Here is a 72,089-nt window from a genome sequence, read left to right as displayed (position 1 = left end):
GTATTTGCCACACGTACCATTGCTGTCAGAAAATTTGGAGATGCCTCTATTAATCAAGAGGATGAATTCCAACATATTACATTGTGGTCGGAAACTATGTTGCCAGATGTAAAAAATAAAATTAAAATAATGTATATGTATATTTCATATATTTATAGCTAATATTTATTGAGAGATTGCTTTGTGCCAGACACTATGCTAAGTCCTTTACATTCATTATTTCCTTCAACCTTCACAAAAACCCTCATTCATTCAATCAGCAAATACTTACCAAGCATCTGTTACATAACAGGCTCTGTTCTAGTAATTAGGAATATAGCACTGTTCCAAAAAGACTAAGACCCCCGTCCTCATGGAACCTACATCCTATAAACAAGGAAACGCAGCAGAGAGGGATTGAGTGACTTGCCAAAGGTTGCAAAGCCTGAATGTGACAAAGTTGGGATTTGAACTCAGGGAATCCAATTCCAAAGCCAAGAGTGAGGTGGGAAATGACAGGATATATTCATTTGGTTCTAAGGGATATAATAGAAATGTGAGGTAAGATATTAACTGAAATTCACAGTAGATTCAGGTACACCCATGCTCACGTCTTTCAAGCCTGTTTTTTCCTGGAGGATTCACTGTGGCTTGGAGGAGGACACCAGGGGTCGGGCCTGCAGCGCAGCCACCATTTGATAGCAAAGGGCAGGCAGCAAGCCAGAGGAGGGCCCACTGGAAGCAGGGGGGAGCAAACAAACTTCATGGGCACAGACTCCCCAGTCGAGAACTACCCAGGAGAGGGAAGCTCCCAGTAGGAATTCATCCTTTCTTCCCAGACCTCTCCAAATCATCCATAGTAACAAGCTCATGTCACCTGTTGCTTTGCTTTTAGTGGTACTATAGTACCATTCTGGGCAGTCTGCTTATCAAAAAGAGGGTCTCGTGGCATCCATCTGGTAGGGTGGGACTTGTAGGCTTCTGAGGGGGGCCTAAGCTTATTGAAAAATGATGCCCATTAAAAAGTACCCAGCCTATGGAGGTCCACACGCCACAGACAAGCCACACGGCCACATGAAATCAACACCCCTTGGGGGGCTCTAGCAAGGAAGGTATGAAAAGCTATTTCCCCAATATAACCTAGTTATGCTTATGTATAAATCCCCCAATAATGATTCTTCTACTTCTTTTACTTGAACCTATAATTTTCAATTTACCTGGTAAGTATATTTCTCAGAAACTTAAAGCCTCCGGATTGTTCCTATGCTGGAATCCAGCAGATGCGTGGCCACTCCTAGTCTCCAGTTTTTTGGGCCTACCCTGGACATCTAGCAAAACAATGATGATGGACCAGCCCCAACCCCAAAACAAGGAGTATCTTCACCTGCAAGCAAAACAATTCCATTCCTCTGCCCCCTCATATCCACATCCCTGCTCAGCCTGAGGCAGAATAGACATGGTCCCAAATCCCTCAAGATCGAGGAATGAACAAAAATAAGGAGGGAGTGTAACCACTGACTAAAGCAGATTTATTGTTAGTGTAGTTATTATCTTGTGTTACTGAGTGGTTACATTGATAGAAAATATAAATTTTAACTTAAAAAATTCCCAGTTCTTCATATTATGATTGGTGACCTCGAATTTAAATAAATTTTAATACCCAACTTTGACAGTATTATTTTGAAGTTGAGTTCCACTTAATAGTATCAGATCTACATAGAGAATAAGTTACTAATCATTACTGAATTATATGCATTTAACTGAATTTAAGCATGTCTTTTAAAGATCAAATTTAATATTGTTTTGTTTTTTAAGCAGTCTGGCATTGCACTGTGTTGTTTGTTTGTTTGAGCACCCACTGTGTCCCAGGTAAGTAAAAAGACATGGTCTGTTCCCCAGAAACAGGCTCTGGGCCAAAGACTTGTGAAAATGATGAAGGCAGTGTTTCCAGGAGAAACTGGTATGAAAGTGTGGGCAACAGGCAGCGAAGGGGAAGAAGGCAAGCACGGGACACTCTCAGCAAGTTCCAGCCTCAGCCCCTATATTAGTCAGCCAAAGGGGTGCTGATGCAAAGTACCAGAGATCTGTTGGCTTTTATAAAGGGTATTTATTTGGGGTAGAAGCTAAGGTCATAAGGAATAAAGTATAAGTTACTTCCCTCACCAAAATCTGTTGCCACGTGTTGGAGCAAGATGGTTGCTGGTCTCTGCGAGGGTTCAGCCATCCTCTTTCTCCTAAGGCTCCATGGTCCCAGCTCCTTCCGGCTTTGTCTCTTTCCCCACAGCTCAGTTCTTTCTGGGCTCAGCTGCTCTGTTCTCTCCGCCAGGTCGGCTGTAGCCTGGGACCTCTGCTGTGTCTATGGAGCAGTCTCTATCCCTCTGTGTTCTTCTCCTGTATGTTTACTTCCCAGGGCTCCAGCATCCAAAACTCCAGCTAACTTCTCTGCCGTTTAGTTTTCTGGTGGGCGGGGACTTGAGTCCTGCTGATGTGGCCCCATCAAAGCCTTAATCGTTATTTAATCAAGTAAAAGTGAAATCTCTGAATTTAATACAATCTAATATGCCCAGAGGAACAGACCAGTTTACAAACATAATCCAATATCTATTTTTGGAATTCATAAACAATATCAAACTGCTACAGCTCCATCATGCATGATCCTGTGAGGGCTCTGGAGGGTAATTTACACCTGATTCAGGTAAAGGGGGCTGGGCTTTCACACTCCTGTGCTAGCAGGTCATCAGCCTCAAGCTACCCAGAGGGAGGCAAGTGCTCAGGCATTTCTGACTCTGGGCACAAGCTAGGCAAGCCCCTCCGGTGGTGTGGAGGGCAGTCCCATCAGCACAGATTCCACCTTTAGTGCCCAAAGCCCACAGCAGCGGGGGGGGGGGGGGGGGGGGGGGGTGGGGGGGGGTGGGGGGGGTGGGGGGGGGAGCAGGGGAGACAGCGAGCAGCGATACAGGGTCTGAGTACATCTGCGCAGAAGCACCCGCAGGGGCTGCAACCTTCTCCATACAAAGGTTATCCTCTAGTGAGGGGTATGGTAAAGCAAGGACTCAGTTAAGTCCTTATCAAATGTGATAAATTCTGCGAAATGAAAAAAAATGTAGTTTTAGAGAATAAGAGGTGAGTACCTAGTTGGAGTTGTCCCCAGAGATGGACTTCTCAACTTGCAGGCACCCTTTCCCTTTTTCGCCTTCCCTCAACTAGACATGGACACCGTGCTGGGGGTGGAGCAGCCATTCTGCCACCACGAGGGGCCAATTGTGAGGGTCCATGTTCTATAGATGGCTGAGTGGAAGGTGGAAGATACCTCTATCTCTTATGGCATCATGGAGCCAGCGTACTAGCCCTGGAGAGCCACCTCTGGACTTCTTTTGTGTGAGGAAAACAAAACTCCTGGTCTGTAGTGCCACATGAAGTTGAAATTTTCTATTACAGGCAGCTGAACTGTAGTAGGATTATACTACATCTATAAATGGAAAAGCTTTTGCAAGATAACTCAGAAGTATTTTTCTCCTTTAAAATGATAATGATTCCAGGATTCCAGGATTTACTGTAAAAGTTTTAGCTACCCTAGATCTTAAATGGTAATTCAGTTTTCAAAAATGTGATTTTCATGCAAATTTGGTGAAAATATGTCTGTAGAAAGAGGCATACTCTGTTTCACCTTACAAAGGTCCTATTGAAGAATATAATTATTTTAAGGTAGAAAAGCTGTCATTGATATATATATATATATATATACACATTTCTACAAAGTAATTGTGCTTTCATTAATTCAGGGTCAAGTTTTCACATTGTTATCTTCTAAAAGCATTCGTTATCAGGTTCCTTGCATTCTTTTACAACTGAAATGGCCATAATCAAAGAGAATATGCCAAGAAAAGGTCAGTCAGTTTGCCTAGGGGGGAAAAGAGAGAGAAGGAGGAGGGGGATTGTTTCCATGGCTTCTAATAGGCGAATAGAGAGAAATGTAAAAAATGAAAACTAGTTCACAGTGGCAAACAAAATTAACTGGTCTATAAATATTTCATAATTTTAGCCCCATAAATTCTCATTGTTTGGTGGTTATCTTTATTATGAGTAATCATGGGTTGCTTTTTGTTTGTTTCTGGCTTTTTCGCTTGATTCCTGAACCATAAGTCTCTGAAATAGTACCCACTAATTTCTGTTTCATTTACCTCATTCTGGTATATTGAGAATGTATGTAGTCATCGAGTAGGAAGTTAGATACACAATATCCAATTCAAACATATAAAGTACATTTTTATTAGAGTCAAAGATATGGTATATAAAAATGAAAAACCAGAAGATCTAGTCCATGGTAATAATCTCCACATGAAATAGAGCAGCTTCTTTTTAAGACGTCCTCTGTTCCCTTAAGAGGCTGAGAAGTTCCTCACGTGGCAGTTTGTCCCCTCTTCCGCCTCAGCTCATCACTAGCTGGCAGAGGTGATCAGAGTAACATTTCCTTGCTCAGATGTGGGGCGCACATCTCTTGCCTTTCTTTGCAGGTGCCTGTTCGCTCCTCCTTTGTTCAGAGCACCTTCATTTTCCTTAGGAGAACCGCCCTTCCTGTGTCCCCCCCATGCATACCATCCTCATAGCCCTCCCGCCCCACGCACGCGCAGTGCAAGCCTGTCCCGTCAGCATCTTCCATCCCTGGGGCTACAGTGATTGGTTCAGAGAGAACACCTGGCCCCAGAGGGCCCATCGAGACTCAGTCCTGAGACTTCTTCTTCCCAGTGGGTGAGAACAGAGAGGGTGTCTGCCTGGACCCGCTGGGCCACCTGGTGGAGAGGGCCTGACTGAGAAGGGGCTGACCCCACTGGGAGAAGGGCACTCGGGGGCTGAGGACGCTCTACCAGAGCCCCATTGCTTAGGGGGCTGTTGGTCACAAAGGGACTTACTTTATTATTTTAAATATATGATTTAAATATCTTATTAGTACCTGTTTTATACTTTCATGTAGATATTCTATGGTTCATTTTTTTCTGAGCTTAAGAAACGACCACAAAATCACAGAGCTTGGAAAATGGACTAATATTAGTACTTTTCTCCCAGGTTGTAAGGATTAAGTAAGGGCTTAGCCACTTGACTGACACATGACAAGTGTTCATGAGATGTTAGGTATTGTTATAACAATTATTATTTTGGGATTTTGTGAGGATTACATGAGTTAATGCATATTAAACCCTTTGAACATTTCTGGCATTTAGTAAATGCTTATTTTAATGTTTGCTATTATCATTTTTATGAGAACTTATAAGACAGCCTAGTTAATTTATATTCCTGGCCAACATATCTTCCATAGAAACAGGACATACATGGTATTTGTTCATGGACTCAGTTTTTCTTCCTGCCACTCAGTCTCTCCCGGTATATTTTAATTAAAAAGGGATATGGGTAGAGATATCAGTATTTTTTGCACTCTTTTATAGCCTTATCTTTCAAGAAACTTCACAGCAGTAAACAAAAATTTTAATTTATACCTGCCTTGTCCAATACCATAATCACAAACCACATGTGGCTATTTAAACTTAGGTTTTAATTAATTTAATTTGGAAGTCCATTCCTCAGTTGTACTAGCCACATTTCAAGCTCCAAAGCTTCTTGTGGCTGGTGGTACTGTAATGGACAGCACAGATCTAGAATATTTCAGTCATTGCAGAAAATTCTATTGGACACCTCTGCAGTAAAGTATGGCATAAGCAAAACTGAAAAGCGTAGAAGCCTCCATTTGGGGACTTGTGGGGGGATGCACTGTCTGGGGAAGTCTTCCTGGCTGTCTCCCTTGCAAGTACCTTGATCTTGGTCAAATGACTGTTGTCCAGGCTCTCCCTCAGCCTTGCAGACTCAGAAGCTTGGTTTGTCTGTACTTGAAGAGGCAGAGCAGAGCACAGCACTGTTAGAGGTTCCTAGGCTGCTCCAGCAAATACCATGAAATGGTTGGTTTAAACACTGGGAATTTACTAGCTTCCAGTTTTGAGGCCAAGAAAATGTCCCAATCAAGGCCTCATCAAAGCTTTGCATTCTTCCCAAAGACCCGCTGCCAGTGGTCCTTGGCTTCTCTGCCACACGGCAACACGCATGGCAGCATGTGCCAATCTCTCCCTTCTCTTCCAGACTGTATTGATCTCAGCTTCTCGCTCCCACAGCTTTCTCTCTGTATTCATCCCTTTCATGAAGGGCTCTAATAATAGGATTAAGTCCCATCCTGAATGAGGTGGGCATTCAGGATAAGTAGCCCCATCAAAAGGTCCTACTTACCATGGGTTCATACCAGAGCAATAGACTACAGAACAGTGTTTTCTGGGGTACGTACAGCCTGAAACCACCATAGATACCAAGTCCCTTGAGGTGGAACATGATATCGGTGGGGCAGTCTGTCCATGTACGATGAAGACCCTCACTGCTGCCGCCACCCAGCGACTGGTGCTCAAGTCCCCTGGTTCACATGGCTTCCTCCTGCAGGATCGCTTTAGGAGTCCACATGTATAGAGGGGGCAGCCTTAGTCAGAACAAGGGCAGTGGGCATGTGGTCTGAAGTGATCTTCTCTGAGAGGGACCCTGGCTGTCACTGAGGCCAGAGAGGCACATGGCTGAGCTGCACCTTCAGGGCTGATACTGGTCGGCATTGCTGGGGTAGGCTCCTGGGACTCCCTTTTTTCTTTCATTCTTTTTTTTTTCGAACCTTCTATTTTGAAATAATTTTGGACTCACCAGACATTGCAAAAATAGTACAGAGAGTTTTCCTTCACCTAGCTTCCCCCAAAGATAACATCTTATATCCTGAGCACATTGTCAAAATCAGGACGATGGCATGGGCACAATGCCCGTGGACTTGGATAACAGTGTGCGTTTTATTGGGTCCCTACACTGTGTCAGGCACATTGTCATTTAATTCTCCTATCACCCTATGCTGCAGGTTTTGTTATTATTAGCTCCATTTATAGATGGGAGGACTGAATCTCTGAGAACAATGTTAAGCATCTTTCCCAAGGCTTCACTGCCATGACAGGGCTGGGACCAGACTCCACCACGGCTGCCCCCAGAGCAGTGTGCTTAAATACGAATCACGGGAAAAGATGTTAACAGGCAACCTCTCAGACAGACCAGAAAGCCTCTTGGTCTGCCTAAGATTGCATCTGACATCTCTGGGCTGATTCAGTAGCTCTTAAACCTTCACTTGACCTGGTAGAGAAGAGGCAGAGCAGTTCACCATAGCCCCCAAATTCTAAACACACTGCTAAACCCAAAATTGGCTCAACTTTAAACAAATTTATTTTAACATTTAAGAAAGGTAAATAATAGCATTCAAAATATGAAGTATACTGCACAGAAGTATGACATTTTGTGCTCTGACTTCAAGAGATCATTTGATATCATGACTCATTATAACTGGAGCAAATTCCAATAATCAAGAAAAAAAAAAAAACTACCATAAGCCCAATATTGAGAAAAACAGAAAAATCATGAGCATTTCTGAAACTAACTTACATGAAGATAGGAAGACAGAATTGCATTTAAGAAACAATTATGTAATAATACAAAAGACTATTTAATGATAATAGCTAACATTTATTTGAATACACTTCTAGGCCAGACACTGCTAAGCCTTTGAGATATTTAGATGCATCACTTCCTCTGTCCATTACTCCACGACATCTTCATCACTGCTTACAAAGACCAGGCGCATAGTGTCTCATTTAATACTTTTGATCCTTATTGTCATTAACTACCTGTTATTTCCTACTATTACCCCGTAGGTAGCTCTAGGGGTACCATTAGCTTTACTGATACCAATATCAATTTACTGAGCTCCTATTATGATGCAGTTGCTGGATCTTATTCATCCATATTTCATTTAGTTTTCACACATTATGTCATTTAGTTCTCACAACAACTCTGAGAATGGAGCCATCACTGCCCCCATTTTACAGATGAAGGAACTGATGCTCAGAGACATGAAGTAAAAGAGAGCAGGTGACAGAGTGCACTTTCAAATCCAGATTTGTCTCTCAAGGGTGGAGTGGTAGGCGGCGGACTTGGCCCAGTGGTCAGGGCATCCGTCTACCACATGGGAGGTCCGCGGTTCAAACCCAGGGCCTCCTTGGCCCGTGTGCAGCTGGCCCATGCGCAGCGCTGAAGTGCGCGATGAGTGCCGTGCCACGCAGGGGTGTCCCCGCGCAGGGGAGCCCCACGCGCAAGGAGTGCACCCCGTAAGGAGAGCCGCCCAGCGCGAAAGAAAGTGCAGCCTGCCCAGGAATGGCGCCGCACACGGAGAGTTGACACAACAAGATGATGCAACAAAAAGAAACACAGATTCCCGTGCCGCTGACAACAACAGAAGCGGACAAAGAAGATGCAGCAAATAAACAGAGAACAGACAACCGGGGAGGGGGAGAGAAATAAATAAATCTTTAAAGAAAAAAAGGTTGGAGTGGTAGCATCCAAATGCTCTCAGATTTTAGAGAAGAAAGGTAAATTTGGGCTGCTGGTGTTTGGAGAGGAGGTGATACAGAGTGAAGTCAGAAAAGGAGGGAGGCAGGAGGAGGACAATTCACAGGAGTGAAGGCAGAAGCAGGGATTCTCAGGCTTTATGACATCAGGAAGGAAACTCGTCTGATTAGAGTGAGGGTTGCAGACGCAAAGGCGAGACAGCTGGACAGGGATCCTGGGCGCAACTCCCAGAGAACCTTGAATGCTTTGCAGAGGGGTGAAGACAAGGAGAGGAGCTATCCCCTTACGAAATCAGTTTAGGACGTTGAACAGGGTAAGGGTGAAACTGTTGCTCAAAAAGAACCAGATGGCAGCAGCATGCAGTGTAGACTGGTTCTCGCAGCACTTACTGCCTATGGGCGCAGTGCACACCCAGTGAATCTCTAGGGAATTCAATGGCCTGTGCTCTCCCTGCAGTGTTCCCCTGCCCTAACCACACATAAGAGCCAGAAAAGAGTAAATGAGGAAGAAATTTATCTGACAGGATTCTTACCAAAACTCGAATATTCTGGTGAGTAAGCAGTCCCACTTCTTGGTATATAACCAAAAGAATTTAAAGCAGGGACTGGAACAGATATTGCACACCAATGTTCATAGTGACATTGTTCACAATTGCCAAAGAATGGAAGCAACCCAAGTGTCCAGCAACAGACGAATGGATAAACCAAACGTGGTATATACAGACAATAGAAGATATTCAGCCATAAAAAGGAATGAAGTACGATGCATGCTGCAACATGAGTGAACCCTGAAGACATGTTAAGTGAAATAAGCCAAAGGACAAATATTGTATGATCTCTCTACTATTAAACAATTAGAATAAGCAAAATAATAGAGTCAGGAGCTAGAAATTAGGTTACCAAGGGCCGAAGCAGGGGTAGGGAATAGGGACTCAATGCTTAATTGGTACAGAATCTGTTTGGGTTGATAGGAAAGTTTTGGTAATGATGGTGACAATGGTAGCACTGAATGATATATTATATATTTTAAAGTAGTTAAAAGGGGAAATTTTAGGTTTTATATATGTTTCTAGAATAATTTTTTTTAAAAAAACGGAACTCTAAACACAAATAGTAAACCCTAATGTAAACTATAGACTATAGTTAATAGTACAATAATAATAATATTCTTTAATCCATTGTAACAAAGGTAACACTAATGCAGAGTGTTTATAATGGAGGGGGTATATATTGGAACTCTGTTTTCTACATGATTTTTCTGCAAAACTATGACTTAGCTTTAAACAATTATATTTATAAAAAACCTTGACTGTTCCACTAAAAAAAGTTTGAAAGCTACTGGCTTACACAAGTTGAATATACAAGAGACTGATTTACAAACTTGACTGATAATTAATTTAAAAAGTAATCAAAGAACAGGAACTGGTGCTGGGATAGAGTTTTGGGGTTTCTGTCAGCTTTAAGGAAGACCATGAGTCTCAGGTCAAGGCTGAGTTCTGGAACCATCACCCACTCAGCAAGGACAACACTTCTATTCAAAGCACCCCCGTAAACTCATGCCCTGTCTACTCTCCCTCTCTCTACTCTTCCGTCTCCAGCTATTAGGATGTTGAAGAGACAAACACAAGGGAAAATGGAGGAGAGAATGCTGCAATAAGATCATAAAAGCACTATTACTCTGGATCTTTGGCTAGAGTTTGGAAACACTTTCTTTATGTGAATTGCATCTATAAGCTCAAAAGCATTTTGGAAGTAAACAAATGAGAGGAGTTAGCAATTTCCTTCTTAAGATTCGCAAGGTGATGGGAAACGGACTTGGCCCAGTGGTTAGGGCGTCCGTCTACCACATGGGAGGTTCGGGGTTCAAACCCGGGCCTCCTTATCCCGTGTGGAGCTGGCCCATGCACAGTGTTGATGCGCCAAGGAGTGCCGTGCCACGCAGGGGTATCCCCTGTGTAGGGGAGCCCCACGCGCAAGGAGTGCACCCTGTAAGGAGAGCCGCCCAGTGCGAAACAAAGTGCAGCCTGCCCAGGAATGGTGCCGCACACACTTCCCGTGCCGCTGACACAGAGAACAAACAACTGGGGGTGGGGGGAAATTAAATAAATAAATAAATCTTTAAAAAATAAAAAAGATTCTCAAAGTGAGAGTGATCCCACCAAAAGTAACTTTCTATCACCCCTCCCAAGTTTATACTGTCCTTTTCATAGATTCATGGGCCAAAGGTTGATAATACGTATGCATACATTTGGCAAACCTAAATGCTGCCAAATTACCTTAAGGCAAATGATATCAGTGGATAGAGACCCACTGTATAATCCAGTGGCCGTTTTTCATTGCATTGGCTCAACTTGTAGAGCAGGAATCTCTTTAAAGTAGTCTCTAATTTTTGGAAAATGTGTTTGTAACAATTCTGTGGATGGGTACAGAAACGTCGAGGTGCATTTATAGTCACAAAAACCTTGAAGTAGGTGACAGAACCACCTGGCCTAATCCCAACTCTGTCTCTTAGTTCCTATGAGATTTAATCTTTTGGATTCTTAATTTTCTCATCTGTAAAACAAGGTAGATGAATTAGAATATCTCAACATTCTTTGTAGTTGATTGCAGTTGGTAGCTCATTCAAGATTAGCTACCTATTCAAAACTCTCTAAATTTAGTGGGATTTTTTAAGTCTAAATGGGATAAAGAGAGAGATTTAGATTTACCTAAAATTTTATTCCAGACACATGCAAAAAGTGCCCTATGGCCAAATATTTTGGAAATTCTAGATTACAAGTTAGGCTGTTTTCTTCTTGCAGGACTTCTCAGGGCCTTTAATATGTTAATATGCTAATACAAATTGTAACTCCTTAAGAAGCCTCCAAAATTATTTGATCATAATGCACAACATCTGCCAGTGTGTGTTTTTTCTTAGTTAAAAATGAGCAGAGTACTCAGCCACCAATGCTAGGCTCACTTTACTGACTCTGCTGCCTAAAAGAACAGGCAGGATGCTTTCGACAGGCTACTTACCTCCGTGAGAGCAGAGGTTCAAGTCCTTCTTAGAGCTCTTTCATACAAACCTGGAGAGCAGAAACAATTGCCCACTTCCTTCACAAGAAAATAGCAGCTCTTCTGAACCAATCACTCATGGAATCCATCTGGGGGAAAAAGCCTCCAAAATCATGTGTATGTTCTTGTTCTCCTCAGTCTTGTTCATTTATTTTTAATGTCAGGACAAGTTAGCCTTAATTTGTGCGTCATTACAGAAAGATAGACAGAGACAGCAAGAAGAAAAGTAAGTGTTTTAAATGGAATTGAGGAAATTTCGTTGTTTCTTGTCTCTGGTTATTGGTCTAAATTTTTTTTTCCTAGAATTTTATTGTTTATTTCTTCTCAGCAATGATGATCATTTCACTGAAAATAATGAGCTATGAAAACATTTTCAATTAAGTCTGATATGAAAATTATATAACTTAATTTGATTCAAAAAACCACTTTTAGGTATTGCATATAATGAATAACCCTATAAAAATACCTTAGAAGACTGTAATAAATGAGGTTGTATAACCAGTAATGTATGAGGGTTCCACTTTCTCTGCCTCCCTACCAAGAGTATTTCTTTTTTTATTATTATCTTTTTTTTTAAAGAGTCATAGATGACACAAAATGTTACATTAAAAAATATAAGAGGTTTCCATGTATCCCCACTCCCCACCTCAGCCCCACTCCTCCCACATCAACAACCTTTTTCATCAGCGTGGCACATTTATTGCATTTGTTGAATACATTTTGGATCACTGCTGCACAGCATGGATTATAGTTTACATTGTAATATACACTCTCTCCCAGTCCGTTCAGTGGGTTATGGCAGGATATATAATGTCCTGCATCTGTCCCAGCAATATCATTCAGGACAACTCCAAGTCCCAAAAATGACCCCATATCACACTTCTTCTTCCCTCTCCCTGCCCTCAATAACATGACAACTGAGGGAGTGCTGAGTTCCCATTCCAGGGAACTCTGTCACACCCCCCAATAGAGCAGGGCAAATGCAAGGGCAAAGACCAGTGAAGAAGAATGACCCAGTGATGGTCCCTTGATACTGATAACCATGCTTATGAGCCTGTGTGCTTGAAATTTCAACTAATCCTAGAGCTGCAGGGTGCCTAAGAGTTACCTCCTAAGAGCCTCCATGTTGCTCAAATGGGGCCACTCATTTGTCTTTACCATTTCCCCCTTTTATTCAAGGTCTTTTTCTAGTTGCATCATGAGTTGGTGCTTGGTAGAATCCCTCAGCACCAGGGAAGCTCATCCCTGGGAGTCATGTCCCACAGTAGGGGGAAGGTAATGCATTTACATGCTGAGTTTGGCTTAGAGAGTGGTCACATTTGAGCATGTGAAAATCTAGCCACTATGTCAATAAACATTCAAACATATCTTTATACCTTATATGCATGCCCTAGAGAACTCCCTATCAATGACACCCCACATCAGTGCTCCACCCCTGTCATAGTTGAACCCCTCTGTGATCTAAAAGTTCTTTAAAAATGAAGTCTAATATATTGCCAAATTCAACTAATAGGAAAATGAAATAGTAACGATAGGTTTAAAGATTAGAAATAGAATACATAATAATTTAGAAAAACTAAAATAAAGTAAAAAATTAGGGTATGAAAAAATGAAAAATATCATTAAAAATTTTTTTTTGATATTTTGCCTTTCATCACTGTAATAGATGTTGCCCTGTATGTACATTGGCAAGACAATCTTTTCCATTTTTTCCTCAGTGTCTACATCCTTTTTTTTTTTATTACTATGTCTTCAAAAAAGTTTTAGGTCACAATAGAGTTACACATAGAATATAGTGGACTCCCAAATACCCAACATCAAACCCTTTTCCCCCTTCCCCAACAATGATCTTTTTATATGTGGACATTACATTTGCTGCAACTGATGTACAGATATTGAAACATAGCTACTAACCATGGTTCCGTTATGGTTTACATTATGATTTACAGTTTAGACAGTACATTTTTATAAATTTTTGGTTACATTATGGTTTACATTTTAGACTATACACTTTTATAAATGTTTGGTGAAATTTAACATGGCCTGTATCCATCATTGCAGGATCATGCAGAACACTTCCATTGCCCCCCAGTTACCCCCTCTTCCATCTATTCTATTCCTCTCTCTCCCTTCCCTCAGGGCCCACAGTGACAACCAAGCTTCACTGCTTGAAGGACAAGATTCATAGATACTTGCAACAATGCTGGGGGCTTGACACACTAGTCTGTCCTCCCCCATTGGGAGCCACCCACGCTCTTGAGAGAGACACCCTCCCTTCTGTTTGAGAACATCAGGCCTCCCCAGGATGGGGGTACAACACCTTCCCACTCATTGTATGGGCCTCTACCCACTGATAAAACCCAATATGACAAGATGAGCATTCACACACTCCCTAAAAGCCTGCCCCAGATGCAACCTGTGCCAGATGCCACCCATCAAACGCCTTAAACCAGTAACCCGTCCTTATTGTATTTTCTAAAGAGTTTTCTCAACATTATAGTTTCAACCACATACCTGACAATCTCCCATGTTCACCTGCTCCCCCCCCAACCCTCTCCCCAGTTCCTTGGACCATCTGACCCATCCTCCAACCCTAGCCCCCCTCAAGCCTGCAAAGCCCAACCCAATAGTACCCCTATGTCCCCGTCTTATCCCTTCACTGCACAACTACCTATCTCCACTTTATCATAGATTTTGCCTGTGTGGGCATTGGCTCACAACCTTCCTCTTCCCCCCCCCCCCCCCATTTGCCATAAGCCTATTCTTCCAGTCTCTAGCTCTCTGAGACAGCTTGATTTGCTCAATTCATATCAGAGAGGTCATGTTGTATTTGTCCTTCAGTGCCTGGTTTGCTTCACTTAACATAAGGTCCTTAAGATTCATCCATGTTATCCCATGTGTTAGTACTGTATTCCTTCTTACAGCTGAGTAGTATTCCATTGTATGTATACACCATATTTTGTTTATCCATTCATCTGTCGATGGGCATTTGGGTTGATTCCAACTTTTGGCAATAGTAAATAATGCCACTATGAACATTGGTATGCATATATCAGTTCATGTCCTTGTTTTCAGTTTTTCTGGGTATATACCCAGCAGTGGAATTGCTGGGTCATATGGCAAATCTACAGCTAGTATTTTTAGGAACCACCAAACTGTCCTCCAGAATGGCTGGATCCTTCTGCATTCCCACCAGCAGTGGATGAGAGTTCCCTGGTAAAAATTTTTTATGGCAATATTTAAGAAAGGCATATGAATTTGAGAAAAACTGTAGAAGTTCATATTGGGCAGGCATCCAGCTCTACTACTTAGGGGTTCTTATCATTCTGTGTAACACAGTAATCTCTCTGAACCTCACTTTCCTCACTGTAAAATGAAGGTTGTGATAGTATCTACTTCATAGGGTGACTGGGAATATTAGATAAGATACATTGAGATTTTTTGAGCAACTACCATGTGTAAAACCTAGAAAGAGCCAGGCTTTCCACTTAGAAATGGGGGCTCTGATATCTGGCTCGAGTCTATAAATTACTTATTATTTCTTCCAATTCTTTCCTCTTGATAGAAAAATAAATATGGTTCAAATTTAGGTGAGAAAAACAACTTGCTAAATGAAACTGATTTCTAGAGAATAACTAATCAATGTTTATCTAAAATAATAATGAAGAAATAATTTCCTTGCCCTAGTTTTTATCTTAAGAAAATTAAGATAAAATTTAATTTTCTCCCTCTTTCTCTCTCCCTCTGTCTTTTTAGAAAGTTACCACATATACTAGGGATTTGCATAACAATCTCTTCCTTTAATGAAGTACATGACAAGTAAGCCTTAGCCTTAAGGCCCATCTTCAGTGCTAAAAATGAATATTAAATACATTCAGCATTACAATGAATAAAACCCAAATCTTTTAGAACCAAATGTTCATCCTGACCCCTCATATTATTTCAAACATTTTATACTAATTGTTTTAAGAAAACTCTTTCTACTGAAATATTATTTCAACTATTTAAAAATAGGTAAACTTTATTGTGCATTATCACTTGAATAGGCCAAATAATTTTTAGTGCCTCCATAGACAATTGGCTTTCAAGATGAAGCTTGGTGACTTATTTTTAAAATCAAAGAGAAATCATCAGCATTGAAATAGATTAAAATAGATATCTTCTTTAGAATTATAAAAGCAACTCCATTTTCATGTCACATTTAAAGCACGGGTATTATTTTAAAATGATATTTCAGACTGATATTATGGGTTTGATAACAAGAGAAGCTACAATGTAATAGTACATTGACAAAGGATGAAGGTGAAAAAACAAGCAGAATATCTATTTTACTTTTTTTAAAATTCATCTAAATGAAAAACATTTACAAATGGGACCCAACTATGAAATTACCCTGGCTATCTATTATGCTCTAATAATTAGGAGTCATATGAAAAACATTCATAAAAAGTGGGTCCTCAAGCAAATCAGAATCACTTTAAAACTAGAGCTTTCATGTAAAAGAGTAATAAATGTTGTCCTCTTTTATATAGTTGAGAAAATATTTCAGGTTTCTGATTCAAGGTAGACTAAATTCACATGTATTGCTTTGCCTCTTCAAATTCAACCAACCAACATTTACTGGGCACCTACTATGTGGCGAGCAATTACAATGAAAGTAAATATAGCAAGGAGACCATTAGCAAGCCAGAACTTTGGGCAAATTCTAGAAACGCAGGAAGGAGAGGGATACCACTAATAAATACAAACCAGAACATCAAAGTCACAGGCCATAATAGACTCAGAAAAGGCCAGGAAAGGGGGAGGTGAGCAACTTGCCCTGAGGAGAAACACCAGGCTCCTCCACGTTATTATCGAAAATGGGAGTCAGCAAATTTTTTTCTGTAAAGGACCACTGTGCTGGGTTGAATAGTGTCCTTCAAAAATTCATGTCTACCTGGAACCTTAGAACATGACTGTTTTAGTCAGCTAGGTCCCAAAAGTAATATACCAGAAACGGGTTGGCTTTTCCAATGGGGATTTATTGGCTTGCAAGCTTATAGTTCCAAGGCTGGGGAAAATGTCCATGTCAAGGCAACATCAGGCAATGTTTCCTCCCAAAGACCAGCTGCAGAAGACCACATGGCAAGGGTTTCAGTGGCTCTCTCCCTCTCTCTCGGTACTCATCCCATCTGTAAAGGACTCCAGTAAGAGGATCAAGACCCACCCTGGGTCACACTTTACTGAAGTAACCTAATCAAAGGGCCCTTAATGGACGTAAAACCGAATCAAAAGTTCCCACCGACAGTAGGTTCACACCCTCAGGAATGGACCAGCTATAAGAACATGATTTTGGGGATACATACAGTCTCAAATTACCACAGTGCTCTTATTTGGAAATAAGGTCTTTGTCAGTATAAGTACTTACAGTAAGATGAGGTCAGCCTGGAGTACAGTAGTGTGAATCTAATGACTAGTGTAAGGAAGAGAAAACTGAGATGCAGGGAGGGAGGGAAGTTGAGCAGGTGGAGACAGGTAGAGATTGGGGTTCTGCTACAAACCAAGGAAGGCAAGGCTTGTCAGCAAACACAAGAAACTAGGAGAGGCAAGGAAGGACCTTCTGCAAGCGTCAGAGGGAACATGGCTCTGCCACGACCTGGATTTTGGACTTCCAACCTCCAGAACCAGAAAAGAATTAATTTCCGTTGTTTTACACTATCCAGCTTGTGATACTTTGTTACAGCAGCCCTGGAAACTAATACAACCAGAAAGGAATGATTTCCAGCTTTGCAGGCCATGTGGTCTCTCTCACGAATACTCAACTCTGTCACCATTACACAAAAGCAGATATAGATGATGCCTAAGCAAATGGGTGTGGCTGTGCGCCAATAAAACCTTATTTGCAAAACCAGGCAGCAGGCTGTAGTTTGCCAACCCCTGATCGAAATCTTTGCCATCATGGTTACATTATAAGAAGTGGACAAATAAAAAAACCTTAAGGGGAAACTGCCCAGAATTTTCTCTGCCGCCCAGCTTCTCTTCCGTACTCTAGGTCGGTCTGTCTGGCTGCCCTGCCCCACACCCAGGTTATCTCACAGCAGCCCCAGCAGCCCCAGTTTCTCCCAGTCACACAAGATGAATCCTGAGCCTGAATCTTGACATGTCCTTTTCCACACTTTAGCTAAAGAAGTTGGCCATGTGAAGATGGAGGCAGAGATTAGTGTTGTGCTGCCAAAAGCCAAGCAGCCCCTGGGGCCACCAGAAGCTGGAGGAGGCAAGGAAGGCTTCCTCCCTGCGCCTTCCAAGGGAAGGTGGCCCTGCCGGCACCCTGAGGTGGGACTCCTGGCCTCCAAAACTGTGAGAGAATAACTTCTGTTGTTTAAAGCCACCCAGTTTGTGGTGGTAACCTGGACCCACTGCCCTCGGGGACTAATACAGGGCGTCAGAGAAAGAGGAGGGCCCAGGGTGATTCCAAGGTCATCAGGAAGGACGGAGTTGCCTTCAACAACAGAGGTTTGGGGTGAAGGCGATCGAGAGTTTGGTTTTGGACACGCTGAGTCGCACTGCAATGAGGGTCTTCTTTTTAAAATCTACTCCTGTCTGCTTGCCCCATCCTGATGTTCCCCCCTTGATAAGGGGGGACCTTGATAAGGACCAAAACCCTCAGTGTTGCCTATGTAAGGCCCTGCATCGGGTTCCTGCCACCTCCTGGCTCCATATTTGTTCCACGCTTCCCTCTAGGCAGGGGCTCTTAACCTTTTCTGTCCCACGGACCCCTTTGCCAGTCAGGTGAAAACCATGGGCCCCTTACTAAGTCCACACTACACTGTGTATTATTTAATAAATATAATCACACCTGCACCAACATGTCCCCATAAGAATAATGCTTTTTTTGAATTTCAATTCAAGCTCACAGACCCCTTGTTAAGAAGCCCTGCTCTAGGCCCATTTCTCAGGCCACGCTGGCTTCTCTTCAGGGCCTTGAACGTGAATGCTTTCCTCAGTCTTCAGGTGTGTGCACTCGCTGTTTCTTTCCTCTGCCTGAAATGTCCCAGCCATCCTCATTCTCATTGTCCCTTTCTTCATCTCGGTTAAATCTTGCTCAAGTGTCAGATCTCAGCTCATACTCCTCTGCTTTAAAGACACGTTTCCCTTCACCACCACCTCCCTGCAGGAGAACTGCTCTCCACAGAGGCTCTTTCCTAGTACCCCCCATGTGTCTCCTCTACCTGCATAGTAGTGTGATTATTTGATTCATGTTCCTCTCCCCGCCACTCTAGAAGTTCCGAAGAGGCTGGGTTCATGTCTGTTTTGCTGACCATTTTACCCTCACTGGTTTGCATAAGATCTGGTAAGTGTTTAGTAAATATCTGTTAAATGAATAAACGAATTACAATTTACTATCAACCTAAAACAAAATATCAGCTTACATATTTCTCTTTTAGGGTCTTTGTGTAATTCTACTATAAGGAATCTGAATTGTAACAATACAAAGGAAATACATCATTTCATTTAGCATAATAATAATAATGATAATATTCAAGTTTCAGTATACTCATTAAGGAGCCCACATCATAATTCTCTTTCTTATAGACAGGATGTTGCTCACCAGATCTGGTTCTCGAGCATATCACAGAATTGCATTGTCTATCTCCTTGAAGATAGACTAAAAGATAGACTGAAGATAGACTGAAAGTCCAAAGGCTGGGTCTTGGAATGACTGCAATGAGATGGGTTTGTTTCTCTCAGCTCAACTCTTTTCAGGTCACATGTCCATTGGAGTGACAGGCTGAATCACCTGCACCAGGTAATGCATCCATCCCTCTCACTTTTTGCTGACTGCATGTTTTGACTCATGTCAATTCAGTGCATTTATACCATATATCTTTGCCTTGTGACTTGCCTCTGGACTCTAATCCATAGAATATGTTCCTCTTGATCACTAATTATTTGAGTGTCTGTATGTTTATCATTGTGCTATGTGCCAAATCTGGTGGGTGGAAAGACAGAAAAGAACTTTATCAGTGTGTGCTGAAATTGTCAGGGGAGACCAAATAAAAAGATTTTTATAAGAGGTAGCCTTAACTGACCTCCCACTTTCTTCTAGGCACTGTGTGAAGCACTTTACAGGTATTGTCCCCTTAAAGCCCCAGTACAACCCCATGAGGCTCATACTTTATACCCATTTTACAGATGAGGAAACAGAGGCTAAGGAAGGTTAGGTAACTTGCTCATGGTCACACAGAATTCCTGTCCAACTGCTTCTCATTTCAACTAATCCTTGACCGTCTGCTAGAATATGAGTCTATATTCTGAACCACACAAGGTTTGGATTTCCTCACATAGTATCTCTGGACTGAACTGATCATGTGGCATTATCAGCAGGTTGTAGTAATAAAATAAAATAAAATAGAAACAGCTGTCAATTTCTATTTCCTTGCTAGTAAGTTGGGCTTCCATCCTAAATTATTTTTATGAAGTAATCCAAACTCACTTCTTCGTCTTTTCCTTTACAGTATATAATTCTCAGATTTCAACTTTCTAACTTGGCCATGAATGCAAAGATTTATCAGGAGCTTCCATTTATCCTCTAAAGCATTAAAACAATTAAAAACTCCAAAAGAAACAACATGAAACAAAACAAAACCTATTTTTAACTGTTTCTAGCCTTGTTTCAGAACAGCCTTACAAGGCTAGTTTTCCAAACAGCCATATATGAAGCCAGCCATTTTTATTTTTATTTTTATTTTTATTTTTATTTTTTCAGGTACTGGGGCTGAACCGGATTGAACCGGGGACCTCATATGTGGGAAGCTGGTGCTCAACCACTGAGCCACATGGGCTCCCCTGAGTTGGTTTTTTTTATTTCTTTGCTTGTTTGTTTTTAGGAAGCACTGGGGACTGGACCCAGACCCTCTGATGTGGGAAGCAGGCACTCAACTGCTTGAGCCACATCTGCTCCCAGTCAGCCATTTTTTGAAATCTGATTTTCCCTATGTATCCTGCTTCCTACTCTTGGAGAAGCAGGGGATACCCAAACTAGCACTCAATAGTAGCAAATATGAACTAGACCATTAAAAAAAACATTATAGGAATGTTAAAATCCATGTTGACTGGTTTTTACATTTACCCAATAGCATTCCCATGCTAGTGTTGGCACGGAGACTGGAAAAGAAACTTTCCACCAGTCTGTCACTTGCTACTGTTTCTACTTATTCTACTGAGTGCAACTTTTTAACTTTTTTAAAACATAAAAACGGAATTTGATCCCTTTTTGTTTTGTTTCAGCAGTTCTCAAACATGAAAACACAGATTAAAAGGCTTTAAAAATCAGTCAAAGGTTTACTTTGGGTTTCCAGATATTCAGCTGTTTAAAATTCACGTAATTGCCTCCTTTTTTTTTTTTTTTTCCCTCCACATTTAGTCTGAATGCTTTGGTATGGGAGAGCCCCACAGTCTCAAAGTAACTTTGTTGGGACTCTCCTCATTGCATTTATTAAAGAGGCTGAAAGATGCATCTGCTTTTCAACATTTCATGGTCCTTAAAGGACATGGGAAAAGCCAGAGATTCAGTGGATTTGGGAAGAAAATGGGACTTACTAAAACTTTAGTGCAAGCAAGTTCAGCAGGGTCACAGAGGAAAATCGGGTTGAAATCCTTGCAGCAAGGGGGTTCCGGAGGAAGGCTGTCCCCTTACACTGTGCTTGTAACTACGTAGGCACCCAGTTCACGTTTATATGAATGAATGAATCGCAGTAACACCGGATGGCATCTTACAAAACCGAATGGTGAATTTCCTGGGCTGGAAAGTAAAAGCAGAGCGAGCCGCCGACCTAGGGTTCAAAAGGGGGCCTCAGGCTGGCACATGAAGCAGGCCTTCTCATTTCCCTTTGGCATCACCCTGAACTGTTCTGCCTGAAGCTGGCAGGATGCTGAAGAAGGGAGGAAATGCATGTGAGGAAAATCAAAGAGGAGAGGGTCGGAAACAGATGTGAGCATAAAGCAAAGGCTTTTGAAATGAAAGAAAGAACTAGGACTCCCACAGCTGGAAGAAAAAACCCCTAAATGGCGACAAGGACGTGGGATTAGGGGCGATTTTGCTCTCTCTTTGTTCCCTCCCCTGCCTTCCACCTCTTCAGTTTATTCGTTTCAAGTCTGTCTTTTCTGTAAAGTTATTCGACCATGAGGACAGACCGGTGGCCGTCTGTTTCGGCGCCAGTACCTGGCAGACAGCGGGCGCTCGGGAAAGGCTGGCCAAGCACCCGAGCAAAATTCAGAGGCCCCGCGGGCTTGCTCCCCCACCCCATTTGTGCGCCGCGCCTGGCCCGTATTTGGCGCTCCCCAAACATCTGTCGAGCAAATGAGCTGCAAGTTTTCGGCGCTGAACACGTGGGGCTTTGGAAAGCAGGTCAGGCAAGGAGGGCCTCTCGGCGCACAAAAGCGAGCCGGGCGCGTGCGAGAGGCAGCGGCGGGCGACAGGCGAGAGAATGGCACCGAGGGGTGCCCCGCGGGGGGCCCTGCCTGCGTGGCGGCCGAGGCGGGCCCCGCGGGAGCCGCGCGCCGGCACGCGGTCGTCTCGGGAGGCGGCCCGGCTGGGGTGGGCGCGCGGGCGCGCGTGGGGGCGTGGGGCGGGCGCCCGCGGCGGGGCCCCCCGCGCGTGCGGCCGGGCGGGCGCGGGCGTGAGTCACGGCAGGGCTCGCCTTTATAACGGCCGGGGCGGCTCGCGGGAGCCGCCGCGCCCGCCGCCCGCCGCCCCGCGCTCCAGCCAGCGCGCCCGGCCCGGCGCCCCGCAACCGCCCCCAACCGCCGCGCAGTCCCGAGGGCGCCATGGGGAGCCCGCGCTGCGCCCCGCTGCTGCTGCTGCTGCTGCTGCCGCCGCTGCTGCTCACGCCCCCCGCCGGGCACGCCGCCGTCATCACCGGGGTAAGCGGCCGCCTGCACCTGTCCGCCCCGCGCGCCCCGGGCTGCGGCCTGCCCCGAGGGCGCCCGGGGGCCCCTGGGGTGGGGTGGGGGGGGGACCCTGAAGCGGAAGCGAGGAGAACGGGGAGGGTCGCCCCCGGCGGGGACACCTGCCCCAGTCTCCCCTTGGCGCCCTCGAGAAAAGGCTGCCCTGCTCCCAACGCAGCGGACGGTCCGCGAGCTGGGCGCGCCCGGCAAGAAAAGTGACCCAAGTGTCACCGCACCACCTTACCCTCACCTTCTCCCCCTTCCTTTCCTCTTTTCTCCCCACTACGTCTCTCGTGTTTGCGTTGATTTTCTCTCGTGTAGAAAGAACTTTTGAGTCTTCACGAGCACTTTTTCGTGGCGTCTCAAGTCAGCCTCAAACCTAAAAATTGGAGGGGCTCTTCCCGAAACGCAACGGGGCACGACCGGTACCCCAGGTCCTGTGGTCAAGGAGTCGGCTCCCCGCGGGGCCCTCCGCCGAAACCCTTTGAAATAGCTTGGCCCAGGGCCCGGAGTGCCTCTCGAAAGGCAGTGGTTCCGGGGCCTTATATTGCTTCTTGAGGTTCTTCTGTGAGTTTTCCATTTCTGATTCCGCATAAAGCTTCTCCAAGTGCTCAGGCATAGTTATGGGGTAGGTTGCCATGTAGATGTCTAAACTTAGAAAAGGGGTCTTCATCACCTTTGGAAGTAGGAACTTAGTTTAATTCCTTCCTCCTCCCACCAACAGTTTTCTCTGTGTGGATCTGAAGGATGAGTTTATAGGACCAAATGAACTAGTCTAGTTTACTTCAACAATTCAAATCCTCTACCATTTTAAGGTTGTTCAACCGCATTGTCCTTCGCGTGTGTGTTAATTATTTTATACTTTTATTAAATCATTTCAAATATCTAAGTGCATGCTATGGGCTTTAAATTCAACTTCTATGCTCAAAATAATCCTGCATAGATAATGAAATAATGTTTCTTTAAGGGAAGAAATAGTATTGTCTTGAGAAAATAAAGCTCTATTGTCCTTATGTTAGTAGGTTTTTGTAGTATATTGAGTTTTAGTAGCATATCGAGAACCCTAGTTCCCTAATAGTATTTGGTTTTATCCAATAGATATTTAATTATATGCTTTGTGACCTTTATTGGGATAGTTTGAGATTTAAAAGTAAAATCTTTGAAGGGCTTTGCCAATGTGGCTGAGAAGTTTTTACAGCTCTTTTCTAAAACATGAGAATTGAAACATAATTAGGTTGTTTCTTCTCCTCCTACTGACTCATTTTAAATTTTTCCTAATCCTCTAAGCTCAAGGTTCTTTTGCAATATAAGTATCTTTTTGTCCCATTCATAGGACATTTCTATTTTGAATAGATGTGCAAAAGGCAAAGGACAAAGAGCATTAGGAAATAGCTGTCTAATTAAAAATATATAAACCTATGCAATTCTTTGTAAATATTTCCAAGAACTGAAGACTTTTGCTACAAATTGAAAAATTTTCACGTTGGATGCTTATCTTTTAGAGAGGTTTAGACGGGTTTTATGATGTAGTTGTGTGTGCCTGTGTTAACTCAGTATTAACGAGAAGAGAATTTTTTAAGTTCTTCTATAGCAACATGGCAATAAAGAAATCTAGTTAGGTCTCCATGACAGAAACCACTGGATGCAAATGAAAAAAAAAACACGAAACTCAGTAACTTGTAACTTATACAGATAGATTGTCTATAAGATGTTAATAAACATTCAAGTGATTGGATTGTAGAATATTTTGACTGGATTTTGATTGTCATGAAAAGAGCTGGTGGGATTTCAGAATTCAGAGTCTAGGGCGTCTGTTGAAATAAAATACTGGCTGAAACCTCCACCCTAAATATTTCCTTTTAAAAAAATAATATATGTAGTTATTTTTAAATTGATTTATATGTCCATATAGATTTGTTAAAACCATATTAGAAAAGATTGTTGACAGAACATCTCATTTATAGAATGTAATGGCCAATAGTATATAACCTCTGACATAAAGATAAAAATTGGAAAATGGAAATGTTTAGATACTTTCCTATAAAAGTCCAAACACTCCAGGGTGAAAATTGAAGCCTTTATCCAGATACTAATAGACATAGAAAAAAATTCTAATAGGGGAAGTAAATAAACCTGTAAAGCAAGAAAGTTGGTCACTTTTAATGAAAAATAACAATGTGTCCATACTATGTTTTGAGAAATTATGGCTGTACCAAAAACTGAGAACTGGAACTGTCCTAGGTATTTCCAATAAATGTACATTTGAATTTGTGTCTAAATTAGAGTATAAGTTTCTTACCTACGTACTACAGGATATTTTTATCTTATGGCTAGCAAAATAGATAATTGCACACCATTCAAAACATCCTATTTTTGTTGGTACTAAGAAAGAACAATAGTTCTTCAGATCTGTTTTTCATGCAAATACGTTTACACTTTCATTATTTCTATTTAGTAAGAGTATGGAAATGCATCATGGTTGATACTGATTATATGTAGTTATAATTTTTATATTAGGAGCAGTACCTTAAGTAATCACTTGACATTTGCATGTCACTTTTATTTCTTAATTTGCTGGGCCATAGAGTATTACATATCTGATTTTGTAATGTACCCATAAGTACATCCTATGCCAATACTTTGCTTTTTGCAGGTTACTCACCTGAAGAGTAACATAAGGCAAAAGCCTTGATCTTTCCGTTCCCAACCTATGAGATTTCTTTCTTTAAAGGAAATGGTGAAAGTCAAGTTAGTGACGTGAGAAACTTCAAGTCTCATGAACCAAAATGCAAATATTTAAAAGGGAAAATGAGCACTTCTGAAATTTACATCAGTGCCTTTATGGGGCTGAAGCATTTCATACCAGATTTAATGACCATTTACATCCCTTTATAAAATTGGGCCCAATGTATTCTACAGTTAATAGTCATAAAATCTTGTGATTCGATTTATGTAGTTCATAATGGCCATGCAAGATATAAGACTAATAGATTTCATTCTTCAAATTCAAAGCCAATTCAGCCATAAAGCACTAGAAAAGAAAGCTGATTTTGTTTTAAAATACATTGCATTTCAGATTTCATAATGTGGGCACTACTTACTCTGTCATTTTTTTTTAAACTGGAAAAATTTATTCTGATCAGATTTTATTATAAATATGTGTAATGAAGATTACAGTTTTTTAAATATGCATGATTATTAAAATTACAACGTTTGGGTATTCAAAGAGCATTTTTACAGCTAATTTTAGATTTCCGTAGTATAAGGCTTCCCTCCTATCTGTATTTATCTTTCTTGTTTTTTTTACATTTCAGGCCTGCGACAAGGATCCCCAGTGTGGTGGAGGCATGTGCTGTGCTATTAGTATCTGGGTTAAGAGCATACGGATCTGTACACCTATGGGCAAAGTGGGAGACGTCTGCCACCCGCTGACTCGTAAAGTTAGTATATACATTCGTGCTCACAGTGGTTCTCTTGTCTTGTGGTACCTGCAGCGAGACCCATATGACGTGAAGTCCAGTGAAATGTGCTTGAAATTCGAAATTAGAGAAGATGGTCATGGAAGTCCACCCCTCCCTCCTTGCCCCTTCCATGTTAAAGAGTGTTATCCCTTACTATTCTTATTCTGGTAATAATTCTCATATCATTGCTCTCGTGACATTAGAAACATTTTATAAAAATAATTTAATATACATTATACTGTGGTATGCTACTTTGCAGAAATCAGAGTGTAGAAGTTCTCGAAGAGATGGTTAATATAAGACCAAAGGAAATAAGCTTGGTGTTTTGTCTCAGAAAATCCTAGATTTCTGATTTACTCTTGTATCTTAATTCAGAAGTTCTACATTTTCATTTCCTGTATCGACAGGATACACTGGTCACAGTCTAAGAGATCAGTGATTATTTTATTCAATTTACTTAATCTTCTAACAGCTCAACACTTAAGTTACTGACAGTAAGTGGCAGGACCCTCGGCTGGCAGGGCTGGATGGACTTCAGGGTTGTGTCCCCAGAGGCTGCGGGGGCCAGGTGGGCTTACATTACAGCAGGAGAGGGCGTGTGGCTGGAGAGTCCTCGCCCCTCAACACTGTGATCCCAACAAAACGCTGCAGGGTTGCCAGGTTGCAATGCCTCACACCAGACCCACCTCCTTATCTTACCCATCAGTAAAGTTAAGTCCAGAGGCATTGAAAGATTTTTCTCAAGCCAGGTAGCTTGTTGGAGGCAGAGCTCAGCCTCTCTGCAGTGTCTCTCTACACATTGTATACTCGTTTTTAAAAAGATCAAACATTGTAAAGCACTCTGGATTCCTTCTTCTACCTTTTGTCCATTTATGGTTTAGGGTTTAAAACTGTAATGGAGCCAAACATCTCTCTTCTACTCCAGGGTCCCAGATGACAGTTAATCATTTGACCTTCTCAGGGAACGTAATGAAAGTAATGAAATAAGTTGTGGCTCGTCGGTTTAGGGTTCGCTCTCTGAGCTCACGGATTCCAGTTGTTTGTGCCTAGCTGAAGATTGAGTTCATTTTTAGCTTTTCTGTGGTTTCCTTGAGAAATACTTCCTGTTGTGTTTAGCCATTCTTCCTGGTAGTTTACAATGTAAGACTGTACGGTCATGATCAAATAGCTCTTCCTACTAGCACAGTGATATATATACTTTATCCGTGGACATTTTAAGGCAGAGAAGCTTATGAACCATTACTCGTCCATCTCAATGCCAAACTCCCCACAAGGAGGTGAAGCTGGCCCAGCTGCCTTTGGCATTGATCTCCCTTTTTTCATCACCCTTGTCAAATGTGAGTCATCTTTTGTATGTTTGAGCCATTGTCTCTGAAAAGCTTGCTCTCGACCTCTCCTTTAAGAATTATGTTCTTTTCTTACTGTTAGTATAACCTCGCTCACCCTAAATAATAGAATCCCAAAGCCTGTTAGCTAAAACAACTCTTGAAAAAGTGATACATTCTACAGAACTATTTCTGTATTAATAGCAGTAGTAGTTGCCACTTGGTGAATGCTCTGATGTGCCTGACACTCTATACTAAATGTTGCATAAGTGTTTCTTATTTACGGCAACAGCCTGTGGGGTAGGTTTGTATTTGCCATGTTATACATATGACAGCATTAAGGCTCAGAGGGGTTCAGGAACTAGGTGGGGTCCCAGAGAGGGTACGTGACTGCACACCTCTCCGGCACTCCAGCATCCCTGTGGTCTTAATCACGGGCCTTTGCCGCCTCCAAGAAAGCAGTTGTTGCCTTTACTTTGAACGTATTTCAGTCTAATTCAACCCAAATTGGTATGTGTGGGAAACAGAGACAAGATGTTCCCGTGGGTGAGTGTAGATAGTCCAGAATGGGAATTTGTCTCATCCAGCAACTGATGAGTTTTCCAAACCAGGGATGTTTTAAAAGCTAACAGAATTCTGCTTCCCAGATTCCTAGATGACTTCTAGTTCAGTTTGGCTTCAAGGTTAATTCTGGAAGCAAATAAACTCCGTCTTCTCCCACAAACCCAGATACATGTCTCTGACTTTTTTTAAATCAAAGTTTTAATAATGAAAGCTTAATAATAGATTATGTTTTCTGTAGTAAGAGTACGTGAAAGAAGAATAAAAGTACTGAAAATAACAGGGTTATATATCCCTCTCCCCTCTCCCCCAATTCATATACCCACTTGAAATGTGTCCCTAAAACTAGATTTTATAACCTTTCATATTGTTTTTTTTTTGTCTTGAAAATTTATTTTCATAGACCAGTTCAGTGGCCTAGGTTTAGAGCAGTCCCTGGAGTTGTTACTTGTTCTAATGGAGTTATCCCATCCTAGTAAAACTCTGGATACTTCCCAACAATCTCTCAACTATATTCAAAACACCTTAGAAATATTTTTTCATAAATATATCCCGGTAAACATTATGTTCAATATTCAACTCTACTCTGAAGTTTAATGGCTTATTAGTAGATGGTAAAAGTGTAGACACTATGTAGAAAATTATATTTTAAGGAGATGGATTTGTTTTTGTTTTTGTTTTTTTAGAAAAAAATTAACTGGTTGTGGTCACAAGGGTTGGTGTTTAAAAAACTCAAGACTATGAATAAGTAAAAATTATACATATACAAATTCTCAACTTTCCAATTTGGTTTGGCTTAGTCATTAACCACAGAAGTCTGTTTATTTGGACAAAATAAATAGTATTTGATGAATGAAATTGAGAACCATAGGTAGGGATTGCTAGCCTCTAATTTCTATATCAATTTGCTCAGGTTATTGTATTTTATACACCTTATTAGCTTGTAGAGTTTATGGTCACCAATAGGCTATCATTTTACTTTAACTGTTTATTTTGATGATTTAAAAATAGAATAAAATATAAATCTACCTAGGAAGAATTGTATGCTTATTTTGATAACACAATTTTAAAGCAAATAATAGTTTTGGCAGGTATTCATTTTTAACAGTGTTTAACAGTTAATTAAGCACAAGTTGCTAATCATATGTCTATAGGTAATACATTCCTGCTTTTAAAAAAATCAGTACGTCGTTTTTCTTCATACCTACACTTCTCGGAGTTTACATAGTAGATTGGCCATTTCCATCCCATTCTGATTAATGTTCTGCTTTGGAAATGTAAAATTATGTGAGTAATACTTTTATTTACTTTTTATTTTATGAATTTTTTCCATTTATAGAACTTAGTTTCTGCCAATCTTTTTTTTAAAGATTTTATTTATTTCTCCCCCCACCCATTATTTTGCACTTGCTGTCTGCTTTCTCTGTCTGTTCATTGTGTTCTTTTTAGGAGGCACTGGGAACCAAACCTGGGTCCATCCCACGTGGGAGGGAGGCGCCTAATGGCTTGAGCCACTTCCATTCCCTGCTTGTTGTGTCCATCATTGTGATTCCTTGTTGTATCTCTTCATTGTGTCATCTTGTCGTGTCAGCTCTCTGAGCCAGCCCATTGCATCAGCTTGCTGCCTTGCTCCTCTTCTTCAGGAGGCACAGGAACTGAACCCAAGACCTCCCATGTGGTAGGTGGGTGTCCAACTGCTTGAGCCACATCTGCTTTCCTCTAATCTTCTTTAAACAAATCTTGTTCCACTTTTTATGTAAATATTTTAGCACTAGGTTTTTTTTTTGTTTGCTTTTTTTACTTTTTTTTTTCTTTATTAGAGAAGTTGTAGGTTTAAAGAACAATCATGCATAAAATACAGGATTCCCATATACCACTCTATTATTAACACCTAGTAATGGTGTGGAACATTTGTTACAATTGATGATGGCACTTTTGTATTTGTACTATTAACTATGTCTACGGTTTATCTTAGGGTTCACTGTGTTGTCCAGTTCCATGGATTTTTAAAAAATTTTTATTCTGTTACCATATATACAATCTTAAATTTCCCCTTTTAATCACCTTTAGATATATATTTCAGTGCTGCTAATTCATAATGTTGTGCTACTATCCCTACCATCCATTACCAAGACTTTTCCATCATTCTAAATAGGAACCCTGTACTTAAAATGTAGCCTTAATGTCCCACTCCCTATCTCCACTCCGTCCCCTGGTAACCTATATTCTAAATTCCGACTCTATGGGTTTGCTTATTCTGATTGTTTCACTTCAATGAGGTCACATAATATTTGTAGTCTTTTTTTAATTGCACTTTAAAACTTGGACCATACAGCTCCCCTTCCTGAGGGGAAAAAAACATCAAATGAAAGCCTGCATCTTGTTTGGTTAAAAATAATTGAAGATTTAAAAAATTATTCGTGGTTTCTATTTTAAAGCCAACCTATGACAAAGCATTGTAAGCCTAAGTATAATTTCAGAGTAGAGTATAAATTGAAAAAAAAAATACCAACTAAAATATAATCAGTATAAATAATTTAAAATTTAGTGGACAATGGGCAGAGGAAAGCATAATGTGCTCATTTCCTCATCATTCCTGTCACAGATGTCAAGAACCACTGTCCACATTTGATACATAGAGGCAACATCACAGCTGTGCTTACAGGTTCAAATTGGCAGAGAGATTCACAAGACTTAAATATGCCTTCATCTAATACAAGGTTTCTTGTCCTTGGCACTGTTGACATTTGGGGCCAGATAATTCTTTGTTGGGAGGGGCTGTCCTATGCATTTTACGATGTTTAGCAACATTGCTGGCCTCTACCCGTTAGATGCCGATGGTAGCCCCCTCCCAGTTTGATGGTCAAAAATGTCTCCAGGCACTGCCAAATGTTCCCTGGGGGACAGGGAGTTGGAGTGGACAGCGCCCGTGGCCTGACATTGTACTTACTGAGCGTTACACAATACTGTCTGAGAGGTACAGCAACCTCCTGTCATTGGGAGCTCAGCAGCAACCCAACCAAACCACGTCTTTGGTCCCACTCCCCGCACGGGCTGCACGGGGCTGCCGCAGCTGAGAGCCAAGGAGCGTCACCCACAGAAACAGCCGCCCTTATTTCTCCCCGATATTTTTTACCCCACCTCCCACCCCTGTCACATGGGCCCAGGGCCTGCATGCCAAGGGCTCCCCCAACCCACGTGTGGTTGCGCACTACCAGCGAGGCATACACGCCCTTCCCTGTTGATGGCTCTTTCTAGGGACCCCATGCAGGGGACCCGGGTCGTTCTCAGGGCAGCCTCCGGGTGCAGGCCCCCTGTGATCTCCCGTTACTCACAGGAGGGATATAGATAATCGCATTATTTCAAGATAGAAGAATGTATACCTATTCCGAAAATTTTGAAGGAAAAACTTAAAAGTTGACCAAATCAAGGTAAAATGTCAACTTTCATGATTATTAAAACTGGCAACTGTGGGAGTGTGGGACTCTTTTGTTTTATGAACTTCAATACAGTATGGATTTTTTTTAAAAAATTACAATAAAACTGGTCTTATTACAAATAAAATTCTAATAGTACCAGTGTTTTTTGTGCTCCATAACCAGGCTTTTCTTCATGTACCCTTTTTTTTTAAAAAAGATTTACTTATTTATTTATTTCTCTCCCCTCCCCTACTCCCCCCACCCCAGTTGTCTGTTCTCTGTGTCTATTTGCTGCGTCTTCTTTGTCTGCTTCTGTTGTCAGCAGCACGGAAATCTGTGCCTCTTTTTGTTGAGTCATCTTGCTGTGTCAGCTCTCCGTGTGGGCAGCACCATTCCTGGGCAGGCTGCACTTTCTTTCCCGCTGGGCGTGCACTCCTTGTGCGTGGGGTTCCCCTATGCAGGGGACACCCCTGTGTGGCAGGGCACTCCTTGTGTGCATCAGCACTGCGCATGGGCCAGCTCCACACGAGTCAAGGAGGCCCAGGGTTTGAACCACGGACCTCCCATGTGGTAGACGGATGCCCTAACCACTGGGCCAAGTCCACCGCCCTTCATGTACCTTCATTTTCCCTTCTTTAATATAGCTGACTCTGTTGAGAGAAAACACAAACAATGCTTTTCCTTCCTATCAGTGCTATTTTATTTTCTCTTTAAAAGTTCTGCAAGTGGGTAAGAAACTGCTGGATACTCTTTCTGCCTTGGTAACTTCTAGAATTTGTTGTTTGGAATTCTAGAGTATTGGAAACTTTGGATTGAGTTTACTGTTAATTCTAATGTAAACCACCAATTTGGACTGGAAGCTTAGCGCCGTGGCTAAATACACTATACGTATCTGAATATGCATCTTCTGGAAACACATTCTCATACACTGGTGATTGTGACACCTATTATGTTTGTCAGATGGTGTCTGAAAGTCTGGAAGTGAAGGGAGCAGTCAAGAAATTGGCAAGTGACTCTTGGATGTACAATGTCAGAAAGCACGGTCTCGGTCACGCGATGCTCACAGATGTAAGAGGAGGAAGATACTGCTAAGGATGGTGCAGTGAAGAAGGGCTTCGGGGGGGTGGCGGGAGAAACACTGACTCAATCTTGACAAGAACTGAGTTTGGATAAGAAAAGGCAGCCAGGGATAACGGGACCTGGAGACTTAACATTCAGGTTGGTGGGCATCCCTGGCCTCTAGCCTCTAGAAGCCAGTAGCACCCCCCTCCACCCCCCAACTGTGACAACTCAAAACTTTCTCCAACATTGTCAAATGTCCCCATGGGGTGGCAGGGGGGACCCTGGTTGAGAACCGCTGGTCTGTGCATTCGTTTTAGACTCGGCTGAAAGGTACATCTCAATGTCTCAGGGTTAGAACAGATTATAAAGGTAATTGACTATAACTTCTTAAACTATTAGACTGTTATAATTATCTAAATCAGTCCAGCTGAACCACTCTCATCTGATCTGTTGTCCATGGTGGCAAATGAACCAACCATCAGTGTGCTCTTTGCCTCACAGTGACAGAACCATTCTGTGCATACGTCTCAGTTGAGCCAGTGGCCAACAGTGCCTCTGTAGAGAGACTGTGGTTAGATCTTGAAAGTAATAATATATCAAAAAGACCAAAGAAACTGGGCTGGCTTGAGTGTATCTTGCTCTGCCTGTTCACCACCTACAAACCCTACTCTCCTATTGCTTCCCTTTCTTCCCTTTGTATTTATTGATCTCAGTCATCTCCCTGGCCCTTCCAGAACCATTTTGGAAATGGAAGGCAGGAAAGAAGAAAGAGGAAGAGAAGAAAAAGGAAAAAGGAGGTAAGAAGAAGCTGAGCATGGTACCACCTGAAGATAGGCCCAGAATAATCAGCCTTTACATCATTGCACCTTGTAGAATTGGGTCTGTCCTGTCAGTTCAACCCAAAGATAAGATTAGAATGGTTCTGCCACTGTCTGCAGACAGCCTTTTTTATGCATAAAGAAATCTGAATTTAGAAGGCATCTGGAAAATGTACAGCATTTTTTGCAAAGGGCACATCATCAGAATGGGGTGGCCTCTTTGTGGAATAGTAGATGTACTATAATGAAATCAAAGGTTAAACTACAAAAGGATCCCCAAGGCATGAGGCTATGATATTTTTGCCTCCCTCACATGACCGTGACTAGGATCATTCCATTGACTTTAAAATGTCTGGGGTTCAACTTTGTCCATATAACTTTCAAGACAGGTTCTCAAGAGTGTATCCTTTCCAGGGGAGGGAGAATGAGTTTTGCTCTCTTTTCCTCTAGAAAGCATACATATTTTGAGTGTATTCCACTTGCGCCTGGCTCAAAGAACCTCTACACTGGTTGTTTCTCTTCAACCCAACTTCACTTTTGGCATGGGCTGGGCTCTTAGAAATATCAGTTAAATGACTCTTGGCTTGAGGCAGACTTTCATTGTGGGTATCCATTGGCTGAGGTTAGGTTTGTTCTATTTGTGAGTTAGGTGTGCTTTCTTCTCTAATTTCCCTTTTGTTCCTTCTTTTACCCCCCAACATTTTGACTCCTTTTGGCCTCTGTGTGCAAATATGTGAATTTGTACTTGCTCATTGTTTGAGTTTATATAGATATAGACATTCCCATAACTTTATGCTCATTTTAAGGAGCTTCAGTAGCATGAGACTATACAATGAATCAAAATGAGGAAAAGTAAAAGACAGTATAGTGTGACCTGGTGGCTAAACACTTGGTTTCTCTGGTACAGCTGCCAGGCAAGCTTCAAGTTCTAGACCTATGACCCTGGGCAATGTTACTTAATCTCACTGTGCCTCAGTCTCTTGTCTGAACAATGGGTATAAGTAAAGTATTTACTGTCTTCACAAGGTGGTTGTAAGGATGGAAACAGATAAGACATATGAAACGCTGTGCATATGCCTGATGTGGAGTTAACACTCAATGAACAATAGCTGAGACTATTCCAAGAGATGTCTCAACAGTTGCTTGGTTTGTTTTTGAAATGTTTCCTGCTGTGACTCAGTTTTCTCTTTTACTTTAGGTTCCATTCTTTGGGCGGAGAATGCATCACACTTGTCCATGTCTGCCGGGCTTGGCCTGTTTACGGACTTCATTTAACCGATTTATGTGTTTACCCCGAAAGTGATCACTTTAGAGCAGAAACTTGTAAATGTGAACAGCCACATGATGTCTGTAAAGTCTTACCTGTGATTGTGCCAAACAAATAACATGCCAGAAAGAAATACTTTTCCTTCTTCAGCCTTTCAAGTAACATTTTTATCTTTGATTTTTAAATGATGTTTTTTTATCGAAAGGGAATTTTAATTTTGGATAGAAATATATAATGCAAGGCATTATGGAACCAGTTCTCATTTCCCTGTCAGTGTTTTGGTTTCGGTTTTTTATGCCAATAACTTAACCATTTTCACAAAAATGAGGAGCATTAGAGTTTGATAATCTGTTACAAAAACACTTTTTTCTTTGAGCCTCTCCCCATCCCATCCTAACACTATCCCTGCCCTACCACACACACACACACACACACACACACACACACACACACACACACACACACACACACACACACACACCCCACCCCCCTTTGGTCACATGTATTTTATTCCTCAATTTTTAGGCCCTCATTAATTTTCTGCATTTCCTTCCCCTCCCTCCACCATGTTGAAGTGGAGGTCCATGCCCTTTAGCTCGCTGGCAGAATCACTCATGAGAACTGAGTTTTTTGCCTGATATTAAACAGTAAAGAGTGTATAGTTGAAGTAGACACTCCAGACTCCTCCGACAGAGAGGAGGTTGGGGGTGCTTCTTGATTTTTCACGTAACCTGTTTGCCCCAGTGGTCTTCAGGTCTGCTGCTTGATGACAGAAGGAATGGAAATCCAAATTAACTGATTCCAGATTTTTAGATATTTTTTTCCGTAAACTTCTTTTCCAATATGCCCTTACATTTCTTTTCCTTTTTTATAAAGTTTTTTTTTTTAAGTCTCATAGTTAGAGATGTTCTAGAAAATGTCGCTTGAAGGGGAAGTATTGATTTTGATCTGGCATAACACTAGTTACCATTTTTAAATCGGTATAAAACTGTAATTTAAACCTTTTCTGTAATCGAAAGGTCTCTTGTAATGGATCGCCTGACACCCTACCGTTTGCACCTGTATCAATATTGCTGTGTAAAAATTCTGTATCAGAATAATGACAGGTCTGTATATTGTTTGATTTATTTTAATATTATATCCTTATTTTTGTCACAGTTGTCAGTTTTTATTACACGCAGATTTCTACATAGGCCACATTCCAAAATGGGTAAGGACTCAAAGGTCGGTAGACTAAGCATGCACAGCATGGGCATCTTAATTTTACATACAGGAAAGTTTTGTTTGCATGTATGTTAAGGTGGTACAAAATAAACAATTTGTAAACCAGTGAGGTTTTGGAGCATGAAGGAAAATTATGACATGCCAGACCGATTGTCATCAGGAGGGGGCTCAAGGGATTTCACTGTCCTGATGTAGCAAATAGAATGGAAAGCTCACCATGGGGGACCAGGCAGGGTGCTAGCACGAGGCAGACCGTGATGCCAATACCACGCGGCCTTGAAAACCCACTAAATTATTGTAAATGGATTCAATACTGCAAATAAAGAACTTATGAAATACGTTTGACTAAGCTTGACCGTGCTAACCCACCAGCTGCCCCTCCACCCAAATCCCATTTCTAGCTATTCACACAGTGAGGGCTCCCATCTCCACCTTGTGTGTAATTTTATCCCTTGGGCTAACATGGACTATAAATGTATGGGATTTCGCATTTAATACTCACTACATACTTGGTCACAGAAGTTTGATTTTTGGTTCAGTTTAGTTTGTGTTGAAGATATGTTCCTCATGGAACTTGTTGGGGGGGAAGTAGACTTCAAGTGCAAGTGGGTAAAGAAACAGGCAGCAAAGCACTTTAGCTGAATGTTGTTTATATACAATGTTCAATACATCATTTTCGTAAGTGGTGAAAAACTCAATTGGGTCAATCAACCATTTTCACCTAAGTTAAAAAACATTACAATCTCTTATAAAAATTTTTTTACATATAGCAACCCAATTTTTTTTAAAAACTGTTTATGCCAAACTGTTTCTTTATAAATCCTCATGCCTAACTGAAGTCCTCATTCTTCCTAGCATTACAGTATAGTTCTTTCCTTAGAGCCTCACTTAAAGTCCAGTTATAGATAAAACACCGATTTTCTTTCAAAGGTTTTAATATCAGAAATCTCATCCCATTCTTTTCTCACTTCCTATTTTAGAAGATTAAATTTGGGGTCATTTTAAATTTTAAAACAGGAGAATTTTGGTGTTCCATGACAATTACTGCCTAAAATTCACCAGCAACCTTTTATGGTCTTTCTGTCTTGAACACATTGCCATGTATATCAAATATTCTCAAAATTAGCATTTTAATTTTCTGATATCTTCCCCCTAGTATGTTAATTCTCCATATACCCTTCTGCATTAGAGAGAACTATATTTCTTCTATTTTTTATGTGTCCCAAAGATGACAGACTTTTAACAACCGAATCCTTAAATGAACTTTACTAGCCCCCACCAAAAAATCAGGGCACTTTCAGAGTACACATTTCCAAAAATGAGGGCGCTGCACATGCATGTGCCATTCCCGTTTGTTCCATCATCTACTGCCCTCAGAGATTCTCCCTCAACTTGTCTAGCCCAGCTGTTGGAAAACTTTTAAAGTTCCACAGTTAATTCTAAGGTGCACCCATGGCTGAGAGCCACTGAGTTAGACAGAGGTTAAAGAATACACTCTTCTAGAAAGGCTACGGCTGCACTGACAGAAGGATGAGACCACCTTCTAGTTAAGTTACGAGTTAAGAGAGGCACTAACTGCCCTTTTCTTGCCTGGCCACCCACAGAGGTTCCTGTGACCCTGAACGTAAATGGCCCTGCTTCCTTCCCTCCCCACCAGTCCTAGCGGGAGGCCCACAGAAGGGCCACACCTGAGAATTTTAGTGGCAGGTGCAGGACTCATTTGAGGAATTGATTCACAGTCCCTGGAAGAGATCAGGGAAGCAGGCCTGATGAAGGCTCCCGAGCTCCTCAGCTCCCCTGCAGCCCCCTGCGGCCAGGCGGCCAGCCACAGCTGCCTGGATGTCCACGGCCTCTCACGACCCCCAGCTGTGCCCGTGCAAGTGCTCAGATGCCCCCTCCCCCAGCGCCTCTTCCCCATAGAGCTCAGGAGTCCGGGTCATTTTACTGGACGCTTAAGTCATCAAAGTTCTTTAGAAAGTCCGAATTGTCAGCAAATTGTAACTGATAAGTCAGACCAGTAAGCATTTCAATAAAATGTGTATGTATGTCACAGAAGATTAAAAGCCACTTGATGACTGATGGTGAAATGCATGGACTAACTCCTCACCTGCACTGGAGTATGTATCCAGGCGTCAGCGTGGGTGTCCCTTCCCCACAAAGCCTGGAATGCCCACTCAGGCAGGTGTGCCAGCTGGGCAAAACCAAGGGCCCGCTCCATGGAGCAGAACTGTGGGGAGTGTTTCCAGGCACCCTCACTTTAGGGTTTGTCACCCTCAGCACTAGGGAATGGAGGTGGCTCAAGTGATTAGATACCTCCCTCCCACATCAGACGTTCCAGGTTTGGCTCCTGGTTCCTCCTAAAGAAACAAGGATGATGAATAGACTTAGCAAGTGAAAAACAACAAGAGGGTGGAGAGAAATAAAAATAAATCTTTAAAAAAACCAAATTCCCAATCCGGGAAGCAGGCGTAGCTCCGTGTTTGAGTACCTGCTTCACATGTATGAGGTCCTGGGCCCGATTCCCAGTACCTCCTGAAAAAAAAAAAAAAGTCAACCCATTTCTGGTATTTCTGGTATAGTGCTCTCACCTACTTTTAACAAACTAAAACACACCTCCAAGTGGGGCTTTGCATACTCGATATCCTAAAAATAAAAGCTATTATTTTGTATCCAAATTAGTGGAAAAATAACCATCTGATATAGTACATATTTGATTAAAAAATCAGTTATATGTCAGCACTGTCATTTACTGTGTCTCAAGGAAGAAATTTTATAAGTCACTCTTTAAAAAATAAAGCTTAGGACAAATGGCTCAGATGGAATAAATTCAATCATAGATGAATGATTACAGATCTTTAAAGCGCATTTGTAAACAAGTTTCCACATTGTTTAAATCCAAATTTTCATCATCTTGATTAAAAATGTGATGTAATTAAAAAACATTTTTGTTGCAGAAATTTGAAAGCTTTATAAGAATTGGGGAGAAACTGATTTATTAAGTAGATTTGAATAACTTGAGATGCTTTACACACTGTCTCAAAGTGACTGGCAACAGATCTGTTCCCTGTATACACAAGACTGAGACTGGCACCAGTGTATTTGGTTTGTTCTTAAAAAGAAACAAGCAACACAATGACAACAACAAAAACTTTTATGGATGTTTTTAAACCTAGACAAATGTAGACAAAATCATATAATGAACCTTCATATACTCGTCATCCAGGATCCTTTCATCCTACTGAGTTGTCATCTTAATGCTAATCTTGTTCCATCTCTACCCATCCCCAATGCTACCCCTCGTGTATTGTCTTGAAGCAAATGAATAGGATCCCTTCTTGAAGGGGACCGCTAATCACTATTCCATATGGGATAGACTATTGCCACATTCTGGTGTGCTAATAAAAACATCAATACTTTTTCTTGTAAGCAGTGGTTCTCTGCTTAATTCTCTAAATGTTGCCAAGGTTCTTTCATTGATTACCCTGGACTGCTAAACATTTATTTTGGACACAAAGAATAGAAGCACTTAACACAGATGGCAGAGCTGACCCACTAGCCTGGGTCCCTGGATGACTTAGTAAAGTAGTCACCACCTCACCCAGGATCAGAAAGAAACAAGAGATTTTGGACCTCTTTGTTAAAGCACATCTGCCCTAACCAATATATATAAGTGGAATCATTATTTTCAAAAGTGCTTCATTCTATTATGCTATGATCTTTTACAAATTATTTTTGTGCCCCTGTTTTGTGCTTGTCCTGTGGAGGGTGGGATCAACTTTCCACCCCAAATTGGTTTAGATGTCCAGATTGATGATCCCCCACATACCAAGGGGATGTGAAAAGAATTGTGGCTCATGTATTAGGATTTTCTGGTGAGTATGGAGCAGGTGGCAGTCAGTCCAGGTGGCAATAGCAAAGCAGTGTGATTGGCTTTCTCTTTTAAGTATGGCTAGGAGGTAGACCTAGGGTGAGGGTTTCTGCTGAGATTGGCGTGGCTTGAACTGCCTACCAGTGCCACAGAGGGAGCACCAGACTTTCTTATGGGCTTGCCCAGATGTGAGGCAAAAGGCAGTCAAAAGTCAAAAATCAGCAGTCAAAAGTCAAAAATGGACTCTTTATTACAGTGCTGAAATAATATCTTAATGAGAACCTGATAACTAAATGGAACAAGAATCTTCAAATCAGACATGGTTAAATTCACTTACATATTTTGTTCATGAAAGTAATAAATTCCAAATACTAAGAAAGTCTGCAAACCCATCTTCTCTCTGCTAATATTACAACTTTGAAGTAAAGATGTCACCTACACATAGATTAAGAAATTTTGGAGATAGGAAAGTCTTAGAGACCTATCACAACTGTAGATTCTCTTATAATGTTTAAATGAATTTTAATTTAGCCAAGAGGTGTGTGATGGTTAGGCTAATGTGTCTACTCCGCCAGGAAATTGTGTCCAGTTGTTTGGTCAAGCAAGCACTTGGGCTAACTGTAATACAAGGGCATATATGGACTTTAGTCACTATTGACTTTACTGCAGTGGTAAATCATAGATAGCCGATTACAATTACATCAATCAAGGAGATTGCCATCAGCAATGAGTGATGCTTTATCCCATTAGTTGAATGCCTCAAAAGGGCAGGTGATTCCAGCACTGAGTCCAATTTCTCAGCTCGTCTGTGGACAGCCAATGTCTCCCAGAACCCATCAGGAACCTTCATTGGACTTTCATCGGAGCCCCTGGTTGCAGCCTGCCTGCAGAACCTGAACTTGTGCATCTCCACGGTCACTTGAGAGACTCTGATAAAATCATACACTATTGACAGATATCTCTTATTGATTCTGTTTCCCTAGAGAACCCTGACTAATACAAGGTGCTAGGAAAAAAAGAATAAACTTTAAATGTCAAACTTGCAGTGAACAAAGCTGTTTTTCCAAACTAGTAAAAGTAAAGTCATACACCACTAGGAGAAGTCTAATCACATCTTCATGTAATTGTGTTCCTTTCAATCGAGGCAGGTTATTAAATCTATATCTAAAAGTGTTTAATTCTGCTATCTTTATAAAACTTATAAGGTAACTTACAAATTTAAAAAATCTTTTGTCAGTCCACATGTCACCATATTCATAAAAGATTAGAACAATTATGCAAATCAATTTCTAGAAATAACTCTAGGTATCCCATAATTCCTCAAGATAGATATGCAAATTAAACTGATCGTGACTGTGGGTTTAAAAAAAAATTACACACTGTGGGGTTATGCTCTTTATATCACTTTGCAGAGTGAGTACCTGTGCCAGAGAGTCTTTCCCATCTCTTCTCCATCTTCCTCTTCTGCCTAGCACATTGCCATGCTCACAGGTCAGTACGCAGTAAATATAAGGGGGGGGGGGGGAAACAGCCAGCTAAAAGAAAAATATTGACTATGGAAAATGCAAGAAAGAATTTCATCTCCTTGTGTACCTTTAATTTAATGATCCCTGCTGAATTTTTTTAGTAAAATAGGCATTAGGATAGCATTGAAACTCAATGGTAATTTTTCAAAGCCCGTCAAAATTGTAGCATATTCGTATCTTCCAGAAACTGCAACAATTTATTGCCCTCTCTAGGTCCAACACAGATTCCAACCAAAAAAAAACAATGCATACCTATCAGATATCACATGCTAGTAGCAAATAAGATTTCCATCCTAGAAAGTTATGCAGACTGACACAATTTGGGTAATATAAATGTATCAGGGAAATTTTTAAATATGCTCCTTTCCAACAGTTTACAGGTTTCCACCTAGAGTAGACTGGCCACTCAAAACTTAATTTATAAATGACTTCATTATGCTTCCTAGAAGCCAAAAAGTAGAGCTTTAATTTACCTGTCTTCTTAATGTGACCAAGAAATGAGAGGATTGCATTTATTCCTTGACATTGCAGCTTGAAACACTTTTGCAGGTTTTCTCTGTGTAATCTGAAGTGACAATAGGACTTCAGACTTTCAGATATAAATTTCAAGCTGTTTGTTTATCTTAAATTCCTGCAATAAGGATACAGGGTGGGCTGGTACCTCCTTACCCTTCTCCCCCTTTTTCTTTTAACAAACGTACAAAATAACTTTCTCTGCAGTGTAAACTTGCTACTCCCTCTCTGAGGGAGGGGAGGGGAGGCATCCTTTTGAGGGCTGCCCGTTTGATTTCCATTCAATTCTGACCTCGAATTCTGACATTTCTAGTTGACAGCTTCTTTGCTATCTCCTTGCAACTAGATTTTATGTAACTAACTTTCTCCGTTTAAAATGGTCTCATTCTTTACTGGTGGTGAAGATTTGGAAAAAAATTGTAACAGAAAACTTTGAAGGGAGAATTATGTGGTTTTATTTCAGTGAGAGAAATTTGTTTTAAAAAATGGACTTTGGAGTGGGGGAGAGTGTGGAAGGACCCAGAAAAAAATGTAAGAACCCAGGAGGAAGGGAAAATGGAACCTGGACAATTTTTGTTCCACTCTCGTATTTTTTTCTTCTTTTCTCAGCTGAGTAACCAATGAAATAATGCCTAGAGGCAGACAACCTATTATGACGCCTGCTCTCCTCTTTATCCCCGAGGTTTTTATCTAGATCGCTCCTTTAGCATCTGTCATGATCTGCCTTGCTTTATGGTTTTGGGTGCATTTGCCAAGTTTCCCCAATTAGCTTGCTAACTCGTTAGCAACAGAACGGCAGTCCTTGCTTGTCCCATATTGCCCTGCACTGCCCAACACAGAAACTGTTTTTTAAGAGCTTTCAATAGCTATTGGTTGCATGGACTCATTCAGGTGGTTTTCCACATTCCTCTTATTAAATTTACAGATATCTTCTGAATCTTCTGGATTTACTTCAATCTAAGAAGTCACACCCACTCTATCTCATTATTTTTCCCGAGCCAGGTTAATTTAACAGCACTAGGCTGAACATCTGACAGTTGAGAAACAATGCATTAAATAAGTCTAATTTTTAAAAATTTGTGAATATAGTTCTAGGATATCAAGCATATCATAAAGGTGTGGGGGGAGTGAAGTAGTTTTAATTATTGTTGCAATTACTTGTTGATTCAAATAACATGCTCCCTGAACACTAATGGCTCAAACAATACAAGTTTTTTCAATTTCAGAACGAGAAGTCAAGAGTTAAGAGGTTGCTTGTTTGGTTCAGCAGTTCAGCAAATGTTAAAATGAGTGCATGCTCTTTTCTATCTGTTCTGATATCATTACGGTGTTACAGTGTCTCTCCTCATAGTTGCAAGATGGCTGCTATGGCTCCAAGCACCGCATCCTCAAGGAAGAGGGAGGGGTGAATGTGGGAGGAGGTGAGACTGGAGAGGGAGCCAGGAGTCAATGGTATAGGGGCGCAGGTTTGATAGAGGTAAAAACAATGCACTATGGGAACTGGGAGGAGGAGTGCCTGCAACAACTAGGGTTTTCAGAAGTCTTAGACTTGAGTCCAGCACAGGCGCAATGTTCAGCCAGGACTCAGGGGTGTGGTTGTACAGGCTGGGTATGTCCATGCCACTCCAATTGTTAAATATTGTGAATATTGCCCCTGCTCTAGATGGTTTAGTGCATGTTTCCCAGGCAGGGAAGGGGGATGGGTTTTCCCAGAGAGTGGAGAGCTTGTACAAGAGTATTCAGAGAAGAGAGAGATGGGAATGTAAGAGGAGGAGGAGGCCGAAATGCTCCTGCAGCAGGCACAGACATCTGCCCTCCACCCTGGAAGTCTCAGGAAGGTGGTGAAGGGCAGACCCAATCCTGCCAACCCAGAGACCCACCTGCAGACCCAACCCTGAATCAGCCGTAGGAACTGGGGCCGTGTTTCCTCTCAGGGGACAGGACATCTGAGAATGTTTTAGGCTGATGGAAGACCAAGGCTTGGCAGAAATAATTGTGTCATTTATGTTAAGACAGGAAGGAAGGGAGGGAGGGAAGGAGGAAGGAAGGAGGGAAGAAAGAAAGAAGGAAAGAGTGAAAGGGAAAGAGAGAGAGAGGGAGGGGAAGGGAAAGACATGTTGAAATTAATATGGTAAACTGTCAAGATTTGACAAGGCTGAATAGTGGATATGGAGATTATATTATTTATCATTTTGTTATTGATTTGTTACATGCTTCCCCACTTTGCTTGAGATCATTCTTTTTTTTTAAAAAAAAGAATGTGTCAGGTAGAAATGTAAATAGATGTAGTATTTCTGAAAAGCTATTTGACATAAGGTATCCAAAGCCTTAAAAATGTTCATTTTGTCCTAATAATTCCATGTTAAGACATGGAGATAAAGATTTATGTACAAGAAATCTATTTTGTGTTGCTTCAACTATAGTGACAGCTCATTTATCTCACCCGGAGAGCAACAAAGGTGTGCTAAATAAGCTAAGTTCCCAAATAAACAAAATTGTTTTTAACGTGTTTTAATGGAAATCTTCCCCAAATATATCATACCAGCCCTTAAGCAATGAGCATTCTGGACACAACTAACCTTTTCTAGATGAATTTTGAGTAATTAACAAAGAAATTACTTGTTAATACACTCATTGATCCAAAAGCTGTTGAGGAGTGTGAGGCATTTTACTTACACACTACTTTCCCCTAGACAGCTTGCTTCTCTGCCCCGTTTTGGGTTTTTTCCCCCTTCCTTTACCGTTAGCTGTCATTTCTCATTACTCTCACCTGATATCTCACTAGAAGGCGAGCCTTCCCATCTAATCAGAAAAAGACAGCTAATTGAGTTCATACCCTTTGTCTAAAATCAATCACGTCTAAACCAAGGCCTGGAGGTGTATCTCCAGCCATCTGGAGAACTTGTTAAAAACGCTCCTCCCGGGGTTCTACTTTGGTCCCTCCAAGTAAGAATATCTGGACCCTGCAAGCACTTAAGGTATTCCTTATGAATATTAAAATTTGACAACCACTGGCTTATGGATTCTATGAAAAAAATCTCTCAGGAACTCTGGGGCCCAAGGGCCAGCACCCGGGTGGCGCCGGGCGCAGCCTCGCTGCACCGAAAGGCTGGGGTGGCGCAGGACTCTGCTCTGCTGGGCTGCTCCTGTGCATGTCAAGAGCTAAGCATTCTGAAAATCAGAGACTTGGTGGCCTCTGCTTTTTGAACTTTCAGATCATTGGTGGTGGGATAGGGGGAGAATAGATGTGGAGGGATTTTTAGGTCAGCAGAGATTTCTGATAAATGGCCCCCGGACAACTGCCATCTCCCTGAACTTATGATCTGGGAAGAAACAGGCCAATTGTTGCTCAAGTTTTCCAAACGTGAGACTGTCTTCAGGCTGCCTTTCACAAACAAATTAAAGCTGTCCACTGACAAAAGAGAAATTAAATTAGCTACACTCTCATTATTATTACTTACCCCTCTTGTTTTATTTAAAGGTTTATTTCTGCCCCCACTCGTTTTTGTGCTTGCTGTCTGCTCGTTTCTTTTTAGGAGGAACTGAACCCGGGACCTCCCATTTGGGAGGGAGGCACCCAACTGCTTGCGCCAAGTCTGTTTCCCAATTTATCCCTCTTGGACTGAACATTAATCATTAATATTAGCCTAACTTCAGAAAAAAACAAACAAAAACAAAACCCACCACACAATATATTTACTACTCCCATTTTTAATTGCCGTTACTTTTACCAAAATGATCACAGGGGAGCAGATGTAGCTTAAGCAACTGAGCACCAGCCTCCTACAATGGAGGTCCATGATTTGCTTCCGGTGCCTCCTAGAAAAAAACAAAAGCAGACAAATTAAAAAACCCATTCAGGTGAGTTGATGTGGCTCAGTGGTTGAGCATTGGCCTCCCACATATGAGGTCCTGGGTTCAATCTCCCATCCTGGCACCTCAAAATAAAAAAAAAAAAAGGGGGGGGGAGATTACTTTGTTTATGCTCATCCTTAAGAGAAGATTTGCAAATTTTTATCTTGCATTTTCAGTTATAAATTAAAAAGAAGGCAGCCTCTAAAATGTCTTAGATATGCTCCTGGGCAAACTAGGAAACCTGAAACTAAACAATATGTGCTTAAGGATAATGGTATGTGAGTAATACCTACAGACAAGTATTAGTACCAGAAATAATTTCAAACAAGAACCCACTCCAGAATGAAAATACTGGTATATTTCAGTTTGTATAATGCAAAGAGAAATACATATATAAATCTTTAAAACGGAAGGTACATTAATAAAAATGTAGCATTATAAGCAAAAAATATTATACAGTACTTGCAGAATTTAGTCTTTCAATTTAAGATTACAATGTGTCCAACAAAGAAACATTATTTAAAATTATAATTCTCATCAATTTAAAATAACCATCAGTAGAACAGTAGCTTAACTTGGCAAACATTTTAAGGAAATGCTTTGTCTCCTAAAAGTAGGGTATCATTATATTTCATTCATTTTTACCATGAACAACAGAACAATTTTCAAAATGGAAACTGGTTTCATAAGACAGAGTAAAACTGGGCTTTTCAAAGCATAAACTGTTTCCATGGAATAATTTAAAAATTTTTGGCAAAAAATACCTATAAGCAATTTTGATTTAGTTCTCTGCTTCTTGGAGCCCTCCTATCTGTGAACCACAATCAGTACATACAAAAACATGCAATACTGTATTTTCTCCACACCATAACCAAAACACTTTTTACTCTTTTAAAAGTTAAAATTTTACAGCAATGTCTCCACTCAAATGGATATAATACAGAGAGCAGTTTTCGCTGAAGTGTGTTTCCCAGTAGTATTCAGTAACGTAGGCAACAAGTCATTTTTACTGCTTAAAAAATGACCGCCTTGCTACTGACTCCCATTTCTGCTCTTCAAATTCATTGTCAACACAGCACAAAGTTCTTGACACTTCCAAAGAACCGGTTGCAGCACAACTGACCCCACGGCAAGCAATTCACAGGGAACTTAAGACAGTTTTGGTTTTTTGTTTTTAATTTTTGCCCTTTTTCCTGCTTCCAACAGAAGACCCTCAAGAAATCTAACTTGTGAAGCCTGCCTGGGTTCTTAACACTTCACTGTAAAATGTAATGCCACTTGAGGTTGTCAAAAATAGCTTCTGTAGAAAACTGGCCATGGTCTTCAGGAAATTTTGTATGAAGGAAATAAGTCTAGCTTATTAAAAAAAAAAAAAAAAGAGTAACACCTGGACTAAAAGACGTCAGTGCCGATACAAAAAGACTGCAGGGTTTCCGTGCAGAATGAAAAGACATTTAGGAGGACGAATGCACGGAACTGGGGTGGGTTTGGAACAGAGAAACTGCAGCCCCCACCAGAAAAAAACGGAGTCTGTACAATCCAAGGGTTTATCCACTTTGAGTGTTGTTCTGAAGGCAGCTGAGAAAATTAAAACGGGGTAAAAACGACATCACTGTCCAAGCCAAAGGGACTGGCTGGGTTGGCAGCGTGTGTGTGTGTGTGTGTGTGTGTGGGTGGGTGGGTGGGTAGGTGGGTGGGTGGGTGGCGGGGGTTCCCTCATAAGCCGATGCCTTTAAGGTCGCAGGGGAGGGTGCCCTGGGTAGTCTGGGGGTTCTGGCAGCAGGGGAACTGGGCCCTGAAGCAGTCCCGCAGCTCTCGGTTGAAGAGGAAGCACACGACGGGGTTGATGCCGGCTTGGGCGAAGGTCAGCCACACGGAGGCCGTCAGGTAGGCCTGGGGGACCGCGCCGGGCCGCACCAAGACCCGCAGGTAACTGGCCACGACGTAGGGCCCCCAGAGGACCAGGAAGAGCAGCGTGACGGCGTAGAACATCTTGCACAGCCTCTTCTCCGTCTTGAACTCCTCGAGCACGAGGAGGCGGCGCGCTCCGCGGCCAGGCCCCGCGGGCCGGATGCCGACGAGCGCGGGCGGCGTGGGCCCGCGGCCGAAGCCTGCCGTCCAGTTGGCGGCCGCCTGGCCGGTGGCGCCGGGGCCGTGGAAGGTCCAGTCGTGGCTGACGGCGGGCACGAGGCGCGCCGGCCGCATCTTGCGGCGGTCGTGAATGAAGAAGAGCAGGCGGAGGTAGACGAGGTGCGTGGCGCCCACGACCACGGCCAGGAGGAGCAGGAAGCCGAGCGCGCCGGGGGCGCCGTCGGGCCGCTGCTCCAGGGCGCACGGCGCGTCCTCGTCGTCGCCGCCGCCGCCGTCCAGCACCGGCGGGAAGGCCGCGGCCAGCGCCAGCGCCCAGGCGGCGCACACCAGCATGGCGGCGCACGGCCAGCCGGCCAGGCGCTCGGCGTAGAAGCGGTGGTGCGCGATGGCCAGGTAGCGGGTGACGCCCACGCCGAGCAGCAGGAAGGCGGCGTGGAAGCAGAAGAGCGCGGCCAGGAAGGCGAGCAGCTTGCAGCCGAGCGCGCCCGGCGGCGCCCCAGCGGCGGCCGTGGCGCGCCGCGCCGCCAGCATGACGGCCGGGAGGCAGGCGAGCGCGCGCAGCCCGTCGGCCAGGCACAGGTCGAGCAGCAGGTAGTACGGGGCGCGGTGCAGGCTGCGCTCCCGCACGATGAGCAGCGCGAACAGCACGTTGCCCGCCAGGCTCACGCACAGCAGCAGGCTGAGCGTGGCCAGCTTGAGGCCCAGGGCGGCCGCCTCGCCGCCGCCGCCGCCGCCCGGCTCGCTGGCGTTCGCCATCGCGGCCTCTCCGCGGCCGTGCGTTCCGCGCCGGGGCCGCCCTCGCCGCTGCCGCCGGCCCGGGCTCGGCTCCCGTGCGGCCCCCGCGCGACACTCCCGGGCTTCAGCCCGCGCCCGGCCGGCCCCGCCTCGGCTCCCCGAGCCGCCGCCGCTCCGCCGCTGCCGCCATCTCAGGAGTGGTGCGCGTAGGAGGCGACGGCCACTCCCTGCGCCCTGGGCGCCGCGTTCTTCGTTGCGGACAGGGCCGAGCCGCCTCCCGCAGCCCCTCGCATCCTCTTCCTCCTCCTCCTCCTCCGCCGCCGCCGCCGAGCGTCTCGGCTCTGCCCCTCGCCGGGCTTGCCGCCGCCGCCGCCGCCGCGGAGCCCCCTCCCCTCCGCCGGAGCGCGCAGCGTGGCCGCCGCCAGCCTCGCCGAGGCAGTCCGCGCCGCCTGGGCCCGGCTGGGCTGGGGGCGCCGCCGCAGCAGCTGCGGGGCCGGGAGGGAGGCAGGGCCCGGGACGCAAGGTGGCGACAAGTCGTGTTTGGCCCCAGGTAACGGGGTCCTGCGGCGGCGTCCCGGCGCCCGCGCTGGGGGTCCCGGTCACTGGGCGCGGTTGGGGGAGGTTGCCTGGGATGATCGGGTCGGGAGGCCGCAGGCGGGACAGGAATGTCGAGGGCGAGCTTTCTGCCCGCCGGCTAATCGTAATTAATGACAACAGTAGCGATAGCCATCCTCATCATCTGAAAACCGCTCATATTCAGTTGAACACTTACGTGGGTGGCAGTGTGCTGGGGAGCTTTACAGTATCAGTGTTCACAATAACTACAAAGTTGGTTCTAGTCTAACCCCACTTTATAGCTGAGGAAGCCGGGCTTGGAGGTCAGGGGAGTGGAGAGCTGGGGTTGGAATTTCAGTTGGCCTGATTTCCAGGGCTGGATTCAAAGCGACTCTGCAGCATAACTCACCCTGCCTGACCAGGGGTCCCAGTGAAGACAGAATTCAGGGAAAAGGAATTCAGCATCATTTTCTCTTAAGTGACTTGAAACAGGGACTCCCTGCCACCTTCCTCCAGGAAATCTGTTTTCTGAGCAAGCCTGAGAGGGCAGTCCCTGCAATGATCGTCACACATGCCTCACTCTCCGCTCAGGTCTTAGCACTTGCTCCTCCTCCAAGCCCTTCTTCTGTCCATCTGCCTTACTCTGTATTACTTCTCTCTATTCGTTTCCTTCTTTGCACTTATAATTTGTCATTACATTTTCCCCCTTTTTTCGAAGCCCGGTGAAAGTAAGGGACCATGTCTGTTTATTTCGTACTGATCTATCCCTAGCAGGCTAAAAGACAGAATGGATACGTTGTTTTCCAGGTACTCTCATTCTTTTCTACTATGCAGAAAATTATTGTATGCCCACTGTGTACATGGCAGATATGAAATGGGCATATCCAAGACAGAGAAAGATCAGGGAGGACTTTGGCCACCAGACTGAGTCTAAACTTTAGTTTGTAGGCAGTAGGAGCCTGTGAAGGTTTTTGAGGAGAGTGACATGGTTGAAGCTGTGCTTCAAGATCATTCTGGCAGCATTGTTTTAAGAGAGATGGCAACCTAGAAATCTAGTCCAGAGCCTTAAACTCTAATGTGCATGGAAGTCCCTGGGAATCTTAAAATGCAGATTCTGATTCAGTAGGTCTGGGGAGAGGCCAGAGATTCTGTATTTGTAACAGGCTCCCAGTTAATACTGATTCTGCTCATCTGCACAGCCCACTTTGAGTAACAGGGGCCTTGAGAACAATTTAGACATTTTGCAGTTATCTAAGTGACACCCATTGAGGACCTGACTTAGGACTCCTAAGTAACCAGGAACAAGTGACTGACCAGGCAGATCTGCAAATATTTATTGACCAAAAAGAGAAATAGACTTTGAAGGGTATATCAGTTAGTGATTGCATTTTTTTGATAGTAGAAAAAAAAATGCACATGAATTTTTTTCCTCATGATACAAGAAGTGTGGAACTCATTGGTTGTGACATTAATTCAATGATGTAAAATCTCTTAACCCTTCCCTCAAGAGGCTGCCAATACTCCAGCCATTACTTAAACATTCCAAGCACAAAGAAGGAGGGAAGGGCAAAAGAGTTCCTGCCTCTTAAGTTGGTCCCCTCTGAAGAGCTTTCTAGAAGTCCTACATTATAACAAGCGTGTATCAACAGAAATTCCAGTCGGTCCACTCTCTGAAAGGGAGGCTAGGAAATGGTTTCTTTTTTTCCAAAGCCAGGCACATAGTAGTAGGGGAATCCTGTCCAGATGTGGGCCTTGGCCTTTGGGGTGCATCTGCCCAGAGAAGGAGATACCTTCTTCTAACCTGTGCAAAGATACCAACCCTGGCTCCTTTATGATAATACTAATGGTGGCCACCATTTACCAAGTAATCACTATGCGTGAGCACTGGGCCAAATGCTTGCCGTGTTATTTCATTTAATCATTGTAACAGCCATATGTGGTAGGTGCTATTACAGTCTCCAATTTGCAAGTGAGGTACAGAGAAGTTAAGTAATTTCTTCAGGCTTTCACAGCAAATAAGCATCAGAGGTGGAATTCCAAGACAGAAAACCTGGCTGCAGAGCCTAGATTTTAACCACCACACATATTGCCTCTTCATCATAACTCCAAAGAAAGTTATTGAGTCTGTAAAAACAAAACAAAAGCAAACAAAAACTACTTATATTCACACTCACAGAAGTATAGTCCCATTCAGAGAGGGAAGGATTTTTCAAAACCATCTAGTCCAATACATTCATTTTACAGAGACGCTCACTAATTGCTGAGTGGGAAGTGGAATGCAGGTTTTCTCACTTCTAGGTCTTTAGCCTTTCCCTTATTTGAAATCTTTATAGCATTTGTTCTGTTGAACATATGACACCAGGCAAATCACTTAACCTCTTGGAATCTCAATTGTTCCCTCTTACCAAGTGTGACTTTGGACTAATTGATTTCTGAGGGTCCTTGGCGCTGATGTTCAGTTAGTATATAAGTAAATATAAGTTGTTATGTTATCACAAATGGGAGGAGGTATATTCTTCAGAAAAAGACATGAAAGTAGAAACATTAATCCCTTACAATTTAGATTTCTCTGTATTTTCCATCTATGACTTAATATGCTTCTCTTTGGGATTTAAGATTTGGTTTAGTCATTTGCCCAGGATCAAGTTAGAAGTAGCAGTAGAAAATATATAAATCATGATTCTTGCACAACATTTATATACCTGCTTCTTTCCTTCTCAACATTTGTTCAGTAGATTAATATTTAAGGAAAAACCATTAACGTTTCATTGGCCAGAACCAACTTATTTTCCTTTCACTGTATCTAGGAAGCTTCAGGCAAGAACTTTAAATACTTTCTTAGGCTCACAGTTGAGTGCCTGCATCTCAAAGCAAATTAGTGATGAGATTTTTCCCTAAAATAAAAATTTCTATTTTGCTTATAACCAAATTCCTTTTGTGCATAAATAGAAAAGTTGAGATTCCCCCCAAGATCAGGTGCATTAGTTCTTTGTTACATGTATAGGCAGTGTGGATGGTAATGGAAATCCTGACCGTTGAGAGGAACTGGTTGGCACAGTTTAAAAGATAGAATCTGTCCCATGATTGTGGGTGCCAATTTGGCTAATGTCTCCTGCCCAGACTCAGACTTCTGGCCAGTCATCTGCCAATGTGTACATTGAATGCCAAGATCAAGAACGTAGTTTTGACTTAACCCTATCCCAACTTTTAGGAAAAATGAGCCAGTATTTTCCCAATGAATGTTGGGTTGTCAAAGGACAGCCCTCAGATTGTCCCTCCAGGCGAGCAGGCATAACTTTGAGAAGGAAAATAGTCTTTGGACTTAAGTTCACCTGGTTTCATATCTAAGTTTCACCGGCTACCACTTGTGTATCCTTAGGCAAGTTCCGTGCCTTTGCTGAATGTCTAAGCCCAGAAGGCATGTTATGAGAAACATTCAATTAAATGAGATCCATTTACAAAGAGTGTAGAACAAAATGTGGCACACGGGTGGTGCTTAATAAATGTTAGCTACAGTTATTCGTGTTTTATTTGGCAAGACTGAGAATACCTTGGCTAACCGTGGCTTGATTATTTTTTTCTTTTCCCCACCTCAATTTAGCCTAGCAGAATGCTCTGTACATTAGTGAGCTCTCAGTACCTAAATGGCAGTTATGAAAATCAGTCCAGAGAATCAAGGGTGCAAGAAATATAACTGTTTAATATAAACTTAATTTCTTTTTTTTTTTTTTTTTTTTTTAATTTTTTTATTTTTTATTGAATTTGTAATAATATTACATTAAAAATATATATGTGAGGTCCCATTCAACCCCACCCCCCCACCCCCCCCTCTCCCCCCCCCCCCCAACAACACTCGTTCCCATCATCATGACACATCCATTGGATTTGGTAAGTACATCTTTGGGCACCTCTGCACCTCATATACATTGGTTCACATCATGGCCCATACTCTCCTCTATTCCATCATGTAGGCCCTGTGAGGATTTACAATGTCCGGTGATTACCTCTGAAGCACCATCCAGGGCAGCTCCATGTCCCTAAGACGCCTCCACCTCTCATCTCTTCCTGCCTTTCCCCATACCCTTTGTCCATTATGTCCACTTTTCCCAATCCAATGCCACCTCTTCTATGTGGACACTGGATTGGTTGTGTCCATTGCACCTTTATGTCAAGAGGAGGCTCAGATTCCACCTGGATGCTGGATGCAATCCTCCCATTTTCAGTTGTAATCACTCTAGGCTCCATGGTGTGGTGGTTGTCCTTCTTCACCTCCATCTTAGCTGAGTGTGGTAAGTCCAATAAATCAGATTGTAGGTGCTGGAGTCTGTTGAGGCTCAGGATCTGGCTATCACATTGTCAGTCCAGAGATTCAAATCCCCTAAATATATCTTAAACCCCAACATTAACTGCACCTCCAGCACATTAGCATGAAAGTCTTATGAAGGGAGATCCCATCTGAGTCCAGATTCATCACACATAAACACCATTTCCAAAGAGGGGCCATCTGCCCTGGTAGTTAACCCCATCGGCCATGACCATAACTCCCATGGATCTCTTTAGCCCTCAAAGGAACCAATATCTGGGGTAAACTTAATTTCTGACCCTGAGTCACCATTTTGCTTTGCTGGTGGAAAAAAAATTGTAACGTCGGTGCTACTTGGAGTTAATCATGGCCCTTTACTGCTTTGGGATATGCCACAACTCTAGGGTAGTGCCAAAATTGCACATTGCATGGTTATTCAGGAACCTGGGTGCATGTGCGGGTATATTATCCCACCTGATACTTTGTCAGCAGTCCAAGCTGGTTATCTTATTTTCCCTGTCTTGATAAGCCATTGTGACTTGGTGGCTCTTAGCTGCCTGCTGCCAGACTCAGGGCGTGAGAATCTAGGCTGAGTATCGTATTGGATGCATCCGTATCCACTCCTCTCAGCTGTGTATCTGGGCAACAGGTTCAGGTTCCCTTCTTTGATACCCTCCTTTCCTCATCTCCTCCTTCTGACTCTCAGTTCTGGGGACTCCTTGAGAGGGTGAAAACCCAGTTCTTCCTTATTCTTCTGGACAGTATAGTTGGAGGATTCTCCTAGGATTCTGTGGTCTCAGAATTTAGGTGTTTGGGAAAACAAAAGCCAGGAAGCCACCATGCATTAACCTTTCATAGGCAAGGAAGCCCAGAACCTGCTACCAGCTTGAATGCTGGGAAGGAAAAGGGGGACAATCGAGAAAGACAACTCATCAGTTCATATCTCCAAATATTGTTCTAGCTACTTATATTCATTGAATGAATGATCAAATATCCCACGTGTATATATGTATGTGTATATATATATGGCATATGCTTCATAGAAGTAGAATATGGTTTAGCGAAAGTCTTGTAAAAGGTGATTTTCTCCCTTTCCTCTTCCCATGAACACAATATGGATCATCAATCTAAATGTAAGAGCTGTAACTACAAAACTCTTAGAAGAAAACAAGTAAATCTTCTTTGATCTTGGTTCAGACAATTGTTTCTTACACAGGACACCAAAAGCACAAGCAACAACAAAAATATATATATAAATTAGAATTCAGTACAGTTTAAAATTTTATGTTTCAAAGAGCATCATCAAGAAAGTAAAGACAACCCACAGCAAGGGAGAAAATATTTACAGATCATACATTGATAAAAGACTGGTATCCCAGAATATGTAAAGAACTCTTAAAACTCAATAGTAAAAAGACAAATAGCTCAATGTAAAAATGGTCATAGCAACATGGATGAACCTGGAGGACATTTTGGTGAGTGAAGCAAGCCAGACACAAAAGGACAAATACTGTATGATTGCCCTATTATGAACTAAGTATATTATGTGAAATATATTATGGGGAAGCAGACTTGGCCCAATGGATAGGGTGTCCGCCTACCACATGGGAGGTCCGCGGTTCAAACCCTGGGCCTCCTTGACCCATGTGGAGCTGGCCCATGCACAGTGCTGATGCACGCAAGGAGTGCCGTGCCACGCAGGGATGTCCCCCGCGTAGGGGAGCCCCACACACAAGGAGTGCCCCCATAAGGAGAGCCGCCCAGCGTGAAAGAAAGTGCAGCCTGCCCAAGAATGGCGCTGCACACACGGAGAGCTGACAAAGATGATGCAACAAAAAGAAACACAGATTCCCGGTGCCACTGATAAGGATAGAAGGGGTCACAGAAGAGCATACAGCAAATGGACATAGAGAGCAGACAACTGGGGGGGGGGAAGGGGAGAGAAATAAATAAAAAATAAATCTTTAAAAATAAATATGTGAAACATGAATATGGTTAAAATGGCATATATAAGACCATTTTTCTTTGAAGTTGAACAAATGTAGGTTAATACTACAAAACGTTAATATCAGAAAGAAAAAAAATTATACTGAATGAAGGAGGCCAGACCCAGAGTACTACATATTATATGATTCCATTTATATAAAATGTAAATATAAATCAATTTATAAAGATGAAATTAGTGGTTGTGTAGGACTGGGAAGGAATGCTATGAGGTGTGGAGTCTCTTTTTGGAGTAATGAAATTGTTCTAAAATTTTTGAGATGATAAATGTACAACATTGTGATTATACTAAAAGCCATTGATTATGCACTTTGGATAGATCATATGATATATGAATATATCTCAATAAGGCTGCTTAATAATTGTGCAAGCAGCTATGTACAGCAGGAAAAAAAAAGGTCAAAGGATTTGAAGGGATATTTTTCCAAGGAAGACATACAAATGATGATAAGCACATGATGCTCAGCCTCATTACCAACTAGGGAAGTACAAATCAAATCAAAACCACAATTAGATACCCTTTCACACCCAGTAGGCTATTTAAAGGAAAAAAAAAAGGAAATTAACAAGTGTTGGAGAATTTAGAACCCATTAGCACTGCTGGTGGGAAAGTAAAATGGTTCAGCCTCTTTGAAAAACATCTTAGTGGTTCCTCATAACTTAAATGTAGAGTTACCATGTGAGCCAGCAGTTCCGCTCTTAGGAATATACATGATAGAAATGAAAATTTATGTCCACACAAAAACTTGTACAAGAACATATGCAACAGTATTATTCAAAATAGCCAAAAAGTGAAAACAACCCAAATGAATGGATAAATAAAATGTGATATATCCATACAATGGAATATTTGCCCATATAAAAGCATGAAGGACTGAGAAGTGCTACAACATTGATGAACCTTGAAAACATTATGTTAAGTGAAAGGAGCCAGGCACAAAAGACCACTGTGGCAGTTTGCTATTGTTTATGAATTCCAAAAGTAGATATTGGATTGTGTTTATAAACTGGTCTGTTCCTCTGGGTGTATTAGATTCTATTAAATTCAGAGGTATCACTTTTAGTTGATTAAATTGTGATTAAGGCTTTGATTTGGCCACAGCAGCAGGATGTTGAGTCCCAGCCCCCTTTTTGGACAGAGTCTCACAGAGAAAACAACATGGCAGGAGATAGTTGGTGTTTTGGATGCTGGAGCCCTGGGGTGAGAGCCAAGCTGTTCCTCTGAAGAAACCAGAATGCTGAAGAGCTGAGAAAGCCTGGAAAGAAACAAGCCCTTGGGAAAGAGACAAGCATTATGCTAACCTACAGCTGAGAATGGAAGGAACTGGGAACACGGAGCCTTAGGAGGAAGAGAAAGCCGGAACCCTCACAGAGACCGGCAGCCATCTCGCTCCAACACGTGGCAATAGACTTAGTGAGGAAAGCAACTTACACTTTATGGCCTTGTGACTGTAAGTTTCTACCCCAAATAAATACCCTTTATAAAAGCCAACAGAGTTCTGGTACTTTGCATCAGCACTCCTTTGGCTGACTAATACAACCACATGTTGTATGATTCCACTTGGAATTCCATATCCATTGCATTGGATGTGCAACATTCAGAATAGGCAAATCCAGAGTGGTAGTGTGATTGCCAGAGCCTGGGGATAAGGAGGAATGCGTGGCAGGTGCTAATGGGTACTGGATTTCCTTTTCTTCTTTTTTTTTTTTAAATTAGAGAAGTTGAGTTGTGAGCTTGCAGAACAGCCATGCATAACATGCACAATTCCCATACATCATCCCTCCACCAATACCTTGCATTGCTGTGGGACATTTTTTACATATTATGAAAAAGCATCAAAATATAAACACTGGGAAGCGGCTGTGGCTCAATCAGTTGGGCTCCCGTTTACCATATGGGAGGCCCTCGGTTCATGTCCTGGGGCCTCCTTGTGAAGGCAGGCCCACCTGCATGCTGTGGAGTGCCACCTGGCCTGGGTGCCGCAGAGTGCCGCTGGCTGCTGCAGAGAGCCCACTCAGGAGGGTGATGCAACATAAAAGGGAGACAAGCAAAAACACAGAAGAGCATGCAGTGAATGAACACAGAGAACAGACAACAAGCAAGCCGCAAGGGTGGGGAGGAATAAATAAATACGGACACAGAAGAACACACAGCGAATGGACACAGAGAGCAGACAGCAAGCAAAAGCCACAAGGGGGTGAGATAAAAAAATACTATAAAAAATATATATAAATACTAACTATGGTCCATAGCTTACACTTGGTATAGTTTTTCTGTACACCCCCCTTATTATTAGCACCATGTATTAGTATTGTACATTTGTTATAGTTCTTGAGAGAAAGCTCTCATTTGTACTGTTAACCACAGTCCATCACCCACTGCATGGTTCACATGCAGTGGGTAATACAGTCTCATGCCTTGTACCATCGTTCAAAATGTACACTTGGTGTCTCTCACTTTCATTGCAGAGTTGTGCAGCCATCACCTCAGTAAATTTTTGAACATTTTCTTTAGCCCAAAAGAAAAAAATCTCAACCCCCCTTATTGATCATTAGTGCTGGTATATCATGTTCTTTGACACCGATGCAGAAATATTACAATATTGCTATCAACCACATTCCATAAGTTACATTAATTGTATTTTTCCCTTGCATCACCATATTCTTACTTTGAAATAATGATGTGTATTTGTTCTATTTCACAGAAGAACATTCTCATAGTTGTACTATTAACCACACTCCTCATCCACCACCAGGTTCACTGTGTTATTTATCCCTAGATTATCCTCCAGCTTTCTTTCAAATGACATTTACATCCCTAGATTACCCATCTGCCGCAATCCTATTTATAAACCAGCCGTGTTAGTTATACTCACTATAAAGTGTTACCATTAACTCTATGATTTCCACACTTTTACAGTCAACCTAATTAAAAATTCTGCATATTTTAAATATCAGTACCCCTTCTCAGACCTCATCCAATCTCCTAGTAACCTATACTCTAGACCTTCAGCTTTATGTATTTATTCTTCATATTTAGCTCATATTAATAGAGACCACACAATATTTGTCCCTTTATGTCTGGCTTATTTTACTCAGCATAATGTCCTGAAGGTACATACAAGTTGTCATGTGTCCCTGTTGTCTTCCTGTTGCAACATAGTATTCCATTACATTTTTACCACATTTTGTTTATCCATTCATTGGTTGATGGACACTTGGGTTGTTTCCATCTTTTGGCAATTGTGAATAATGCCACTATGAACATCAGTGTGCACATGTCTGTTTGCATCCCTGTTTTTAGTTCTTCTGGCTATATTTCTAGTAGAGGGATTGCCATATCATATGGCAGTTCTGTATTTAGCTTCCTGAGAAACCACCTGTCTTCCATAGAGGCTGCACCATTCTATATTCCCACCAACAATGAAGGAGTGTTCCTATTTTTCCATATTCTCTCCAGCGCTTGTAGTTTTGATTTTTAAACAATGACCATTCTGTGAGGTGTGAGATGATATCTCATTGTCATTTTGATTTGCATTTCCCTAATAGCTGGTAATATTGAATATTTTTTCTTTCTTTTTTTTATTTACCGTTTCTATTTCCTCTTTGGAAAAATGTCTTTTTAAGTCTTTTGCCATTTTAAGATTGGATTGCTTGCCTTTTTATCATGAGTTTTGTTTGATCTCTTTATATAGCATGGAAATCAAACCCTTATCATGTAGGTGGTTTCAGAATATTTTCTTCCATTGAGTAGACTACCTTTTTACCTTCTTAATAAAATCCTTTGAAGCACAAAAGCATTTATTTAAGTTTGAGGAGGTCCCATTTGTCCATTTTTTCTTTCATTACTTGTGCTTTGGGTATAAAATTTAAGAAACCACCACCTACCACCAGGTGTTGAAAATGTATCACTACATTTTCTTCCAGTTTTATGGTTCTAGCTTTTATATTTAGGTCTTTGATCCATTCTGAGTTAATTTTTGTATAAGGTGTGAGATAGGGCCCTCTTTCTATCTCTTGGATATGGAGATCCAGTTCTCCCAGCACTTTTTGTTGAATAGACTGTTCTGCCCCAGCTGGGTAGGTTTGTCAGCCTTGTCAAAAGTCACGTGACTTTAGATGTGAGGGTCTGTTTCTGAACATTCAGTTCTGTTCTGTTCGTCTATATGTCTATCTTTATACCAGTACCATGCTATTTATACACACTATAGCTAGAAAATATGATTTTTAAAATTTATTTCTCTCCCCTTTCCCCTCTCTGCCCCACCAGTTTTCTGCTCTCTGTTTCCATTCGCTGTGTGTTCTTCTGTGTCCACTTGGATTCTTGTGAGCAGCACGGGAATCTGTGTCTCTTTTTGTTGCATCATCTTGCTGTGTCAGCTCTCTCTCTGTGCAGTGCCACTCCTGGGCAGGCTGCACTTTTTTCACATAGGGCAGCTCTCCTTACGGGACACAGTCCTTGCGCATGGGGCTCCCCTGTACTGGAGACACCCCTGCGTGGCATGGCACTCCTTGAGCGCCTCAGCACAGCACACGGGCTGGCTCACCACATAGGTCAGGAGGCCTCGGGGTTTGAACCCTGGCCCTCCCATGTGGTAGGTGGACACTCTTATCAGTTGAGCCAAATACGCTTCCCAAGATAATATGATTTAAAGTCCAGAAGTGAGAGTGCTCCAGCTTTGTTTTTCCTTTTAAAGATGTTTCTGGCTATTCAGGACCCCTTAACCTTCCAAACCAATTTGATAATGGGCTTTTCCATTTCTTTAAAAAAGGCTGTTGGAATTTTTATTGAGATTGCATTGAATCTGCAAATTTATTTAGGTAAGATTGATATACTTAATTATATTCAGTCTTCCATTCCATGAACATGGATTGTCCTTCCATTTATTGAGGTCTTCTTTGATTTCTTTTAGCAATGCATTGTAGTTTTCTGAACACAGGTCCTTTACATCCTTGGTTAAATTTATTCCTAAATATTTGATTCTTTTAGTTATTATTGTAAATGGAATTTTTTTCCTAACTTTTCATATGCTCATTACTTGTGTAGAGAAACACTACTAATTTTTGCATATTAATTTTGTATCCTGCCACTCTGCTGAACTCATTTATTAGCTCTAGTGACTTTGTTGTAGATTTTTCAGAATTTTCTAAATATAGGATCATATCATCTGTGAACAGGGAAAGTTTTACTTCTTCTTTTCCAATTTGTACACCTTTTATTTTTTTCTTGCGTGATTGCTCTAGCTAGAGTCTCTATCACTATATTGTTCAGTGGTAACAATAGGCATCCTTGTCTTGTGCCTGACCTCAGGGGGAAAGCTTTTAGTTTTTCACCATTGAGTAAACTGTTAGTTGTGGGCTTTCCATGTGCGCATTCTACCATGTTAAGAAAATTTCCTTCAATTTCTATATTTCAGAGTATTATTTTTTTATCAAAAAAGATGCTATGTTGGAAGTGGATTTGGCTCAATGGATAGAGCATCCGCCTACCATATCGGAGGCCCTGGGGTCCAAACCCTGGGGCCTCCTGACCCATGTGATGAGCTGGCCCACGCGCAGGGCTGATGTGCACAAGGACTGCCGTGCCACGCAAGGGTGTCCCCTGCATAGGTGAGCCCCACATGCAAGGAGTGCACCCTGTAAGGAGAGCCGCCCTATGTGAAAAAAGTGCAGCCTGCCCAGGAGTGGCGCTGCACACATGGAGAGCTGATGCAGCAAGATGCAGCAAGATGCAACAAAGAGAGACACAGATTCTCAGTGCTGCTGGCAAGAATATAAGCAGATACAGAAGAACACACAGTGAATGGACCCAGAGAGCAGACAACTGTTGGGGGTAGGGTGAGGAAGGGGAGAGAAATAAATAAATCCTTAAAAAAAAAAGATGCTATATTTTGTCAAATGCCTTTTATGCATCAATTGAAATGATCATGTGATTATTATTCTTTGATTTATTAATATGATGTATTATACTGATTGATTTTCTTGTGTTGAACCCATCCTTGCATGCCTGGGATAAAACCCACTTGATTATGATAAATAATTTTTAAGGTATTGTTGGATTCAATTAGCAAGTATTTTGTTGAGGAATTTTACACATAGATTCATTAGGGAAATGGGTCTCTATTTTTCTTTTTACATTTTATTGTATCTGACTTTGCTATTAGGGTGATGTTGATTTCATAGAATGAGTTTGGTAGTGTTCCCACCTGTTCAACTTTTTGGAAGAGTTTGATTAAGGCTGGTATTAAATCTTTGAATACTTGGTAGAATTCACCTGTGAAGGCATCTGGTCCAGGGCTTTTCATTTTGGGGAGATTTTTGATGATCATTTCAATCTTTTTACTTGTGATTGGTTTGTTGAGGTCTTGTGTTTCTTCTAGGGTCATTGTAGGTAGTTCATGTGTTTCTAAGAACTTGTCCATTTCATCTTTGTTGTTTAGTTTGTTGACATACTGTTGTTCATAGTATTGTCTATAATCTCTTTTGTTTTTATGAAGTCAGTAGTAATGTCCTCACTTTCATTTCTGATTTTATTTATTTTTTGCATCTTTTCTCTTGTTTTCCTTGTCATTCTAGTTATTGGTTTATAAAACTGCCTGATCTCAAAGAACCAACTTTTGACTTTGTTAATTGTCTCTATTGTTTTGTTGTTGTTGTTCTCAGTTTCATTTATTTCTGCTCTAATCTTTGTTATTTCTTTTCTTCTGCTTGCTTTTTCTAGTTCCTCCAAGTGTGCAGTTAGGTCTTCAGTTTTACCCCTTTTTTCTTTTGTAATGTAAGCATGAGGGCTATAAATTTCCCTGTCAGCACTGTCTTCACTGCAACCCATAGGTTTTGATATGTTGTATTCTCATTTTCATTCATCTTGAGATATTTACTGATTTCTCTCACAATTTCTTCTTTGACCCACTGATTATATGAATGTATTGTTTAATCTCCATTCATTTGTGAATTTTCCCTTTTTCCACCTGTATTTGATTCCCAACTCCATTCCACTATGATCAGAGAAGGTGCTTTTTACAATTTCAATTTTTAAAAATTTATTGAGATCTATTTTGTGACCCTACATATGGTCTATCCAGGAAAAAGGTCCATGAGCACTAGAGAAGAATGTATATTCTGCTGTTTTGGGGTGCAATGTTCTGTATGTATCTATTAGGTTTATTTCATTTATCATATTATTCAAGCTCTCTATTTCTTGATTGATCCTCTGCCCAGATGTTCTCTCCAATGATGAGAATGGTGTAGTGACATCTCCAGCTATTATCATAGAGACATCTGTTTTTCTGTTCAGTTTTACCAGTATTTGCTTCATGTATTTTGAGGCACCCTGATTAGATGCATGTGCATTTATGATTATTATTTCTCTCTGGTGAATTTCTCCTTTTATTAATATGTAATATCCTTCTAATAATAGCTTTCCTTTTAAAGTATATTTCATCACATATAAGTATAGCTACTCTGGCTTTTTTTTTTTTTTTTAATTACTGCATACATGGAATAGCTTTCCCCCACCTTTCACCTTCAATCTTTTTGTAGCCTTGGGTCTCAGGTGAGCCCCTTTTGTAGACAGTATATAAATGGCTCATATTTTCTTGTCCATTCCGCCAGTCTTTGTTTTTAATTTGGGAGTTTAATCCATTAACATTCAATGTTAATACCATAAAGGCAGTTCTTCACCCATTTTGACCTTAGGGTTTTATCTGTTGTATTTTATTATCACAACTCTTTTTACACTTTTAGTTACTTTTACTTACTGATATAATCTTCATTTTTAGACTCTCTTCCAAGCCCCTCTCTCCTGTCTTTTTTTTTCAGGCTGTAACACTTTCTTCAATGTTTCCTGAGAGGCTAGTCTCTTGGTTACAAACTCTCTCAGTTTCTGCTTATCTGTAAATATTCTAAACTCACCCTCATTTTTGAAAGACAGTCTTGCCAGATATAGGATTCTTGGCTGGCAGTTTTTCTCTTTCAGTATCCTAAATATCTCATACTGCTGCCTTCTTTTCTCCATGATTTCTGATGAGAAATCAGCGCTTAATATTATTGGGCATACTTTTTATATGATGAGTCATTTTTTCTTGATGCTTCCAGAATTCTCTATTTTATCTTTGGCATTTTGATGTTCTGATTAGTTTGTGTCTCAGTAGTAGATCTATTTGGATTTATTCCGATTGGAGTATATTATGCCTCTTGGGCATGGATACCTATGTCCTTCAATAGAGTTGAGAAATTTTCTACCATTATTTCCTCAAATATTCCTTATGCTCCTTGTCCCTACTCATCTCCTTGTGGGACACTCATTCTCCATGTGCTTGCACATCTAGTGTCATCATTTATTTACCTGAGATCCTGTTCAAATTTTTCCATTCTTTATCTGTTCTTTCGTGTTTGTTTCTAGAGGATCCTGTCTTCAAGCTCACTGATCCTTTCTTCTGCCTCTTTAAATCTACTGTTATATGCCTCCAGTGTGTTTTAAATGTCACTTATTGTGCCTTTTATTCCCATAATATCTGCTACTTTTCATTGTATGCTTTCAAATTTTTCTTTTTGCTCACACAGTGTTGTCTTAATTAATCTCTTTAGCCTTCTCATTGAATTTATTACAGAGATTCCTTTGAAAATCTATGATTAGTTGTCTCAACTCCTTTATGTCACCTAGAGGTTTAATTTGTTCCTTTAACTGGGCCATATCTTCCTGTTTCTTGGTGTGGCTTGTACTATTTTGTTGGTTTTTTGACATCTGATTTACTTGTATTTATTCTGGTCTCATTTTCTCTCTTTAGTCTAGGGCTTTCTATTTGATTGGCTTTGTGCTACAGCCCCTCTTTGATGCTTAGTATCACTTGTTTTGGAACTTAATAATGTTTTGCCAGTCTGAGTTTTTTTCAGCTCTTATTCATCTGCTTCTTGCCCTTTCTTCCCTGCTGGGGGGCAGAGTCTGAGCGGAAGATGTGGTTGGTGCTTTAAGCCATGCAGAGTGGAGCTGCCTGCATGGCCTCAGGGACTGATGAAGCTTCTCCCACCTTCCTCCCCTGCCAGAGGTGGGGATGCGCTGCAGTTGTGTGCAGTAATCCAAGCAGTGCAGGCCAAAACCGTCTGTAGTTGTACTGAGAGACTAATGAAGCTCCGCACCTCTTCCTCCCTTACCTAAGATAGGGATAGAGCCACAGATATAGGTAGTAAAGTAAGTCATGCTGGGCACAACTGGCCGTAGTTACCCAGATAGAAGCAGGGCCCCCTTCCTTCCCTGCCAGGGATAGGTATGGAGCCACAGGTGTTTCCAGCACTCTAGTCCATATGGGCCAAAAGCAACTGCATTTGCCTGGAGAAGCTGAGTGAGCATTGCCCCTCTTCCTACCCTGTCATGGGTGAAGACAGAAGTGTGCCAGCAATCTACTCTGTGGGCTGAAAGTGACATTACTGTGATTTTCAGTCAGCCATGCTTACCTTCATGCCATGGGTGGAGTTAAAATGCAGGCCCCCTGCCTCTTTCTGACCTGGACAGGTTCAAAATTTAGCCCTACTTGGGATTGGACTTTAGCCAGCTGAATTTACTAATTGGTAGCTGAAGTCAGTGCCAACTGTCTCTTCCTCCCCTCTTTTTGGGAAATGGACCTTCCCACTCCAGCCAGGGAATAGCTCCCAAGGCATCTTGCGCTGCCAGCAGGGGTTAAGCATTGGGCTCCACTGTGTATGGAGTTCCTGCTCATGCGTCTATTGCAGATGGGCAGTCTCCTCCCTCCATACTTTCAAGGATGTGGCAGGATGCTCTTCTTGTCTCCTGGGCCCCCCAAACAGGTGATTTAATAGCTCTGGGTGATTACTAACTGCCCTGTGGGACGAGCTGATTCTTGGATCTCACTATGCTGCCACCGTCTTGCCCTGCCCTCTGGTAGTGTGTTTCTTTTGAGGGTGATGAAAATGTTCTAAAACTAGGAAACAGTAATGGTTATACACTCTGTGAATGTACTAAAGCCCACTGAATAGTTGTTTTTTAAGTGGTTTTCTTTTAAGGTCAGTAACTTCGGTAACCTTTGAATGTAGACTTTTAAGAGGTGATTTCTTGTGCCCTTCTCTGGAGCTCTCATCACAGAAACAAGTCATGCCTTGTTATATCATCATGTGCACAAGGGTTCCTCTTTGGTCTGCACCAGCATTGGCATGCTTTGATACTTTATTATTGATTTGAATTTGAGAGGAAAGATTAAGACTTCTTGTTCGATTAGTAATTTTATGTTGTAGTGCCTGCTTTATCCACTAGGAAAGCTATCTTTTTTTAGATCCAGTAATACACTGAAGCATTTTGCATGCATTATTTCATTTACTCCTACAAAATCTGTACCCCTGTTTTACAGATGAGATACTTTGAGTCTTACAGCAGTTAATTACATTGTCTATGGTCACACAGCAGCAAGTGACAGAACAAGGTTAAAATCCAGTCTTTCTGGCCTGAAAGCCTAAATTTCTTATAAATACATAAAGGGGACTGTGTTGGCTAATACATAATTGAGGAGAAACATATCAATATGATATAAATATTAAACTGGGGCTGTATCTGCTAATACAGAATTGAGAAATATCGTTATGCTATAGGCAGTAATTTTATCGCCTGAAATTAACACTTCCATCATTGAAACAAACTGAGAACCTACACTAACATGTTATCACCATTTAAAATCCCATTTTTGATATTTCTTTAATGAAAATTTTCAACAAGTTATAGCCATGGTGCCAAATGGGTAAAAAGTGTTTTATGTGTCCTCTCTCTTTTCTATATTTAATAGCTGTTTAAAACTCCCTCTAGTGGTAAAATCATGTTGTGATCCTGAACTTTGCTTTTAATATAGCTGAGAGTACAGAAGATTATAGGATCAAACCTGTTTCTTAAATGTTCTCTTTATGTCTGTGGAATGGAGGTTTATTGGAATGTGTATGAATACTATATATCAAAACAGGTATTGCTCTTCTCCTCCACTCCACTTTTCTCTTATTTACTCAAAAATTAAAGAGTGCACTGATTAGAGATATTTTCTATTCTAGAGACTTGCAAAGAATATGTTTTCAAAGGTATAGATTTTTGGGGCTACAACCTCAAAAAATGTTCTAAGCCTTGGAATGGAGGCCTGCAAGGCACAGGATGTACCTGCTATTTCTTGAGTTTATGTTTTACCTGTTATCTGTTCAATGTGATTCTTTATTCTTGAAAATTTAGCTCTGTTAAATATCCACCCCCTATGTACATAGGCATGCCTGAATTCTGTCTGTCTTCCCTCGCAGCAAGCTTTATGTGGATTTTGGTTTAGATGAGGTAGAGACTCTTTCATTGACCAGATTTACTACAGTTGTTGGGGAGAGCATTTACAGAAAATAACAGTGCCCTCTCATATTAGGCCAGACAAATTTTTATGGAGAAACAAATTATACAAAAAGAACAACTTTGTCAGATTGCTCCTTAGACTTTCCTATAACCTTGAGGAGAGCTGATTTAAGAGTCACAGACCTTCCAGTTAATCAGCTACATTCCTCAGAAAACTGATCTACCACCCTTCCACTGCTTCCTTGCAGCATAGACCTAGCTTGAGTACATGTTAGTTAAGAGTCTGCTTGGCTTGAGTGAGGCCTGGGATTGTGGAATTCTTACCTTGTAGTATAGTTTGCTGCTGAATCATATAGTATGTTATAATTACATTTTATTTATTGTATAACTTTTTTTTTTGTCTTTAGAATTGATTTGTCTTTTTTTTTTTTTCCCTTAATGTGGTACGTGCTGATAACTCATGTGACCTCAGACTTTCAAACAGAACCATACAGTTCCACTCAATACAACGGAACTCATCTTCCAGTCTGCTGGTTGTGTTTTTGTCCTTGGAGACATCCCTCTTGGAACCTTGTATGGTTTGGTTGCTTCCTGGTTCTGCTACACAGCTGTTTCCCTGGCACTTCCCTTCAGCTTCAAGCTGGTCTTTTTACTCTCTTCCTTTGTTAGATGTCCTAGATGTCCATAGATGGAGCCCATGTCTTTCTCTTTCTTGTTTTATTCTTTCATTTTGGCAATACACATACTTTAGTAGTTTCATAAGATATGTTCTTCAAAGGAAAATATTTAAGATTTTACATGTCTGAGATGCCCTTTGTTTTCCTTTGTGCTTGACTAACAGTTTGGCTGGGGATAGGATTCTATTAGCTTGGAAATAATGACTAATGATGGTGAGCATCTTTTCATGTGCCTGTTTCCTATCCATATAGCTTTTTTGGTGATATATCCTTTCAAATATTTTGTCCTTTTATCATTAGGTGGTTTATTTCCTTGTTATTAACCTAAAATTTTTTTTTCAATATTGTTGATACATATTAATAAAGCATAAATCCATCCAAAGAGTACATTCACTTATATTTGGTATAATCACATTCACCACCACTCCTCACTCTGATCATTTCCAGAGTACTTTCTTTATTCCAATAATAATGATAGACAAAAAACAAACAAAACTCATCACCTCTCAATCTCTCTATACCTTGCCTGGTATACTTAGCTGCTATTCTTTCTCCTTCTCTCTAATATATTTGTATTTATAATTTGTAAAAACAGTTTTATATATGCAGTATCACCCATATTCATGTTTTACATGAGATTTTACTATCTTGTACAGTACCATGTTACAGTTTTTAGCTTTCCTTCTAGTAATATATATGACCTTAGATTTTGCTTTATTAACTTTTGAGAGTTCTTTATATATTCTAGAAACAGGTTCTGTTTCAGATTTGCAGATATTTTCTCCTGGTCCATGGTTTGTATTTTCATTCTTTTAATGGTGTTTTTTGAAGAGCAAAATATTTTAGTTTTAGTTAATTCTTATTTATCCATTTGGATTATTTTATGAATCATGGTTTTATTGTCATAGCTAAGAAATCCTTCCCTAAACAAAAGTCACAAAGAATTTCTCCTATATTTCCTTCTAAATGTTTTATTGTTTTAGGTTTTACATTTAGTTTTGTATTCCATACTGAGTTCATTCTTCTACATAGTATTAGGTATGGATTGAAGTTTGGTTTTTGCATGTGGATATCCAATTATTCTGGTGCCCTTTGTTGAAAAACTCCCATTGTGCACCTTCATCAAAAACCAGTTGTCCCTATATATCTGCCTATTTCTGAACTTTATATTTTGTTCCATTCATCTGTTTGTCTATCTTGATGCAAATACACACTATATTGATTAGTTCTCCTAATTTATTCTTCTTTTTCAAGTTGGTGTGGCTGTCCTTCGTCCTTGGCATTTTTATATGAAATTTAGAGCCAAATTGTCGAATTGTACAAAAAAGGCTGCATGGACTTTAAATGAGATTGTGTTGAATCTATAGATCAATTTGAGGGCAATTGACGTCTTAACAATACTGCATTTTCTTACACATAAACAAGATTCATCTCTCCATTTTTTGGGACTTATTTAATTTCTCTCAGAACTCTTTTGTAGTTATAAATAGATGGGTTTTATGCATCTTTTGTCAGACTTACTCATAAGCATTTCATATTTTTGATACTGTTAATAAATGGTATTTTAAATCAATTTCTATTTTTTCTTTGTTAGTGTATAGAAATTAGTTTTTGTATATTGTTCTTGAATCTTTCAACTTTGCTAAACTCACTTGCTAGTTTTAGTAGCTTCTCTTATAGCTTCTGTCAGCTTTTCTCTACAGATGAGATATCCGTAAATAAGGACTTTTTTTTGCTTCTTTTCCAATCCTGATCTTTTTTATTTCTTTTTTCCTGCCTTCTTTCACTGCCTAGAGCCTCCAGTATGATGTCAAAAAGAAGTAATAACAGCAGACTTAATTGGTTTCTTCCTATATTAGAGGAAAAGCATTCAGTCATTCACCATTAAGTGTGATGTTTACTATAGGTTTTTGTAGATACTTGTGGATGAGGAAGTTCCCTTCTAACTTACATAAAGTTTTTTTTTTTTCAGGAGTGATGCTGGGTTTTGTCAAATGCTTTTCCTGCATCTATTGAGATTACATGGATTTACTTTTTAATTTTTTAGAATGGTGAACTATATTGCTTGACGTTCAAATGTTAAACTAGCTTTGCATTCTTAAGATAAATTCCATTTAGTCATGATGTATTGTCCTTTTTATATATTCTTAGCTGCAGCTTGCTAAGATTTTATTTAGAATTTTTGCAACTATATTCACGAGAAATATTTATCTGAAGTCTTCTTGTATTACTTTTGTCAGCTTTTGACTTCAAGGTAATTTGGCATTACAGAATGAGTTGGCAAGTATTCACTCTTTTTCAAGTCCTTTTGGAGGAGTTTTTGTAGATTTGTTATTATTTTGTCCCAAAATGGCTGGTAGAAGTCACCAGTGAATCCATCTGAGCCTGGAGTTTTCTTTGTAGGAAGGAATTTTTTAAACCATATATTCAATTTGTTACTTGTTGAAGCATTTTTATGATACATGCTTTAAAATCCTTGTCAAATGATTCCAGCATCTGATTAATCTCAATCTTGGCATATATTGATTATCTTTTCTCAGTCAAGTTGTGATTTTCTCTCTCGTTCTTGACATAATGAATGATTTTTTATTGAAATGTGGACATTTTAGGTATTAAGTCTTGAGACTCTGGATCTTATCTATATCTTATGTTGGTGAGCCTCCTCTGAAACTGCTTCGGGGGGAATGGGGAGCACCACTTCCTTATTGCCAAGTGGAGGTAGAAGCCCAGGTTCCTCATGGAGTCAGTGTTGAAGCCCTTACAGGAGAGTCCTTATGGCTGGGTGGGGGAGAAGCTCAGGCTCCCCCCAGGCCTCTGTTAATACCACCCTGGGAGGGAGGGGCAGGGGTACCTGGCTACCATGCCCCCTGAAGACCTCCCCACTGTACTGGGCAGTGGCAAGATTCCTGTCTCCCCATTAGATCTCCTCTGATCCCATTCCAGATGGGATGGGTTGGAATGCCTTTTAACTGCTGGGTAGTCCTGGATCCCTGGGTGGTCTCCACTGACCCTGCAGGAGGGCAAGTCTCATTCCTGCAGAGCATGGATGAAAGTTCCAGCTCCTGACTTAGCCTTTTGGGACACTACCCTAGAGGGGAGCTTGGTGCACCTCACTGCAGCCTGGCAAGGGTAGAAGTCTAGGCTTCCCATGTGGCCCTTGCTGGCTTGGGTGGGAGTGGGTTCACAGTTTTTTCTCAGGTGTTTGGCTCACTTGGGGCAGTACTCTGTCATGTAAGTCTGCTTGTTTTCTGGTCCTTTGGCAAGAGCAAGTAGACTTTTGTTGGGGCTTTTTGTGTCCATGCCATTGGTGTTTTGGGGTTGCCAGCTTCTCAAGCACCCAGCCTAGGATACATCAGGCAGAATTAAACTCAACTGCCATGCTGTTCCTTAGGTCCTGAGGTCCCTAGCTGGTCTGCTCTGCCACCTTCAGATCCATCTTATGTTTGTTTCATCTATAATGTTCAGAAATTTTAGCTGTACTTAGAGAAATAGAGAAGTATATGTCTACTCCTTTCTGGAAGCAGAATTCTTCTCCATTTTTTAACAGTGTTCTTAATTTGAGAAGTTATAAATTAAAACAATCATACATACCATACCAGATTCCCATGCACTGCCTGACCACCAACACGTTACATCATTGTGACACATTTATTACAAATGATGAAAGATCATCATAATATTACTGCTATCTATAGTACGTAACTTACGTTTAGCTTATTTTCCCACAAACCATCCTGTTATTAACATTATGTATTAGTATTGTATATTTGTTATAGTTCATGAGAGAATGTTCTCATATTTTTACTGTTAACCACAGTCCATCATTCATCATGGGGTTCACTGTGTTATATGGTCCCCTGACTTGTACAGTCCTTGCAAAGTGTGCACTCAGCGGCTCTCAGTTTCATCACAGAGTTGTGCTGCCATCAGCTCAGTCCCTTTCAGAATGTTTTCATTACTCCAGAGGGAGAAATTCTATACCCACTTATTTCCCCCTTTATTAAGCCTCAGCATTGATAAAATACCTTCTTTGCTATTGCTGTGAAAATATTACAGTATTACTGTTAACTCTAGTCTATATGTTACATTAGTTATATTTTTTCCATCTATCTCCAAAATCTTAACTTCTTGTAATAGAGAAATATTCTTGGGTTTGTACTATTCACCACTGAAATCGTATGTTATGCAGTCCCTAGATTATCCACTAGCTTTCTTTCAATTAACATTAACCTCCCTAGACTATCCCTTTCAGTCAAAATCACATTTATAAATAAGCAGTGTTGGCTATATTCACTATAATGTGCTACAACCAACTCTATCCATTTCCCCATGTTTAAAATCTCCCTTATTAAACAGTCTACATACATTCAGCATCAACTCTCCCTTCTCAACCCACATTCTACCTCCTAGTAACCTATACTCTGTAGTTTAACTCCATGAGTTTACTCATTTGGTTCATATTAATGAAACCATACAATATTTTTCCTTTTCTTTTGGCTTGTTTCGCTTATTAGAATGTTCCCAAGGTTTATCCATGCTGTCATGTGCATTCCCAAGTTTGTTTCTTCTTACAGCTGAATAGTATTCCATTGTATTTATATACCACATTTTGTTTATCCATTCATCAATTGATGGTCATCTGGGTTGTTTCCAACTTTTAGCAATTCTGAATAATGCTTCTAAGAACATCACTGTGCAAATGTTGTGTCCTTGTTTTCTGTTCTTCTGAGTATATTCCTAGTAGTGGAATTGCTGGATCATATGGCAGTTCTCTGTTTAGCTTCCTGAAGCTACCAAACTGTCCTCCACAGAGTGTGCAACATTTTACATTCCCACTGTCAGTGAAGGAGTGTTCCTATTTCTCCACATCCTTTCCAGCACTTGTAGTTTTCCACTTTCTAATTAATGGTTATTCCATAAGATGTGAAATGATAAATCACTGTAGTTTTGATCTTCATTTCCCTAATAGTTAGTGATGTTGAGCACCTTTTCATGTGCTTTTGGCCATTTGTATTTCTTTGGAAAAACATCTGTTCAAGTGATTTGCCCATTTTTAAATTGGGTAATTTGTCTTTTTATTGCTG

General features: G+C 41.4%; 2 protein-coding genes across 3 annotated transcripts; one reads left to right on the top strand and one right to left on the bottom strand.

The window, feature by feature from the left end:
- Positions 1–22,166: 22,166 nt before the first annotated feature.
- Positions 22,167–38,981, top strand: PROK2 (prokineticin 2). Of its 2 annotated transcripts, XM_004482051.2 has the most exons (4): positions 22,302–22,397; positions 25,736–25,861; positions 32,984–33,046; positions 34,266–35,896. In XM_004482051.2, exons 1-4 carry the CDS (start codon positions 22,302–22,304, stop codon positions 34,368–34,370), a joined length of 390 nt encoding a protein of 129 aa, XP_004482108.2. In that variant the 3' UTR covers positions 34,371–35,896. The 2 variants fall into 2 exon arrangements, with proteins under 2 accessions (XP_058144476.1, XP_004482108.2); XM_058288493.2 differs by lacking the exon at positions 32,984–33,046 and having other exon boundaries at positions 22,167–22,397; positions 34,266–38,981.
- Positions 38,982–46,987: 8,006 nt separating this feature from the next.
- GPR27 (G protein-coupled receptor 27) lies at positions 46,988–48,531 on the bottom strand. The gene has a single exon (XM_058288488.2). The coding sequence runs from the start codon at positions 48,165–48,167 to the stop codon at positions 47,037–47,039; it is 1,131 nt and encodes a 376-aa protein (XP_058144471.1). The 5' UTR covers positions 48,168–48,531; the 3' UTR covers positions 46,988–47,036.
- Positions 48,532–72,089: the final 23,558 nt, after the last annotated feature.

This window comes from Dasypus novemcinctus, chromosome 26, assembly GCF_030445035.2.
Source record: "Dasypus novemcinctus isolate mDasNov1 chromosome 26, mDasNov1.1.hap2, whole genome shotgun sequence".
NCBI classification, from domain to species: domain Eukaryota; kingdom Metazoa; phylum Chordata; class Mammalia; order Cingulata; family Dasypodidae; genus Dasypus; species Dasypus novemcinctus.
The sequence above is the reverse complement of the archived record's forward strand: the minus strand, read 5'-3'. Positions and strand labels throughout refer to the sequence as shown.

Coding starts and splice junctions, on each gene's coding strand:
- PROK2 (XM_004482051.2), top strand. CDS start 22,302: ATGGGGAGCCCGCGCTGCGCCCCGCTGCTGCTGCTGCTGCTGCTGCCG. Junction 22,398..25,735: donor ACGCCGCCGTCATCACCGGG/GTAAGCGGCCGC, acceptor TTTACATTTCAG/GCCTGCGACAAGGATCCCCA. Junction 25,862..32,983: donor GCCACCCGCTGACTCGTAAA/GTTAGTATATAC, acceptor TGGCCCTTCCAG/AACCATTTTGGAAATGGAAG.
- GPR27 (XM_058288488.2), bottom strand. CDS start 48,167: ATGGCGAACGCCAGCGAGCCGGGCGGCGGCGGCGGCGGCGAGGCGGCC.